This window comes from Malurus melanocephalus, unplaced genomic scaffold (assembly GCF_030028575.1).
Source record: "Malurus melanocephalus ecotype Western Australia unplaced genomic scaffold, MMel_1.1 scaffold_1190, whole genome shotgun sequence".
In the NCBI taxonomy this organism is placed as follows: Eukaryota; Metazoa; Chordata; class Aves; order Passeriformes; family Maluridae; genus Malurus; species Malurus melanocephalus.
Genome location: NW_026624422.1, coordinates 639 through 72,727, shown reverse-complemented (window position 1 = coordinate 72,727; position 72,089 = coordinate 639). Strand labels below are relative to the sequence as shown.

The following is a 72,089-nucleotide window of genomic DNA, read 5'->3' as shown; positions in this document are numbered from 1 at the left end:
GGGGGTTTTGCTGCAGTGCATTAGTATGGCAGGTAAATGATTCATTACATTTGCCAGCCTGGCCTGTTCAAAGCTGTGATTTAAAAATGCRGACTTTCAGGGAAAAGACTTATAAATCTGATCTGATTTTTTATGTATTTTATAAAGCTGATCTGATAATTTTTTTTTTCCAAAGGAACAATGTAGCAGCTCCCAGCTGCAACTCTGTAGTCATYTTAGCATTTGCTGTTTACGATCCTTTGTTGCCATACTTAATCTCAGTTTAAATCTTTCCTTGTTTTATTGGAGAGGAAAAAAATCCCTTGGTAGTGCATRTATACCCATATTGTTAGAAAAAAATATTTTCCTCGTGCTGATATTTTCTGTCCTTGCAGCCAAGTGATTYTGTTATCGTAAAATCTCCTCTGAAGTACAAAACCAAGGCAGTGCAGGGAGCTGCAGCAGGGTTTCGGGAGCCAATGGGACTGGCAGCTTACTGTGAATGTTAACACCAGGCTGCTGTTTGTTAGCTTGGAAATCCATTTGCTGGTTTTTCCCTGATGGGAACGTGTTTGGAAATAGGATGATGTAGGGATTTTCCTATTCATCAGCTTTCCGTTTCTCCTGTGAATTTCCTATCTCGCTCCGAGGCAGTCATTCAGGCTGTGGGGACTCTGGTCACCAGCAGCGCTGCCAAATTTCCTACAAGAGYAAATCTGAGTCCTCTGTACGACCTTCTACACTTGACCTTGGGAATGGGAGAGGTAGAAGTGATGGGGGTTTRTATGTGATGAAGAGATTTGGCCTCATGAAATGGTTCTAAAACAATGCCCCCCTCAATTTACACGTGGGGATGAGGAAAATCTGCTTTTTCTACAACACARCACGACGCTGGTCCTTCTGGTTGGATGTACAGCCTCTCCTTTCAGCATCTGAGGCCCACTCATTCTTTCTCCCTTCCATCCTTGTCAGCCCATACTTGTCTCTTCCTCTGACCTATTTTTAAAAGTACTTACCTGAAAATAAAATGARCAGGTGGACTAGTGCCTTTTCTGGGAGATTCTCTGGGAAGCTACAAGGCAATTAAAAAATGTTTAATATGTCTCTTTTTGTAATTTGGCTCCCGTTCAACCTTCTCCAGATCATCTGGTCTCTCAGCTAGCTTTTKAAAAATGTCTTYGCACACACTTTTTAACCATTTGCCTTGATCAGAAATACAAAAAAAAAGAGTCAGAAAAATAAGACAGGGCTGGGCTAGATGGGGAAAAAGATAGTGGAGGGATCTATTATTCAGGGCTTTATATAAAGGTTCCCTTTTCTTCCTAGTTGTAATGGTAATTTCAGCCTGGACTCTCACTGAACTTGACTGGATTCATTTGGTTTGTTCCTGGGCTGTCTTAGTGAGTTTTGAAGGCAAGGACTGGTCAGTGTCCAGTTCTGAGAGTCCCTTACTATCATTGCATCTGATCTGTGGTGGGAAGGGAATGATTCTGTACATCCAAGCCTAATGACCTGAATTTGTAAAGCTAAATAGCCACACTGCTACTGGCATGACTCACTATTATTTTTAGCTCTGAAGGGGAGACAGTGGAGCAAAGGTTCATCTTTCCGTACCAACTGTGCCTTTTGTTGAACAGTCTGWTATTGCTGAGAGGTTTAATGTTCACTTTTCTGTTTTTAACCACACTTCTGCAAGATGCCATGCCTCTGTTTGGTCTATTCATAATAGGCTCATTCCTTGGGAGAATGCCTCTCTGCTCTTCTGTACATTACAGGCTTTGGCATAGGACAGTGACTTTGCAACTTGAATTGTTGCTGGAAACARCCAAAGTAGAAAATGTGACTGACTTAACTGAAACAGCAATACAGAAGTCTGTGGATTTGGTTTGTGCTATTTAAAGTATAAATATTTTCTCAATTTTCCTTCAGAGTGATAATTATATTATGTTTAAAGAATAATTTTCAGAGGTGAAACATTTGATCGTACTGGTATAATGAAGGAAGAATCATGTTTTCCTGTGGGATAGCTGGTCCAGATTCAGTTTGGAAAAGYACATTCATTTCTAAAAGCTTTTGCTTCTAATTCTGTAGAGTGTGACAAAGCCCACCAGGCTGCATGGCCTCTGCTCCTGCCAGGGTTACCTGGGGGATACCTGGTCATTAAAATCCTCTGTTGCACCCAAGCAGTTCCAGTCTCTAACACTGAATTCCTAAGTAAAGGTGAGTGGYGGTACTGTCAGATTTGAAGGAAAAAACCAACATGTTTACACCTTAGAAAAGCAGTGAAGTGACTTTGGAGTTTAAAAACTGCTTTAGAATCAGCTTTATTGCTGAAATAAGATGGAAGTCCATAAACCTTCAGTGAAACAAGGGGTCTGAGTAACTGTGAAGGTACAGAGCAGCCCAGAGAGGTGCTACTGCTTTTGGGACACTTGCTAAGAACATGACCAAAACAAAAACCTGCATTCAGATCATACAGGGTTTAGGTCCTGGACTGTGGCTCATAATGGAGATGCAGCATACTTGATGAGGAGATTACCAATTTTATGGTAAGTTGAAGAAAAAGGTTGATTTTTTTTTAATCACAGTGGGAAACTGCACATACAGCAAGTTTTTAATGGAGATAAAATACCTTACCAGGATTTAAATCTTATTTGAATTATTTCTTAAGAAGGACATATGATGGTGAATGTCAGCTGAGTGATGCTGGTATGTTCTCTGCAGTGAAATCCCAGTCTCCTACATATGGAGGACTTATCTGAGCCAGAAAGGGAAGTGAGGGCASAGAATAAGGAGTACAGGAGAAGAATGTGCCTTGGATTATCARGGGATTGCAAATTCACATAAAGTAAGACACAGACATTTTGTCAAAGAAGTCGGGTGTGTAAGTTTAAAGCTTGCTCTAGGCAGTTTAACTTAGCCAGCACTTCCAACAGCTGATAACCTAAAGTGACACTGACCTTGGCAGACTTACAAGGGTAAGATTTGCACAGGGAGGAATTATTTCTTGATCAGTTGCTCCASTGTATGAGACACAGTCCAGCATTCCTTCAGTATTGATTATGGATGTTTGTTTTACCCCTGAACAAATGTACTGATTGCAGATAGAGGAAGTGGAACCGTCTCTCTGTATATTTGAGCTCTTCTSTATCCATTTTATGATATCCTGGGGCACAGTGATGCTGCTGAGCATGTACTGCRCTGCTCTCTCCACTTGCCTTCTTGACTCACTCATATTTAAAGCTGCAATGCACAGAGTAGGAAGCAGTGGTTTTGTTCAGTAACTATGTGTACAGTCAGGATTTTTGGCCAGATTGTCTTTTTCTGGCTTTGTTGCCTTCATGACCTTGGCCTGTGGACACACAATTTCAGCAGCACAGGTGGTTTTCAAGTGTCCTGAGTGGCTGCTTTGAGGCTGTCAGTGTTTAGAGACACAGCGGAGGCAATTTAGCCACAACGTCACTATTTTTAATCCACCCTCTGTGTACTGAATCACTGCACCTCTTGCTAAATCTGTCAGGGTCCGTGGGTGGTAAATGCTGCTAGGATGTAAATCCTTTTTCTTGTGAGGAGCTACCCAGACTCAGGAAATAAAATGCCATGGTGGGAGCAGAACTCTGCTGTACCCTCCCCATGCTCATTGTAGTGATTTGTGTCAGTGGAATTGGGCAGCTCTGGATGTGGTCCAAGCCCTTTCCTGGGAAGTCATAATGTGTGGACAGAGTCTCTTGGTTTCTTGGACTAACTGAATGCTGTCAATGCCAAAAGTCACACAGATGTTCTCATTTTAGGCTTAATATATTAAAATGCCCACGATTAAAAAAGAAAACCATAAAAAAAACCCAGCCCCAAAATTGTTATTTGAATGCTTCTGGGAAAGTGATAGTTGAAGAGTCCCTTCTTGGTCTTCTGTTGAGTGACTTGCTGGGTTCAGAGATGCTTTTGCACATTCTACTTTGCCCATCTGTTCTCCCTGTTTCCTCAGATCCCCTGAGCAGACAGAGAARCACAACTCAGGAGACTTCTGTTCTCTCTGCTTTTCAGAGAGAAGAATTTGTGTCAACTGCAGTGCACKGTTTGGATGCAAAAAGCCCTGAGCTGGCAGGTAAAAAAAACCCAGATCGGATCCCTGACGTGTGTAAGGCGAGTTGCCCGAAGAATCCCAGTCCCCTTGGTTTTAGCAGTGGTCACTGAATTACAGACCTGACGTTTTTGGACAGCCTTTTTTGTTTGCTTTTTCTTCTGTTAGGCATTGAACTAAGGGATGTAATACTGTGGTGAGAAATGGCTTAATTCACACAATTTTCTTTACCGGCACGGCCTTTAAGCCAATAACAGGTTGTAATACTCAAGCTCTTTGTGAGCTGAATCTCTGCTGACAGCCCATGATTGATTCAATTTTGCAGATGGGACAGATTTCTGTGTTGTGTCTCAACCTGTCTTTTGATTACTTGCACACAGACCTAGCCACTGACAGCCCAAAAATGTTAATGTGGGTGAGTGCTCACACATATGCCTTACACATATGTGAACACCCACTCCTTTGTGCATTGCTGGGGGAAAAAAATATACTCKCACACAAGAATCCTGCTCTTTATASGTGGGGAATGCAGGATGCAAAGTTATGCAGCCAGAAATAGGAGCAGAGGGCTGAAATGTCAGCTTGGAAAAAAAAAAGGAGAATTGATGTTGAATGGAGAATGTTGATGTTGTATATTCAAGAGGGCTGAGGGATTTGTACTTGATCATGGATCCTTCTTCCTTCAGTAGGTCAGTGCTTGTTAGCTCCAAATCTGARGCTCCTTTCACCTGGAGCCTTCTCCTGGCTTACCCTTGTGGGATTCCTGTCTGTCTCACAGCCCTGGGCCACTTGACACTAATTCCCAGTAATTGCTGTCAGTGTTGAAGGAAAAGCCAGTACGGAATCAGCAGAGAGTGGATTGTTCTGCTGTTCCTGGAAGTTTTGTGTTTGGCACCAGTTGTCACACAAGGCTGCTGTGGCCTCTCCTGTGTATTTTCTGGATGTTGCCTGGTTCAGTGAAGACCACAGGAGTTCTGCATCRGAAGTAAAATGTCACAATGAAGATTTTTTCTTTTTTCCATATTTTCATGAAAAAAAATCTTATTGTAGAATATGCTGAGTCTTAAAGGGCCCACAAGGATCATGGAACTCCCAACTCCAGGCTCTGCACTGTCCCATGGATGAACCATTTAGGATCATGCTTCTGAAAGCGTTTGAAAATACAAAATTGAGCTCACTTTCCAGTTTTCTTTTACTTATTTCAAATTTAGAAGTTAATAWTTCTGCTCAATAGACTTCAGTTGTAGCAGGCTAATGCCTACACAGCAGAACCTTTCTGMTCTGCTTGATCGTGCAACTTATAAAACTGAGCAGGGGAGACCCTGGGTCTTTCTGGAGGCAAGATTGTGACTCCAATTTATTTGCACAACTGATGTTTCGAATTACTTTTAGATTCCACAGTTTGTCCTCTAAGCATTTATTTTCCCATTTAATGAAAAATCTTTGCCTGGGGCTGAGCCCTGATACATGAGATGGCATTTCAAGATCAAATGTTATTAATATAAAAAAAAGCACCAAAGACCACTGATTTTATTGAAGGATTTAATTTTCAGAGGTGATTTATCCCAAATTTCTTGTAAAAGTCCATGAAAGCTGTGATTTTGTACCATTTTTTGAAACTGGATCCTGACCTAAGACACCTCAATCATGTGGCACCATCAGTGGGGAAGGACTTCTGACCACTGAAATCTCTTTAGAACGTGACCATCTGCCCAGGGTTTTGCACAGGGAGGAAATACTAATTACAGAATATTCTGACAGCTCAGGATTTGTGAAACAGCTGAATCCGACCCAATATGTTTACAAAACTGGAGTTGATRTATATTGAAAACTGCCCAGCTCAATACCACTTTGTTTTCTGAGCAGTTTTACCTTTGTGTAAGTATATTAGACAAAAGGAGTATATTTAAAAAAGACATTCAGTACAAATTTACATGAAAATKGTGCTGTTGCTACAGGAATAATATGAACCCTTATATAAATAATCTGCTTTTAAACAACTCTAAATACCTATTTGTGCCATGTAGCAGTTGAAGGGTTAGTGTGTATTTTAAGACTGACAGTAGCTCACTGTGTTCAGCATCTTTGGCTTGCACGGCAGAACATTTTCCACTTAACAACATATTTAAAAAATCGAAGCAAATACCAAGAGACATACTGTGCACACGCACACACTGGATTTAAATATAAAGTTCAAGTCACAAAATGAGTCAGCTGCAAGCAGGAAATTATTGAGGATGACAGTTTTTTAGTCGATGTTCTCCTGTGTTTACCTKTTATAAAGGTTATTTGTCAGTAGATAATGCCGTGTRTGTTACGAGTTGAATGACCTGAGCYGAAAAGGTTTCTAACTGGATAAATGTTAAGAACTGGAACTCCACAGTCTGATCCCCTTAGCCAAGCCCATGAGAGGACTCCTTTTCAGCCACGCTACTCAGTTTTGCTTTACTCTGCCTGCAAAACTGCTCCCAGACCTGSTGCCTGCTCAACAAGGGCAATGCCATAGTCTGGCCCTTTTAACAGCAGCGGCTCTTTGTTTTGTCTCCCTGCTTTTGAGTCCAGCTTCTTATCTGAATTGAACCTCTCCCACAGGCTCTGGGTGAGGTCATGTGCCCCTTGCTACCAGAAATGACTGTTTTCTGTGGGTGGTTTCACCTCTTGTTAGACCATTAATRAATCTTGCTCCGAACATCAAGCTTAACAGCAAAATTGCAGGTTTTTAGTAGGCAGTGAAATAATCCTGACATTGCTCCAGGCTTGCATTTGTGGGATTTTTATGCAATGTGCTTCTGGAATAGAGTGGAATATTGTATTCTGCCTACTCATTCTTCTGTTCTTCATGTAAATATATACTCAAGTGTTTGCTGGAGGCAGTGATTTTTTGAATCAAACAGGTTATATTTATTGAAGCGTGGTTCTTCTCTCCACTCCGCTGGAGCAGGTGACAGTTCTAAAACATTATTCAGGATGAACACCTCTCCCTTATTCATGAATGTGTCTTCTCTRTGTGCAGGAGGGCATTTGTCCCCTTCTGAAGTGGTCACCACTTCTGCTCACAGGTGCTGTCCCTGCTCTGGCCTTGCCATGTGAATTCTCCAGGGACCTCCAGTGTTGGATTTGCCTTGTTCTCTGGTTTGTATGGCCACATCAAACAGCTGCTGTTTGGAATGAAGGCAGTTTCTATCCCTAGTCTGCCTCAGATGGGCTGATCCACTGCAATTCCATTGCCTGTGGGACTTGCCATGCAGGAGCAGCTGAGWTGTCCCTGGGCACCTTGGTTCACTGGGACACAGTGGGGAGAGTCTCACCCTTATCCTGTCCACAAGGGTGAGTTTGTTTCGTGGGTGCAAATCTGCAAGGCTTTATATTTGAAAACTGCAAGAATAAGTAGCTGAAGTAATTGTTAGCAAATGGTGTTTCTATCCAATTTTGAAATGAATATGTGATTTTTTTCAGGGACATATTAGCAGTGGCAAGTGGGAAGGCTCCTTAGGCAAAAGATCTGACTGTTTAGAAATTAAAATGGTACAGAATAGATATAATATCTAGAAGATGATRCTTTCATCCTTTGGGCATATGTCTGTGTAGGCTGAAGAAATTAGTGGAGCTGGTCTCCCCCCTCAGTTTCCTTAATGCCCTGTATGTGTTTTATACAACATTTTGGTTTTATAAGCAATCATGCACACGTGGTTACTGATTGTTCCCTTTCAGACTCTGGAAAGGTCTGCCTTGTGTAACAGGTCTGGAGTTATAAAGATTTGAATTGTTAAATATGTTAAATAAATCACATAGTTCTTTAGAATCATCCTCAAAACTGACGATTTGAGATATTCTTTGTTTTGAATGCCTCTTGAAGACTAACAGTTTCTAAATCACTGTCTTCTCAATCTCTTGGAAGAAGGATGTGATCACTTGCAGCTTACAGTCTGTCCTTGTATGAGATATAGTCCTTTGAGATGCAGAGGCCTTAGGTAATCAATCCTGCATTCATTTTTCAACAAAAGAATTAATCTGACTGAATTTTGCATTGAGAGAGAACTGCAGAAATACTGTGAACCATGCACCTAGACTTTCACWTTTTTAACCTGTTTGCCCTTGTGCATCTGTCTAATCTGCAAAGATGTCTAAGACTAGAGCTTTCTGTGGAAAAAAAAAGGGTCAGAAAAGGAATCACTGAGCAGATATGATCCCCCTTTCCTCTGCAGTGCATTRAGCAAGAGGGCAGCATACTTAAATTTTTATTGATGCTTTTTCCATGTATTCGCATTGAGAAAATTCCTGTAGAATTGTGAGCTGGATTGTGACAGGAACCTCTTGTTTCATTCTGGTAGTAGTAAGTTTTGTGATCACAATCATATTCCATGTGAGATCTCAGCAGAAGAGGTGGAATTGTGATGCCCTTTGTCACCTGCACCTGTGGTATCACAGGTCTTGTCTTTGGAATTTTGGTCCTAAAAACACTGCTGTGGCTAGAAAGGGGCAGTTCCAGGGAGGATGCATCCTTCTCACTAGCTTATTTGGAAGATCAATTTGATTTTGGCTCCTGGCATGCTGGGTCATTAAGAATGTGTTTTTCCTTCCCTTAGGAAGGAAACTTATAAACTCTGTAGCTCCCTTGTCTTCCTCCATTTACGATGTGATAGGGTGGTTGGTCCAGAAGATGCAGAATCCATCCAGGGCAAGATGTGGTGTGCTTTGACTTGACTTCAAGTCATGGAAGAAGCCGTTCAGGGTGGAATGAGTCTTTATAATTACAGAAGTCATGAGGATAATGATTTAAGAATCCAGAAGACACTTCAGACTGCAACAGGCTACTGACCACTCACCTTTGATTGGAAGCAATCTTCAGGATGTAGCCAATTCTGTAGAATGTTTTCCTTTTCGAGGATTCACTTTTTCCTTGGCCAGACCTGGGAATGGCGATAGCCCAGTGAAAGTTTCATCTCTGTGTTTGAAATGACAGATGCATAAAGTTGCAGATGGGTTGTGTTTCATAGGAGGCATAAAAACGRTGTTCATGGGTATTTATCTTATTTTGTAGTAGAGGAGAGAGTTGAATCTTATCARACTACACCAGGGAGATGTTTTCAAAGCAGAAGACTCTAGTTGTCTGTTCTGGTCCTGTGTGAATGTCTGAGGGGAATGTTTCAAGTCAGGGTAGCTGCAAGCTGAGCACTCCACTTTGAATCTCATGTTTGACTCATCAGCACCTCACAGTTGGCTGTAACAAATTGCACTGCCTGCTCTAGCCTAAAAGATCTCTTTTATTTTTTGTCATTTCTGCATCAAAATCCAAGTCTCTTGTTAGGCAGGCACACATTTTAGAGGTGAGTTCATTTTCAGAYGCTTAAAAATGCTGTTAGTCAGTCTGGGGCTGAGCAGATAGAAAGCAKCTTGGGATCCTGGTGGACAGCAAGGTGACCATGAGCCAGCAGCATCCTGGGCTGCACTGGGAACACAGGGGCACTGGGGTTTGTTTCCTGTCAGGAGAGGCCAAGGGAGCTGAGGCTGTTCAGCCTGGAGGAGAGAAGGCTTGGGGAAGGTTCTGATGTGTGAGAATAACCAGAATGGGGGAGACAAAGGAGACAGAGCCGGGCTTTTGCCCAGGGGCAGCGCAGGAGGAATTGGGTGCAAACTGAAACACAGGAGGTTTCCTCTGGACATCAGGAAAGTTTTCCATTTTGAGAGTGACCCAGCACTGGTTACCCAGCRAGGTGGTGGAGTCTCCATCTGAGGAGATGTYCAAACCACAGCCCYGGGCAGCCTGCTCTGCTGTYCCTGGCTGAGCTGAGACTCTGGACTAGAGGATCAGAACATCCCTTCCASACTCAGCAGTTCTGCTGCTCTGTGGTGTGCCTCGTATCAGCACACRTCAGAGGAAGCCTCTCTGTCAGATTTGTCCATCAGTCCTGTCAGGGAAATGGGATGTGTGGGACAAACACCCTGTGACACAGACCTTGTACAGGTATGGAATGGCTGAGTGTGATGTGCAGGCCATGACCTGCACATACATATAGTATGTAGTATGTAGTATGTAGTATATAGTATATAGTATATAGTATATAGTATATAGTATATAGTATATAGTATATAGTATATAGTATATACTATATACTATATAGTATATACTATATAGTATAGTATATAGTATACGAACTTGTGGCAATTTGGGGGTGCAAGGCTGTGGTGTATCCATAACATAAAGAAGCAGATGAAGATCTCAGACCTGCAATTTGAAATGTTAAGTGTATCCAGCAAGATTTATATACACGTATGTGGGTGCTTTTGCTCGTGTTCAAGAACCAGAATGATTTCCAGCCTGGAAATATGGCCGAAGAGATACTTAATTTTGGCTACATGTAACTACTCTTCTTTCTGTTCATATCCCTTCTAGCTTTATTCCAGAGAGAATGGAGCACTTGGTCAGGATGAAATAATTTAGCAGCCCTTTCCATACAGAGTTAAAGATCTGWAGTGCAACATAAATGAAGCCAATGACAGAAAATTAGAAGAAAACTATAAAGCCATTAGACATGGGAATGCTATTGTAGTTTGCTGGTACTGTTGCCATCCTTGTTATTGCAGTTAGGAGTGACATAGTTGTTTTTAGCACAGCCTGGCAGCCATCCTCAGCCGAAATTAGGGAGTTTGTTGCGCTGGTCTCTTGATGAACACACAACATGACCGTATGCTGCCTTGGCTCAAGGAGGACCAGACTGCCAAGGCACAGCTCGTCTTCTTCAGTGTCCTTGCTTTGCTGCTTCCGTGGTAGGAGCAGATGGCATAGCAGGAGTGCTCCTGGCTTGGTTCAAACAAGATGCAGAAGGTCAAATGAAGTGGCTTTCAGCGGAATGTGCCGGCTATTGCAGTCAGGTGTTGTCTWGCAATAGTTCTCGATGGAATTCTCCATTGCACAAATTATATCAAACATCTCTCGACTATGGCAAGCACACACCACAGAGAAATGAAGATGTTCAGAAGCTGCAAAGTGGCTGATTTCACAGACTTTGGGCATTTTGAGACATTTGTTCCCATGTCTGACTCTGAARGTGTGGATACATTTTCATTGTGTAGCAATGAAACTGCTCTGTTGGCAGCATCTCCCGGTTACATAAGAGCCATGATGGCCTTGAAACCTTGAATGTGGACAGAGGGATGAAGAATACTGTATTTTAAGCTCATGAKTCAATGACCGTAGTTCAGCAGTGACAAGAGGTTCCTGCTGTCTAAGTAGATCATTAAATGAACTCACACATGTAAAATGGATTTTCCGGTTGCTCAGATGTCCTTGTCCCACATGGTCTCCTTGTGACCTTTCGCAGTCTCATCAGAGGTGCCAGTTTGGGATGAGCTTGTGAAAGTTGAACTGTGCTTGGTTGTAGAATTTAACTCCTTGGGATSAGAGAGTGCTGCTGGGGCGATGGGAGAAATTTGCATCACCCTCTACTAAGTGTTCTGTCACTTTACGTCATGGCACTTTACATTCATGCCAGAAGGAAAATAATTTTGATGCTTTTAGACTATATTCAGTGATGTTTGCTCACTACATTTTGGCCTTGTGTGTGCATATTATAGGCAGGCTAATTTAGGGTGGCATGTGATTTCTTTTACTTGTTCCTGAAAGTGGGGAGGGAAAATACTAGGAACAGATCTGCAAAGTGATTTTACCTAATTTTTCCTTGATTGCTTTAGCATTAGATTGATCTACATTCTCTTCTTTGTTATGTCATTAATTTCTTGGCCTCCTAATTTTCAGCATAAAATGCAAATAGTTACTTACTGATCCACATGTATATGAAAAGGTGAAAGAGGTCATTGAAAAGACTAATGATGAGAGAGAGAAGAAAAGTGCTTTTGAAAATATGTTTCTAGTTGGATTAGATTTTGCCCCGGTCTAAATGTAAAATTTTTGCAAACTTATAACTCCTGTAACAAGATTAGGTTATTTTTCCAATCARTTCCATCTTCTGGCCAGCACACCATTAAGCAGGCATTTTYCAGTTCATAACTGTAGGAGAGACAATACAGCARACTTTGTGAGGAAGGCCTTGTATGACTGTGAGATGGTCTGTTTTTTATAATTATTTTAATTGGTCTTGTAAAATATCTTTCTTTTCCCAACAAATGTTGCCTTGGTATATCCTGAAGGCARTCACAGCTACAACAATATTACTGCTGCCCTGAAAGTCACAGCTGAATATGTCAGTGGGAGTCAAAGTAAAAGGTRCAATAGAAATGTTATGAATTATTATTAAGATACATGAGAAAGCTCTGCAGGGAAGAACTGGAACATCTTGGGAARTGGTCTGCAGTCAGCCAGCTGGGAAGGCTGAAGACAGAATGTTAATAGAAATGTTGTTTTAAAAAATCACCATGACATCAACATTTATATCAAGTGCCTTGTGCTGGAGCTGCTTATATAACTGGGATTATATTAGGTGTGATGAGCAGATGTGCAGTCGAGAGGGGTTGTGCTGTGCTGGGGAAGGTGGAGTTGGCAGCGAGCTTGTAGCTAAAGCTGCTTCTGTAGGAATCCTTGTTTTCAGTGCCCTGTAACTTTGTACTGAAGCATTTAACTGAAATTTCCCATTCTTGTTTTATCTCTGGCTTAATAGSTTCGGCTTTCTGGAAATGTTAGAATGAGATTTTTAAATACCTAATTGTGCCTGATGTGTCACTACTTGGGCTGCTTGTGCAGAGTTATTTTGTATATGAGAAAGGAAAATAGCTTCARCTGACCAGTGTTACTGGTGTGGGTTCCAGTAGCATATTTGTGTCAATTATGGGAAAGAAAAATCCAGAACTGAGTCCCCTAGCATGCAAGAGAAGTATCTTGAGGGAGTATGGCAAGTACCATACATCATCCAGCAATCAGTCTGGTATTTCCCTGGCAGAATTCTCCTCCATTAGTAGGAAGAGAAAGGGAAGAATCACAGTTCCAGACCAAGTAAACTAAAACACAAATTTTTGTAATTGTGAAGTGAAGCCCCTCTGGCAAAATTTCTTGGTAAGAAGGATGATAGTTATATGATGAGTATCTTCTAAAAAATGACATAAGCAATTCAGAAGTAGTTCAGGGACTAGAACAAGTGATGAATATTKCACTAAATGTACTGTTGGAGATACTAGTTGCAAACATACTATATCCTTTTTTTATCCTCTGAGCAAAAAAATGCTTTAAGGCAGATTTCTTCTGAAGAGCCATGGCAGGATTAGGGTTTAAAGCACAGATGCTACCCTGTAGAAGTGTACCTTTAGTATTTCCTATTTTTATGACATTTTGAAGGTCAGCTGTCTAGGGAACACGGTGGGGTTATGCAAGATGTTGAGAGGTCTGAGAAAGCTCTGCTGTCTTTTCTGGAGAACTCTGTTTTCATCCCCCTTCTTGCCAAGGCAAGCCGTAACATATATAAAATCTGTGTTCACACAGACTTCTCACAGAGGAAAGAAGCTGCATGTTTTCTTTTGCAAAATCCATAAAAAAAGTTTATGTCTGGATAATGAAAATTGGGTACTACTCTTCTATAAATATATAAATGTATTTATWWATTAATATCTGCTTGCRAAGGACTGGCTCTCTYGAGTAGCCTGAATTGCTTCTGCTACTCACAGGGGCTGATGAGTTACTGCATTTTTAGATTAAGCAACTGTTCATCAAAGTTGTTCTCATCCCAGCCAGATTTTTGTCCTTCCTRTGACTACTTTCCATATTGAAAGGAGACAGTTACGCCATAAATTACTTCTTTTCAAAAAACCTTATACTGAAATAGAATTTGGTCTTAAGGCAAAGTCACTGCTTCTTGGAATTCAATTTCTCAACTATAATTATTTTCATTAATTTCTCTGTCACTGTCAATAGCTTTTTCTTCTCTAGAAAGACATCAGAGGCTCCCCCTTGTGGCTGTGTTAATTTCATTTGGATTTTGTTTTTTTCTTTAAAAAAAAAGTTGAAAAAGCAAAGCACCCCGTAAGATTGAAAGCCCAAACCAAAAGAAAAAAAAAATAGCTGTTGTACAGAAGCAGCAATGTAGATTCATAGTGATGAGGGAAAAGGGAATTTCTTGCAGGCAGAGTTGAAGRGTTTGCAGCATAATATGAGAATTAATTTGACACATTTTGAGCACCATWGCTAATGAATGGGATGCTCAGATAGGAACAGGATTCAGGATTTCTAGTGAGTGAAAATCAGACCAGTTATCTCACTTAGAGTGGGAAACTACTTTGATTTTTACWTTTTTTTTTCATAGAATTGTAACGCACAGAGGTTTTCTGAAATAATGATGGGGTCTGTTGCGCTCAAAAATGCATCACACAATTCCCATTAGTTATTTATTTTGTTTTTGTTTTCCTCCCAGGCTTTCCAAGCATATGTAAAATAATTCAGCAGTTGGKCTCTGCTGTTTGTTAGGAATCCATCTGGCAAATAGTGTGGATGCAGGAAGTTGAAGCTGATGCATTTCATCTCCTGGCTGTTGCTGCAGCTGAGCTGCCACACGCTACCTGTGCAGGGGGATGGGACAGGCACCAGCTCCAGGCAGCCTCTGCCTGCCCTGGAAGTGGGACTGACTGCCCCATTTCCCAAAGCAAGGAGTGGTTTTAGGTAGTGCCATTCCCATTTCTATGCTGGGAGCTCATGCTGTCCAGTTCATGCGTTTTCTGTAGTTGTGAACAAGATGCGCTCCCCCCTCGTCACGTTCTGCCTCTCCCCTCCTGCTCTGAAAGCTGCCCACAAGCACTGCAGCCATAATTTACAGCAAAAACCCTTCAAATGGCCCAGAGGGTTATAAAACTGGCAAATTTTCCATGGAAGTTTGAAGAAGCCTAGAATCTACAACAAAAAGACAAAAGCCCAACCAAAGTGCAGAGAAGCTTGTGGGTTATTACTGGATTTTTATACAGTCGTGATTCTCGTGAGGATTTCACAGTTTCGCTGGAGTCTGTAGCAGTGGATGAGACAGATTAAAACACTTCAGAARCTGTCTCCCCAAAGAGAAAATGTATCACACAATGTCATTACCAAAAAGAATATAACTCTTCATTGCCGTTATAAAKCACACTAAAGCAATTTCCTCCCTCATTTGGGTATGCTGGATTTCAAAAGTAAGTGTAAGCATGTGGGTTTTTGGCATCAGATTGAGTTTACCTGATTGCTGATTAAATGAACTGTAAAAAAAATGCTGAGCTCATCCCAATTTGGAGTATCTGTTCCTGTATTTTTTCCATACCATGTAGACCTGCTGATAAAGCTGAGAGAGCATCCCTTGCCTCCTGAGAGAAAGCTGAGATGTTTTAGCCAGAACTGTATACAGAGGCTTAGAGAAGTAGCAATTTTCTCAATTTTTCCATGGGATACAGTTATTTTACCTCAGTTTTCACTTGATTTCCAATTAGCCTTGTGTGTGTGGTGCCCTGTGTACATCATTGTACCTATGACACAGGAAATACGCTGAGTTTTAGGATGCACAAGGACATATATCTGTGCAGTTTTTAAATTAAGACAAAGGAAAATAGAAACAATACAGAGTTATCATTCCCATACCCATACCTAGTTCCAACAGGTTGCTGATCAGGCACAAGAAGCTGCATTTTTTGGGAGCAGTAGGCCTTAATGCTTGGAGGACAGGCCTGCTTGGTGAGTGGGAAAGAGCTTTAGGTCAAGCCATGTGTGATATTTCARTGTAGGAACTCGTAACTACCGCTGCAGGTCACTCGTGCCTGATGGGTGATGATTGATGTGTCTTTGGTGAGCAGCATGTGGGCTACCAAGTGGCTTGAGTCAGAAATCAGGAGCAGAGATAATTCTTTTCAGCCCAGGAACAAGTGTTTCTTAACAATAAGCCAGTGAGATCAATGGGAATCTCTGTTTTCATGTACGGTGACATAGTCACAGAAAATGAAACTCATGTGAAGGAAGGCAGCTTTTTCCAGGAACAAATAGTTTTAACATTTAAACTATTTAAAGATTTAAACTTAAACATTTTCAGTCCAAGGTTAGGGCAGCCTATGTCAGAGACCAGCAAGTGTGGCAAGATGCTTTCTTGTCTGTGGATTTTATTGCCCAAACTCAAAGACTTCGTGGAGRACAACCTTCAAAGTGGAAAGCAGCTTGGTCTGGCAAAGGATGGATGAATTAAGTGGAGTTTTGAGATGGGATTTGAAAGAAAACTGAACACGAAGGGGGAAAAATGGGTTGATAGGAAGGTGTCATGAAAAAAGATAATTTCAAGCCTCAGGAAAAACAAAACGATATCCTGGGGAGAATGTGGAAGAAAATTAGGGCACAGGAAAAATGGAGATTGGGGACATATAGTGAAGAAGAACAGGATGAGGGGCTTGAGCTTCACAAGGAAAAGAAAGGAAAGCAGTGAAGGGAACCGGGGCTGTGCTTTCACTGACAGGACACACTCCCACAGTGGAGTTGGGGGGTTCTGATGGGGTCCAGCAGCTGCCCCAGAAACAGCCAGGGGATGAGTCCAGCCAGAGCAACAGGAGAGTCTGATGGGTCCAACACGGGTCCAAGGGTCACCCAGAAGATGGGACTGGAGACAGGCAAGGTCTGGGAGCCCAGGGCTGAGCGACCTGGAGCTTCTGGCCATGGGCAGAGGGTATGAGTGGGGGTTGCAGGTGGGAGCAGTCAGAGCTCTCAGGGTCCTGGCAGGGATTGACATAATGGCAGAGACGTGGGAATAACAGACATGGAATTCGAGGCAGTTCTAGAAAGGCAGTTTTGGTCCTGGACACTGGATGTCAGATCATGTTGGGTTACTCCCATCAGTCAGAATGGGAAGGGAGAAAGGAAAAGATATTTTAAAAGAGGTGTTTGGAAGGTGGCACCCARCAGAGCCACAGAAAAAAGCTGGGTGAGGATAAAGGAGATATGGAAACAAAGGGGCATTATTGTTCTCGGGAGGACGGTAAGATGGGTCATGATAAAGAGAAAAGGGGTGACATAGTGTGGTGTTCAGGGAACTGCAGAGATCAGATCAATATTCTTCTTCCACCAGCATTATCCAACAACCAAGCTCAGAGTGAAACTGATTTTGAGTTATTGGAGGTGGAAAATATCCATGTATTTTCATGTGCAACAGAGACGAGAAGTCTGGCCTAATCCAGCGAGGCCTGCAAGAATTTTGCAAGAACTGGRTGGTSAGGCCCTGGCACAGGTTGCCCAGAGAAGCTGTGGATGCCCCATCCCTGGAAGWGYTCAAGGCCAGGTTGGATGGGGCTCTGAGCAACCTGGGCTAGTGGRWGGTGTCCCTGCCCATGGYATGGTGGATTRGATTGTCTTTAAAATTCCTTCCAAACCATTTAATGATTCTGTGACCTTYCTAAAGCAGTTATCTCTGGTCTCAAACAAGGTTCAAGACAGTGTCGGGTTGTGAAAAAKAAAGTTCTCTAAGGTGGTCAGAGTCTGAAAGTGGGAGTATTTTAGGCATGYTTAGCTCACTTACAGTCATTATGTGGTATGACACATTGGACTAGGCATGCACCTGTCTTCACTATAAGGTAATCTGTGGTGTGGTTRTAGGAATTAAACAATCCTATGGAATCATTAGATTGGGACTGTCATGCTGTAGTCACAATAGCTGCTGAAAGGCTATGCCTACTTAATAAGCTGCTCAGCTAACTCAGTTATTCGGGATACATTTGTGGAAAGAGGCTGTAAGTGTAAAGTGTAGATATAATAATTAGGAAGAACAAGATTGTCTAAATACCCCAGGTGCTGTTGCAAGTCAGGAAGCTTGATGTGCTGCTCCTCTCAGGGAGGCTGCAATTCACCAAACGCCGGAAGGCGGGCTCGGAAAGCTGTGCACACGAAGAAATGGCTGAGCCAAATATTTTATAAAAACAAAGGAAGATTTGAAGAGAGAGACCCTGAATTAAATCAGGCAACCTATTATGTGYGTGGCTGGAGTCTGGTGTAAAGAAGGAGCCAGACTCCTGCATTTATTTAAGTCTGCTTACTATATAATTCAGGGTAGTGAGGTGAACTAAGGATGAAACATTAGCTTCAGCATAGAATTTTTATTCTGATCACTGGAGCCTAAAGTTATTAAAAGAACAAACACAATTACGACATCCATGGGGACTGGCACACATATAAATCTGGATATGCTGCCTGTTCCTGCAAAGCATATGTATGGATCTGTGTGCTGCCTGCTCTTTGTTTTAACTAGGTTTGCTGCAGCTGTTGCTCTGAAAGGAGCCATCTAACGCTCTGGGGAAAGAGAGGCTGCAGAAACCCTTAAATGAATACCTATTAAGAAAAATAAGTTTTAAATAAATTGCTTGTGTATGCGGTTAAAGCTCCTGTCCCTTGAATGAGAACAAAGAACTATCACTTTGCTAGCTCTAGACTTTTCCTGGTTCTCAGCTAATCAACTTACAGTACCATAAAAATTTAATAACAGCTTATTCTTCCTCTATTTCTTCAAAATGATGAGAACCTATTTTCATGAAAAGTTGGGATGTGAATGCTTTCTGAAGAACAAAAGCCCATAATCTTTACTTTTAACTAGCATATGTGATTTTCAGATTGGCTTCTATGAAAATATTTTGAGCATCAGGTAGCTCAGCAATACCTATTATCTGTGCACAAGAATACCCTAACTCTCAATCTTTCAGCTGACTAATAGTGATGTGTATATGTTATATAAAGTGTATTACACTTGATCTGACAGTCTTGACTTCAGTGTTGTGAGTGCTGAGTACATTAAGGAGTCTGTAGTTTTTAGAGGTGTCATCTGGAAAAAAAAAATCAGGTTTTTCTCATCAATTCTCTCATTTCAATAATTTAAGATTTTAGAGTTTTTTTTAAGGTAGTGAGGTTAAAAATCTTGGAGGTATGATATAAAATAAAACATAGCTGTATTAGAARAAAGGTCATGTTAGACTAATCTGTAAATCTCCTGAGAAAACAGCTGCTTTCCCAAGGATGGGAAATACAGATGATATTGTCCACCCCGACTTKTGTAAACTGCCACCGGGGAAAGTTCTTGTGGAGGTTTGGATTCACAGAAGAATTGGAGAATTGAAAGAAAACTGATGAGAAAACTAGGGATCAGATTGGATTAAAATGGGAAATACTGGACCAGAGGGGTCTTTGTACACCAGTGGTTTTTTGGTGATGCCACAAAAATTGAGTGTGCAAGTGGAATTTATCACTGACACTTTTCTGGATTTTTTAATAGGGGGTTAAGCATGCTGGCTGTGTAGATGCAGAACATTTGAATTATAAATGTTTCCATCTTGCTCCCTGGCTCTTCTGTGATTTTGCTCACTTGTTCCAATGCTGTGAGCAGCCTCCCATTGCTTTCTCTCCATTGGGAGTTCCTTGGAAGGGCTRTGTGAGGAAAATGGGCACACAAGGATTAAGCTAAATACAATTATGAGTCAAAAAGAAACRAAAAAAAAGCCTCTGCATCATCTTAATCTCTCACTGATTTTTCCAGTTTTCTCAGTATGGACAGAATAACTCACAGGACAAAGCACATTAAATGAGTAATTTAAGTTTAAAGGATTTGGATATTATGACAATAYTTCATTATTTGTACCCAACTGGATTCCTGCTGCCTTTCTATACAATCTTTGGCTTTATCACATACTTGGAAAACAGCAAGATGATTATGTTTCATTTTCCTTCAGAAAATGCCTTTTCATAAAGGGAAACAACAGACTAAATCCTGTGCTTGATGCTACCAGTGCTTAGCAGAGCACGGAAATATGCAGTGACTTTTCAGTATGGAAGGAAATTAATTCTCCTTGGGTCCAAATTAGGACCAAAATCAATAAGGGCATTATTTACTTTTTTTTTTTTTTTTCCAGTGGATATTACCTGCTTGCTTTCTAAAGGGTTTACTTGAGTAGAAATGCTTTGCAGGGTGCTCTGAAGCAAATGAGGGAGGTGCCAGTCCTCACGTGGGAAATACCTGGTGAACCCACAAAGCCACCACACCTTTCTTTACATTTTCTATACCTGTAGGTCAATAATAGACCAACCTGGCAAGGCTGAGCAAGGAAGTACCAGCATAAAACATATCCAGAGGAGAAGGTGAATAAAAAATGGATGGCTGTGCTGAGGTCCCCATTTGAGAGGAAAGGCCATGGTTTCATGGGTTGGTGCACATAGAGAAAAATCACTGTAGGGCATAAGAGCTGTCAGAGTGCCCAGAAGCATCAGAGGATTTGTGGTAAGGAATCAGTGCAAAAGCTGGAAACAGTGGCTGTCTGCTCTCCTGGTTTAGTGTGTATCAGCTTTTTAAATCCCTTGTCTCTCACTCTTGTCTAGCGTGCACTTCATTTAAAAGTTTAATATTACAATATTCACACATTAATCCTGATTGTCCCTGTATCCAGTTCTGCCTGGTCTTGGGAAAGTATAAAATCGATTTACACAGCGCAGCTGAAAAGCAAAAAATTGTTGGATTACCATACTGTGGTATACAATAAAAATATAGTGATATCTAGGGAAGTCTGTAGCTGATGAGAGCATAAATATCAACGGCCCAACTCACACCCYTGAGAATTTGATTCCTGCATCTTGTAGAAACAAGGATCTCTGCTGAACAGTGTGACATTTCATCACTTTGGATTTGCTGTGATGAATAATATTATATGCTATTGGCCTAGAAGAACTATTACTATAGTAACTAGCTCATGATTCATCTTTATGTGGGTTTTTTTTGCTATATTTCCTAAGGGTTGCCTGTCTAGACTAAGATTGTTTAAACTAACTCATGGTAATTAATTTTTTCCAGAGTGCTAAAAATATGGCACAGATAAACAACAATACTTAGTTACTGCTTTTTGAAAAGCACTGCAGGCCCATAACGTTCTTRAAATTATGGGAATATTGTTTTATTTTATTTGTCACATTTTTATTAGTAGCTTTCTAYGTTGTTATTAATCCAGTTTAGTGACCTAAGGCTGGATTCCCACATTGACAGTATTGCAACTCTAATGAAACCCTTAGACACCTAATATATAAAATGTCACATTGGAGGATGAAAACAGAAATGGGTTTGGTTGGTTTAAATCCAAGTAATGAGCTCACTTATTCATTTAAATYGGTAAAAAGAAAATCTTGGCATAAGTGATGTATTAATATTTTRCATTCTGGATTTGTACATATTTAATTCCTTATGATGATGCTTATGGGTCACCAGTCCACCAGCACACATTGGCAAATATAATCTTTATTACAGTGCCTTATCAGCAAAATTAATAGGAGGATGTGTTAGCTATTTGCCCATTTATTGAAGCATATAGAGAGCTTAGTGTGCATTTACTACATTCTTGGTTTTATTATGGTAAAAGGTGGTGTTTGATTATTTTTTAAAATTGGATTGTTTCAAAAATTAGTCATCCTTGTCAAACCATGTTTAGAATTCATAGAAATTAGAATTAGTAAAATAAATATAAATTAGAATAAATAAAATAGGAATTAGAATTCATAGATATTCGGGTTCCGATAAGAAGTGTGGAACTACCATTTCCAAGAAGAACCATTTTAAAGTAGTTTAAATTACTTTAAGGATAATAAATATGCACACAGATAAGCTTATTTAAGCWCATTCTGTGTTTTAAATTCACTTAGAAACATGAAGCATTATTGGAAATTGAAGAAGTCATTCATTCTCACATGCTTCTTTTTTCACAGAATGGAAAAAACCTCYCTGGTTTTGTCCTTTTTAAAATTTCTGATGGAGTTTGCAGCTTGAATAGAACTGTTCATTAAACTGAACCAGATGAATAAATGGAGGTTCAGAAAACATTCACCTTATATTTGCAGAAAGCTGACCAAACTTTGTCTTCAGTTTTTTAATAATTTCYACCTAACACTTGATTTGAACTCACCCCACTCTAAGCCTCAGAGGACAAGTTTTATAATTTTCAATGGTTTTGTTAGAAAACTAAACACCCATTTTAAAAGTTTAGGAACTGGGAGGAGGGTGTGGGATTTATTGTGGGGTAAATTGGCTTTTATTCACCCTGAATCATAGGATAGCCATGGTAACTTTCAGTAACAAAAACACAGAAGTGAGCTCTGTCAGCAAAATCAGCAACAAATATACTTTCTGCCTTTTGTTTTTCATTTAAGTGATGGCAAGTTCAGAAGATCACTGAGCAGCATATGACATTTCATAAGGGTTCATAAATTATGCAGTCAGCCTTGTTGGATTAYAAAAGCCTGGGAGTAACAAGTGCAAGTGCTTCCTGCATTATAAATGAAATGGCTTATTTACAAAGATGACACAGCTGTATTAATTGTGAGAAGTTATGATTAAAGGGATAGGCTTGTGCTGTTTAAGACGTTAATTAGAAGAAACTYCTTTTCCAGAAGAAACAAATGCATCTTTTTAGTTTGCTCTGGGTTTACTGAAGTGCTTTGCTGAGCTGCCTTCCTTTTCCAGCAATTGTAAGTGGTTTTTTTCTCGTGTGTTACCCTAATGTCAAGGCAATAAAAGAATCCTCTATTGAGGTTCACATCCAAAATTAAAACTGGTTTCCAAGGGTAGAAAAAATGCAGCCTGTTCCCTGCTGTATGACACTGGTCAGGCACCAGCTGGGCTGCGCTGTCAGCCGTGAGTGTTGARTGGTAATTGGAGTAACTAATTGGAGGCATGACCCATGAAATAAAGATGCTGTTATTACATCTGCAGTCATCTGTGCAGGGCCCAGGAAGCTGCCCTGCTGACACTRCAGCTTGTGCCCCTTTCTCCCTGGTGGCATTCCCAGGAAGAAGAAGCTCCTGGGTGGTTCCTGGAAGACCCATTTGGTCCTCTGAGGACACTTTGTCCTGCTTATGGCTCCTCACATTCCTTCCCCTGTGCCCACTCTGGAGGGAGCAGCAATCCTTGGGCTTTGTAGGGAGATGTCAGTTTGTTTTAGCACAGAAATGCCCAGGGACTTGTCATACCTGRGTAGGGATTTTAAGGTTGAGCTGAYGGTCACCCTTAGGAGCATCTCTGAGTGACGGCACCTTTCCCAGTGCTCACTGAGTAGARGAGAAAGGGATGTGGTGAACATGGGGGTGGGGAGGATTTGGGAGCATGAACTCGTGCAAGGGCAGGGGGTGAGTTGGCTTAGGGTGGGTTATGGGTACGTAGGATAGAGAACACAGTTGGGAGGCCAGGATTGTGGGAGAAGAGAAGAGAAGATGAAAGACAATTTAGGAACTGCAAATGAGGCAACCTTTCAGCCTTTTGAATGACCAGCTGCCTCTCTTGGAGCCTGTTGCCCTTCATARAGGGCTTGCGTGTTCACTTTTTATTACAAATAAACTGCTGCATTATATGCATTAAAGTATATGATTTTCTTTTTTCTGCTGTGATGCTCTTGTGTTACGTGAAGGATAAAGCAGCTCAATGGTGTTCTTGATAGAGCAGATTGTGACTTAAGCAAAGTACCCACCCCTGGTGGTCTTCTTTACTGTTCTGTTTCTCCTAYGAAGTAATTTGAACTTCTCCCTTTCTTCCAGTGGCTTGTAAGGCTGCCCTGGGTAAGGCTGAGCCAAGTGAGGAGGGATATCCCACCATGCTGGGAGTTGGGAGCATATTCTGCAGGACAGCAAGGGAGGTTGTGGTTCACTTTTTAAGCAGAGCAGGGTTTGACAAAGCTGCTGAAGTCTCAGGGAAGCTTAAGCATTAGCGACCCTTCAGAGATTAAGGAGAGTTTAGATTTTAGCAGGCATTTCACTAAYGAAATCATGGGTTTATAATTCCATTTCTCTTCCAAGGCTGGTTGCTAATGGAAGCTCATCCTTTTCTCCTTYCTGGGGTACAGGGATAGTTCAATTAGCATGGTCAGCAGCAAGGAAGCATCACCAGCCCGAGGCGCGYGGAGCTGTGCCTGTGCATTCACAGACACGGGGCACAGACTCCTAAAGGGATGGAAACGGCTTCTCCTTTGTACAAGACAAACAAGCTCTCGGCATGTTTGCACTCGTGGCCCTTCTGGTTTAGTCCCAGAATGGCTCTTTACCCAGGGCTGGCCTGAGATAACCTGCTCCTGCAGCGTTTGCAGCCTCCTTGCAAAGCGTGCATGCAGGCAGTCTGGTCCTGCCACAGTCGGTGAAGCCTCTGCCTCCCCCTGCTCCTGACTGAGACAGATTTAGTGAACCCAAATGCAGGTGTTGATGCACAAGGAACCCATTCTCCATCCTACTGAAGACAAAYGCTGAAAATACTCTGTATCTTGAATATTACTGTGCATTATGTGTCACTTCTCACTCACTGGGTGTATGTAACGCACTGAAATGAGAGTGACACCTCTGTTCAAGAGTGAATGCAGCCAGTTCTGAGCTCACATGCATCATCAGCGTGTCAGKGAAATGTTTTATAGCAGCTTTGGAGGCAAAGAAGCCCATCAAATCTAGATTAGAAATCACCTTGCCAGCACCATGAATTTGCAAGGAGCTGTAAGATAGGGAGGTGAGGGAAGGGGGAAACAAGGAAAACAAAACATGAAACTGAGAAAAAGAAACAGAGAAAAACAGATTTATGGGACGAGCTGAGGGATTCTTCCTCCTGCCTTTTTTAGGCATGCCTGAAGCTCTGTTGTGGCTATCATGATTTCTTGCCATCACACATAATTTTCCCCTGGCTTCCAACATTTCAAGCTTTTCATTGGGGGTGAGATGGATGATTATATGTTTGAGAATGTACAGTGCAGAATTCTAGAAACAATCTAATCAAGTTACTTGCCACAGTTCTTTTTACACCCCAAAGAGGGCATTGCTTATTTTTCAGTCTTCTCATTAATTTTACAATATTTTACCTGACTGACAATACCAAGTAATTTAGGTAAAATAGGCGCCCATATAATCTGCTTGAGGGTTATCCAGATTAAGAGCATTGCTATTTTCTGGTTGGTCCAACGGTAGAAATAGTGTAAATTGGTAAATACCAAGCCCAAAATATATTCTGTATCAACTGTGTGCTTTGCTGGGGATGATGACYTTATGTGCTCATTAACCTTGCCAGAAGGCATTACTCTCCATGAAATTTTACGCAATATCCCTTAAACGTGCTGTGATACAGGAAGTCTGCAACTTGGGCCAAATGTTAAGCTATTTGATTGCTGGAATAGTCAGTTTCAGCAGTAATTGTGTAGTCTTTACTTAAAGGATTTAAAGCCATGCAATAGCATCCTATAAAGTTTCTGCTAGTGATGTAATATTGATTATGATGGCTGCTGGCATTACTAAATTTTTGTTATATAGGTAACATGAAAGTTTACTACTTTATTTGACAAGTGTGTTGTATAGTTTTTACTAGTAGGTRATGATGATGATTTCTGCTTCCCTCCTTTTAACCATGAGAAAAAGTTCTGTAATCTTCTCTTCCCCAAAGACTCAYTAAAGGGTTTGTAAAGAAACAAAATCCGTTGTAGTTCTAAGTTGCTTTTTGTTTTATTTGATGTACCTTTTCATGAAGGATAGCATGTTTTTATTATAGGCGAAAGATTGGCTTTCCCTTCCAAAGACTTACAGTGTGGCTCTGGCTGAAAAATTTTTTGGCTGTTTTTGTCAGGTTCTAAAGGGATCAAACCATAAGATATCCATACCATCTCATCTGCAGGWTGTAGGATTACTCCTACCATTAGAAAATTACTCTGTCACAACTTGGACTAGCTGCTCTTAAATGCATTGTTTTGAAAAAAAAAAAAGAAACCAAATACTGTGAGAAAAGCAAACAAACCAAGCTATATCTGACTGAAGACATATTCCCAGATTTTTGATAGAGTGGAGTTTAACTAGATGGAAGAGATTATTATGTAAAGGGTCCAAGTCTGCTATCATTAAGAAGAACTGGAGGATGACAATTCTGAGGAATGTTTCAGCACTATTGTTCTTGAATATTGTACCAGAAATGTCATGCTTAAATTAGAAAAGACTGATGGACTTAGCTGTCAGCTAAATAAGCTGTTGAAACTTCTGCACAGCTCTTGTGTGAGAGARGAGCAGCCCTGGTGAAAATCAGAGCAGTTCCTGGTCTCTCTGGAAGGTGGTGRTTGCCCCTTTGGAACACCTGCAGTGCCCCCTGCGTGGTGGGAGATCCTCAGCTCAGGGGCAGCCTCTCCACACCTCCCTCTCGTGTGTCCTTCCTCCTCCTCTTCCAGAGCACAGCCCTGCCTTCCCTGCTTTGTGCCTGCATCATCTGCACCGTCACAAAGAAGCCTGATACCTGAGTGTGTTCCACTGACTACAGCAGGACTGAGATTTGGGCTGAGGCTGCTGTTGCAAAGATCAAAGATGGGGTTAGAGTCTTGTTTGCTTTGCCTTTATGGCYTTACCATGAGATGTCACCATATTGTGCGTGCCATCTGCCTAACTGGCTCCTCCCTGAGGCTTTTCCTTCTTCTTTGCTTCAGGAGCAAGCAAGGAGGCAGTGATCCTGAGTCGATTCCATGTGTCATTTCTTAGGCAGTAGCTGAATAACAGCTGGATACGGGCTCTGTGCAAACTAGAGGGTGCATAATTCAATTTTCCCATTCGTGTTCCAGTTTCTACTTGCAAATTCCCCTTGGGGATAGATTTGTCTGCTTGCTAACTGCACTTGAGGAGAAGAACCTGAGAGACCAACGCACTGCAAGAGGATCCCTAGGAGGAATGGAAATCTTTGCTTGTGAAAGGTCACAGCAAAGTGGCAGTAGGGTCACAGAGCAAGCCTGCACCAGGGAAGAAAACATTCTTGCCTTCCAAGTTGGGTTTTGTGCTGACAGGGACAAAATCTCTAACTTTGCATATCTGACTTAATGAAAACTGAGGAATGAGCTTGGCTTATTTTTTTTTTTTTTACCTGGCAAATTATATGTGACCTCAGCACCTTTCATTTTTTATGTTGTTGCAGAGGCAAAGTAGTAGGCAGTAGTGTTCTTTTCCCTGATGCAACTAGTGAAAAAGGACACATATCTCAAGGTGGGTTCTAATATTCTTTGCCTGGCTGCAAAGTCTGAGATTACRGAAGTAACAAAATTGATCTAAATGTCATGTTATCCCTTGGTTTAATGGGAAATAATTAAGATCTTCGCTGACATTATTAAAGGACATGGGTTTGCTGTCTGAGGCGTAAGAAGTTTCTTTTTAATTTGCAGTAAAAATGGACAGCCTTTCCCTGGTAATAAGTACTGCCTACAGCATGTAATCCCATGATCATAATGACTGTGCTTCTCCTTGTTCATCCCCTTGGCAAATGATGGAGTCTCCTGAGCGATTTGCACCAGAGGGCTTGGCAGAGGCCTGGAGTTCAGGGCTGTGTGTCACTTTGTCACTACACTGACCCTTCAGTTCCCAGAACAAACTGCACTGGATGGAGCAGAGATGCTGCACAGGAGCAGAGAAGCTGCACGGGAGCAGAGAAGCTGCACAGGAGCAGCTGCTCTGCTGCACTTGTGCTGTGTCAGCCAAGAGAGGAGATGTGGGGAAGGTGCAGAGGGAGCACTGCAGAGGGACACAGGATGGCTGTCAGTCACAACTCTCTCCWGCACACACAGGAATTCAGGGTTCTGGCCATCACGTCACCTCCTGGAAAATATCACCTGGYTGGGGAGTTCAGGGCAAGAGCTGCRAGTCAGGMATGTGCAGTCCACCCTGGTGACCCCGCAGTGGCCCTGCTCACAGGAGCAGGTCACTGGACGTGTGACACGGTGGCATGGTGCTGGCCTCCTGTGCTGTCCCCAGCAGCTGCCAGCCAGGGTACTGAGCGGGGACATTCAGTGCTCAAATGTGAGAGCCCTTCATCACCTTCAGTGCTCTTCATCACCTTCAGTGCTCTACACTTGGCTGCCACAGCGTCACCACGAGCTGTGGTGGAGGCGATGATTTAGCCTGGGGAAATGGAGATTTATTTCGAAAAGCCCTTTACTGTAATATCTCCCTTCTCTCTGACTGTGCCACAGAGGCATCTCATTCTTATCATGCAGGAAGTAGCTGAGGCTCTCTGATACTATTCTTTTAAAATCAAAACATTAAAACTACTGTGCAATGATTTTCCCATTTTCCAGGCATCCCTCCCGCCGGCATTAATTGCCCCCCTGCTGTTCCTGTTCCAAAGCTGTTTGCTCTTTCTGTATGCAGCGCTTGTTCAGTGCTGCACTAAACCTTTGCTGCTTTGCAGTAAAAAAAGCATCCGCTTATGCAAATGGCATTGAAATGAGTTTGATAAAGGGATAAACAGTCACATTTAATGGTTGCAACTGTTGGGGTTTAGTTTGTTGTTTTACTGTTAATTTTGTGGCGGTAAAGGGCTTTACAGATTCCCTTGTGGTGTCCATGCAGTAATACAGCACTCCCATAACAGCATTTGGAAAGTGGGGTAGGGCCACCAGGCCACAGTGATGGGGGGTCACGTTCATCTGGTGTCCCAGTGTCCCTTTACCCTGTGGCAGATCTCCCTCCCATCTTGGGTGCACTTAGCAGCTCTCCTGTTTCAATTACGGTGCCTTCAGATGGCAGTTAGGTTTCATGCCCCTTCATTTCCTCTTCCTCTCTGCTTCTGACACATTATTATTCTTTCCAGTGACTGTACGAGACCTCCAAAATCCCATAGTCCCCAAAAGTAATTACAGATACATTACTGAGCAATCCCCACTGATYGGTTGGGTCAAGTGCTTTATTTTTATCCAGGTCAGCTGCCGAGGAGTGTGGTTTACTTTTGCTGCCCCAGTAGCTGCACAAAAAGGTGGGAGCATTTCTGTCAGCTGTAGCTGGGGGTGGGCTCTCTGCCAAGCCTGGAGTGCTGGGTACCCAAGCAGAGTTGCTGGTGCTCAACAGTGGAAGATGAAAGGTCTCCACAAAGATAATGGATAAAGAGAGAAAAAACATGAGGAGTGAATGAGCAGAGTTTGATTGTATCTTTGTCTGACGTAGGATTTGATGACCTGCAAGCCTGTGCTGATCCTGGAGCTCCTGAACATGGCTACAAGACACCCAGTGCRGGTGTTTTCTTTGAGAGCGTGGTGGTCCGGTTCCATTGCCAAGAAGGRTACAGGCTCAATGGTACTTCCAAAAAACTTTGTGTGAGACACTTTAATGGCTCCCTGAGCTGGAAACCCAGTGATAAACCTGTGTGCCTACAAGAAGGTAAGTCATTTTGCTTCAAGCTGTTCACCCTGTTAGTTCTCCTCACTTTTGTCCATGTCTRTGTGTCTCTGGGCAAAACACAAAGGCTGAAGTCCATTTCATTGTGTCTTGTACATGCTTTAATTTTCCATCCATAATCTTCATTTGTCAGTTAAATTYGTACCATGAGAGGCTGTGTGTGTTGAAGGGGACATAAAGAAATGTGAAAATAGAAGATAAGGTCCCCTTYTAACTTGTTACAAAAATCTGCTCTGAGTTAACTGTAACGATTAACACTGCCCACTTAATATTCCTTTCTGTGATATTTCGCTAGGAAAATACAATCAACTTTCAATGCTACTGTTCCTGCTAATCAGGAATTTTAAGCAACTGTATTTTATGATATGTGCATGAGTCAAGTAGGAAAATCAAATACACATAGATTGCAGAAGTTTAAAGTCAGAGTAGAAGTTTACTTTGAGATAATTCAGGCTATTAGGGCATAAATCAATTTATTTTTATTGTATATTTAAAATTGTATTTAGGTTTAAATAATTACAATGTTACATTGCTTTCTTCTTCTAGGTCTCAGAGGCAGGATTAATTTGAATTCCATAACTGTAAATTTTGGCCAAAGTAGCCAAGCAGCACAAATTATTTATTTCATCAAATATATTAAAGATATATATTGTCCTTTTTGTTGATTTATGTTTGGCCAACAGACCTGTTAAAATCAGCAGACATTAAAAGTGTTAGTTAACTAAAATGTGTACATTGTGGTGCAGTGACTTTTCCTCTAAGTCATTAGCCATTGCCTCATTGTCTTCATGGCAGAGCGAGATAAATTCCATTTCAGGTTGCTTTTTGCCATTTAAAATCAGATAAATACAAGRACTTTATTCAGGGGTGGTGGAAGATATATGTGGCTCACAAATGCATTTTGCTGCATAGGATCACACATCACTCACTGGGTGTAAGAACTGCAGGTCCTTGTGTGTGCTCCTGGGGGCAGGGTGGGTGTGAAAACCCAGTGCCAGGACAGGGATGTGCCACAACAGGGACAAGCAGGGCCTGGAAGGTGCATGTGAAGGGAACCACCCTAAACTGTGGCCAGTGGGACAATGGTGCCTGAGATACTGGAGRGAGTAGCCAAAGGCAGTTGGTAAGGAGCTGGCATGTTGGCAGGAGAGATTTTGGTAAAATGTGTTCTCCTGGACATGTGTGAGGCCACAGGCTGCAGACCTGTGAGTGGCACAGTTGTGGGCTGTCCCATGAGGTGACAGCTGATGTCTAGAAATAAAGGCAAAGGGGTGCCAGTAGCACCTCATTGTATGGCCACRTGGGCCAACTTCAAAGAAACAGCCTGATGCCTTTAGAAATAATTCTGTATGAAAATCGTGCCCTCTCCTGTTACAGCCACTTTTCATAAATGACCTTGTCTCTCATYTCATGGTTATTTAGGAAAAAATGCATGTGGAGTGACAGCAGCCTGTGTCTAAACTGGCTGTTGGAACTACCAGAAAAAGCTTTAAGCTTGGAAATTCTGCTTCCTTAAGCACAGCAGGGAGCTGCTAGGAATCTTGATGTGYATCTTTGAAATGTTGCTGCTGTATCATCCACTGCAGTTGTTAAAATAAGCATTAATGTGTTTTATTGAATATTCAAACCTCTTCCCAGGTCCTCCAGCCCAGTGGAAATCTATGCAGGAAGTTGCTGATCACAATGCCATCAGCAACAAAACTCCCACCAGTGTCAATGTTATCAACACTCGAGCCAGGTGTTTTCAAAAAAGAAAGAAATTGGAAGATGAGAATGTGATGGATGAAGTGACAACAGTTGCTTTAGAGATAATAATTACTTTCCAGCACAGAATGCTTAAAAAGGATTGCTAGCCAATGCTCTGATCAAGCAAAGCACTTAAGCTGGAGCATAACTGTAATTACGTGATTAGTCTTGTTAAAGTTCTGTGCTCAAAATTAGGCAGATGCAAAAATGCTTCTTATTATTTGGACCGAAGAGTAGGACCCTGATTTAGGATTTAGTGAAGCAAGTGCTTAAGTACTTTCCTGATTAACATTATAATACCACCTCAGGTATTAGATTACAGAATTAATTCTTCTTTCCAATGCACARTAGCACCACTGAAGAAACACTGAGCAAAGGCTCAGTGGCAGTCCATGAGGCCTAAGCATTGTGTTCAGTGATTTTTAGGGTGATCCTTTTGCATACTGGGGGCAGAATCCTAAGCGGGGGCTGTGGTAGGGAGGTGGACAGTGTAGGAGTGTGGCACATCTGGAGACCAGTTAAGAGAGAATTACAGCAGGGTTTGTGATTCTCAGCTGCCTAATGACAAACATAAAAGTCTTCATTGCAGAAATTCTGTAATGATATATAGGAAGAAATTTGAAATTTCTAGCAACTGCTGGAGAAGGGAGAAGTTAATGTTTTCCCATTCATCATTACCTATCACAAGGTGAAATAAACTTTATGCTGCATTTACCATTTACGGCGGGGGCTGGCTGCTCTGTGGGYTCTGGTATGCTCTACACGCCTCTCATCCCAGCATATATAAATGTCAGACAGTGCCAGCTGAGCTTGAACAGTAAAAACACTCCCYACTTTGGAGTTCATTTATTCTCAGGAGTTCRGATTCAGCGAAGGATAATTTCATGTCTGTATCTTATGTACATTTAATTGTTGTCGTGTGCTTACTAGAACAATCTCTAATCACAAATGGATGTTATTTACCAAAGGAAGCAAAGCAACCTGTTTCAGAATGTAATTGATTTTAGAACTAACCCGTTTGCCTGGAGCTCTTCACCCAATCAATTTGATTTTATAGGTCTGTCATTTCTCGTTAAGAGGCGGGAGATTTTAAGTGTCAGGACGAGAATGAAGTTGCATGACTCGGTGCCCAATAAATGCCCTGTCAAAAATCGGTGTGCTTAGAGTTATGTTCTTATGTTGATCTACAGCATGTTGTGACTGTACCTTTCATCAGCACTAATACGGTTATGCTCATAAATACCAAACCTCTGAGGTAGGAATTTTGTATTTACTGTTTAAGAGCAGTATGTMATGTTGTTCACACTTTAATCTAATCTTCTCCCACTGTGATAATGTGGCTGCTGAGGCTGTTGCCCTACTTGGAACAAATGCTAGCTCTTTCCCAGAGATTGAATCTAAATTTACAGTCTGCATGGAGATKGCAGCGAAGCAAAGAGCTGTGCCCTCCTCTTCCTGTGCTTCTGCAGGCAGACACCTTGGGGATGTTCTCAGTGCCTCGTTCTCCCACAGACAGGGATGATAAACCTGCAGGGAAAGTAGTGGACTAGTACATGGTTTGGCTACAGYTTTCCTGTAGGACATTCAGCCTTCCATTTCCTTTGCCTTTGTCCCTGAGTCTGTGAGATGGCTGAAACATTTTAATTTCCCCATCTCTTATCTGTCTTGCCCAGTGTTTGCTGGTTATGAACACTCTATATCTGAAACCAGGCCACAGCTCAGTGGCCACAGATCTAAGGCAAAGTTTCTCTGCAGTGTTGTAATACAAGCAAAGACAATAAAGTGTTATTTAATATACACTAAAATACTGTGTTTGCCAACCACAGAACTCTCCTAATAACGCTGTTCTGTGGATTTAAACTAATAAAACAAACAAGAGACAATATTGCTCTTAAATGTTTGCTTTTAAGACCACAGGGTCTAGATGAGCTGTCCCKGCATTAAACCAATTCTTCATTATATTCCTTTCATCCTTCCTCCCTGTTTCTCTCTGTTCCAGGCTATCAGTGGTGTGGCTAGTAGATGCAGTCAAGGTTAATTCATTGACTGTCCACAGTGAGATACACAGGAGCACCACAATTCTGCATCTGAATTTTTGTACAGACAGTCAACAAAACAGTTCCAGAGCAGGGATCAGAGCTCTGTTCTTYAGCTGTACACATTTACAGTGTCAGAAAGGTCCCTGATGTGCTTGTGGCCAACATCCAGTAGCACTCCCAAGTAAATCCTACTAGCAGTTTCTTGGATTAGCATGGACCAGGGACAATTTTTGGATGGTAAGGGCTCACCTGGAATAGATACAAGCCATCCCAAGCCAGCTGGTACCCATGGATGGTGTGGCTGTCTCCATGGTGTCACGCCTTCCTTCTGAGTGGCTGTTGTGGTCCAAGTACTCTTGGGAGGAGGCGGGGTGGCCTCCTTCCCCATGGGCTGGAATAAACAGTTCTGAGAGATTCTGAATGGTTTGCACCTGAATGAAAAGCTCTAAATATAGTGTTTAACAAATTTTATTCTTCAGACCAATCTTCCTGTGATGGGGACACACTTGGTTTGATTAAGCCAAGAGCTCCTAATGTACAAAGCTGCATCTCCRTGAAAGTTGGGTCAAGGTGTGCCTTCGTGCCTGGCAGGCTGTTGAGCCTGTTGGCTGTACCCCGCCTATTTCTGCCCCTGCAAGATAAGAAATGTGCTCTTTTGGCTGGCCCATTTTAATACACATGCAGTGGATATAAGCAGATCATGTAAAACTGCCAGAAAGGAGTGTAAGTCATAGCCTTTGCTGCTTGATGCYGGTTAAATACCGTGTATTCCCTTAAATGGTTTAGCAGCTTCCACGGATTTGCCGAGAAGGACTTAGAATAAAGTAGTTTATTTTCTGGGACAGGGCATTTTAAATTTCAGTCACTCCCTTCCAGCTTTTTCAAGCAGAATTGGCGCCAGCTAATCCAGTTGTTTGCCGAGAGGCGGCTGCTGCAGTTTATGCCTGACTAAGTGCTAAACAACACGAATTCAGCCAGCGGGGAAGCATTTGCTTGCAAGGCATGGGGAAAAAGAGCTGTAATGCTGTGGCCCATTGGTCTGGCATTTAGCTGGGGCTGGTAATAAGCCCCTTATGAAAGGCAGCCGGGATGTGGTGGGAAGACAGCGCAGTGAGCAACTTATCGGTGTTCTCTGCCAGCATCTCACGATTAAACTGATCCCATCTACAGCCACTCCTTAGGATAATGGGGATGGAGTCGCTGTGATAGATCATTGCTACAGAATCAATTTCCCCCACTTTGAAAGTAAAATCTCGTGTTTTAGTGCGCTGTGTGTATACACACCTCCTTTATTTGGGTAGCAACAGAAAGATGTTGTATCGAGAGAGGGAGCTGTTCATTGATGTTATCTTCTGGCATCTGTCTCCAGCCTCCTGCTGCGTGGCTGCCGAGCAGGTTCTCCATCTCTCTCATCCCATCCTCGTGGGGTGCCCGGGACAGCCTCTTCATGACAGCATTTATGGCTTAGTGTAAGGCATTTCTTACGGGACACCCTCTGCTGTCTTCTCTGCTGATTAACTTGCTAGACAGAGAAAACTGTTCATCCTTTGAAAGCGATGTCTGCACCCTCGCCAGTGTATTTTATAGCCTACTGTTAGGGAATGGATCCTCCCGGGCTTGTGCATTTATAAATGAATAAATTCCAAGAAAACTTCTCGCTGCAGTTTCTCAGCCCGCCTGGCAGGCTGCCAGCCCTTCCYGATACCAGCAGCAGGAGGCACCTGCAGCAGCTGCCAAGAAGCTAAAAAGTAACGAGAGAAATGGAAGAATTTTTAAATAATAATATGCTCAGGCCCCATACCAAGAAGTTAGCTAAGTATGGTGTATTTTAGAAAACGTCCCTATGATGGGAAGGTACAAAGGAAAGTATGTTTTAACTGGGGGAGCAACGCTGCTCCCCTTCACATTAGTAAAATTCAGTGATGGAGTCTCAGAGTAACAGATCCCGCCCTAGTTTACCTAACCAAATAAAAACATTATGAAATGCATTTGCTCTCAGTAGTTTGTGAGTGTTGTGCTAAATGACAATTTATCTTGCTTCTGCTTGTGCTTCAAACAAGCTGTCGCTATCACTTTACTTAGTGCATACCAATGATTAATTGCTAAATACAGSTTTAGCTTTGCCTCTTCCTCTTAGCAAGAATTACCCATGAAAATGGCAGAAACTTTCTCTTTCAGGGAAATCTTAAGGGACTTCTGAAACTTTTTTTTTCTTCTTAATAAATACTGCATTGCTAAATTAAGGTAATTGTCTCTCACAGAAGAAGTGTTGGGGAATAAAACAGGATAACACATGCTTATARYATTTTTTCTGTGTTTCTWTTGTTTGAAAARGTTTTTATGGGTTTTTATGCCTTTTATCACCATCTCTGTCATGGATTGACTGCTGGCAGACAACCAWATTTTTTCTCCCAATATTTAATCTTTCCCTCTTCTCTGTTTAATCTCACTTTGCCTTTATGATGAGGGTGAACTTTGAGTCACCTGGACTATTCCCTCATACCTCCTTGGCTTGTTTCTCAATTATTCAGTATTAGCAGARGGACAGTTTTCTCCTGCCTCACCCTTCCACTTTCCACATCTTTCAGGGTCTGAGTTTCATTCTGTATTTTGGTGTCCTTGTCCCTGGTGCACAGAGTGAGATATGTGACTGATGCCTGTGTCACAGGCAGGTGCTGGAGCCTGTCCCTGTATTTCACCACAGGTTTGCAGTCCCTTCTTGAGAGTCTTCTACAAGCACTTGAGACACTGCTCAGAATCTTAAAAATCCTGTCCTCTAAAGGCATATGAATGTAGGCACATCAAACTATCTGGTTKAAGATCTAATCAAGGAGATTAAGGTGAAGACATTCTTGTAACGAACTCTGTGGAATAGAGCTGGATAAATCCTTGTAAATGTAACTGATTTTCATCTGTCTCTCTGCTAAAATTGCAGTTTTTCTGTGTTCCTTGTGCCATATCTGTATTTTATCTTTTCTTTTGTCCCGTCCTTAGTGCTGTCAGAGTCTGCCTTCGCATGGAACCTTGGGGTAGTCAGACTTTGTGGTGTAATTTGCACACACGATGAATGGAGGGCCAAAATTAACAAGTCTTCCTAAAGGCTTTTAGTTTTGTTGGTTTTAAAAAGGCTGGGGGAATGATCCATTGTTGCAGCACCTCAGGTTCTCCTAYAGTGCTGTAGACTTTGTAAATGGTGGTTTACCAGGGAAAGGGCACTTTTACTGAAATGCATGTATTTTCCAAACAGTTTGAGCAGAATACTTAAATTAAATGCTAACTTTTGTTTAAGAGCTTGATTACTGAATAGCCAGCCATGTTTTTTTTAATTAAGTCACTATTTCTTTTTCTCATGAAGTCACAGATTGCCTTGTTCCACATGTTGAAGATGCAGAGGTTCATAACAAGACATACAGGACTGGCGATAAGTTAATAATCAGCTGTCATGAAGGATTCCAGATCCGTTACCCTGACTTAGACAACATGGTTTCCATATGTCAAGACGATGGAACATGGGATAATCTACCCATATGTCAAGGTTTAGTACTCCAGCACGACCTGTTTTATAGCTCATGCATCTTGTGGTAGTTTGCCAATATTTTTTTTCCTACAGTTGTAAGAATGTCAGTGATCTGATAAGCTCCACGGTGCAGTGTTTGAACAGTGCTGCTGCTGCTAAGATTTTTTTGATTTCTCTTCCCCTTTGCTCACTGCAGGAAAGATGCTGCTTTCTGAACATACCCATGCTTRTAATGCTACTTTAAATACTGCTTTTTTTATTTGCAAATCTAAAATCTGGCATAGATGCACTGCATTAAAAAGTAAAAAACAACCAAAATAATCAGTCAGAAGTTCTGAYGGGTGCCTTGCATTTTTTCACCAATCAATTTGTGGAAAGATTTAAGCTTGTAACTGCACTTTCTTTGTCTTGTGCAGAAGGTAGGGGTAGAGGAGAGAAGCTGGAACCTGTTCTTGTGTGAGAGTTTTCAGCAGAGTTGTTGTTTTGATTCACAGTCCATTAAACCTTTACATATTGACTGAAAATTCAAGATGCGCACAGGAATGATTTTGGCCAGAAAAGCCATTAGCCATTAGATAGGATCCCAGCTCAGCTTAGACTGTGAGAAATGGCTGGGGTAAGCCAGCTTTAGTGAATGGAAATTCAGTAACCTGGGGCTCCTTCTCCCTTCCCATTTTTAAGAAGCACATCTGAGTTCCACTGACTCGAGTTTAACCAAGTCACGTCTGGGTAACAAGCTTGGCCCACAGAACAGCAGTGAGAGATTTTAACTGAGGAGCAGGCTGGGTTAGTCCCGAGTTTCCTCAAGCCCATCTGTCACCTCCTAGAGCTAACACTTCTCTGTAGGAACCTCATTACATTGTCACACCAATTGGCAGAGTCAGGGGAGCTGGGCACTCCTCAGGAGCAACAGCACATCACGCTGTCCCCAATATCTTGCCTTATGGCTGTACTGAGACATATGGYTGGGCTAGGTCAGCATTTTATCAGAATAGCTGGCACACATTGTGTCTGAACAGACCCAACAGCAAAGGGCAGTTTTYGCAAAACCATGGCAAAGTGGATGCCAGTTTTGGGGTGTCTTAGCAGCAATGGCTTCACGTGTGACAGTGTGATGGGTACAGCCCCTTTCTGTGGGTGTGCACCTCACATTACGTGAGGTAGATTAATTCTCTTGCAGCTGGGAGAGATTAACACTCAAAAGATTGATTTGCAGATGCTGTACTTTCCAAAGATCCAGGTGAAAACTTGGTGACCCAGGCAATATTTGCTKGGTAAGCTGGAGTACCCCAAGTTACCCTTGGCTTGTTACTTCTGTCACTGTATTTGTACTGTGAAACACAGTCAATTGCTCCTACTCAACAGCCAATATTAACTGCTTTTCAAAATAAAAACAGTGCTAATGAAAGTTCAGAAATCAATTGCACAAGACCCAAGTGCTGTAATTACCAGACAGGCAGAGGATAGGCAATCTGATTGAAGCCTCTGCCATATTTTGCCAAATTCTATAGAACTACTGCAGAATTGTCTYCAGAATTGTCTTTTTGCCATGTCAAGTCCTAATAAGATCAAAGCCACTTGTCTCCTTGCTCTAGGTAGGCTGTCAGTTGGCATTTCTACAGTGCTTTCATTACAGCAGGCAGGGGAGTCTTAGGACACTAAGTTTTCTTTTTTCCCTGCCAGAGCAGTGGGGAAGGATTGTAGAGTGTACAAAAATCTATCCTCTATTTTTGCCATGMGATAATAATATTAATTACTGATCTGGAATGATGTGAGTTACTGAGCAAAAAAATGTCAAAATGAAGTTTTTCAAGCAGCTTGAGTTGTTTGGAGACCTAGGAATTTTCACAAATGCTTGGCTGTCATACAAATTCAAATAAATCTCAGTCCTGCATGACAAGGAACGTAATGAGCATTAAAATTCTGAGCCAGCAGGACCGAATTTTCCCTGATACAGTTGAGAGAAGAGTAAGCTTGGTCTTGCTTGGGCAGTCTGTGCTCTTTCTGTCCCACTGGGGGCTGCTTATGTCGTCCTGCTCGATGGGCTGCTCAGTTTGCAGGAATTAGTGTGTTGTGTGTGGGGCATTCTTGATCAGGCTACAGCAGCAGCCAGTAGATAGGGTGCTTGAAGCTTTATTTGAGCAGGAACATAACCAGCTGCTTAAAYAGCTATCAAAACCTTTGCTCTGATGGTACAGCATGCTGCAAAAAGCTTTCAAGTTTTTTCTTTTGTTTTCTTTTGGTTTTGTTCCTCTCCCTCAAAAGACCATTGCAAGGAAATGGCTGCTTGAAATGCTGCTGAGGCTTTTTGTTTAAATGTAACCTTACAAGAAGTTGTCAGATTGATTTTAGTTCCTTCCTCAGGCTTAAAATTATGGGATTTCTAAGAACATCCTTCACAAGTTCCTATTGGTGGCAAAAGACCTATTTATGGACTGCCATAACGCAGCTTCCATTTGTCACATAACTCTAAAATGTTATTTTTCATTCCCTGATTACTAGTCATCTTTTCTCCACAATATTGCAAATTAAAAAATGAAACAGTATCAAATATTACTCATAGGATCATTTCTAGGGCCATGAGGAGTGACAGGTTACAGACGTACCACYGTTAAATTCACTGCTCTTGATTTGTCCCAAATTTGGTTGGTGGCCATTTGACCATTGCTGCTCAGTGCCATCCATGAAAAAATCCCTCAGGAGTAATGCCAGAAGTAGAACTGGAATKTAGTCTCTGATTCTGCCTACATTTACAACTCCTGGTGATAACAGGTCCCTTAACTTTTTGATAACCTAGTCTGTGACCTCGCTCAGTGTTCATCATGGGACTGCTCCTGGAAGAGATGTCCCTTTAGACTTTCTCAGACTGGAATTTCAAAGTMATTTATTCTGCCTGCAAATCTTTTGCAGTTGCGTGCACTTTGTCCCAGCAGTGGTTTTAATATTTAAGAGGGTTTACATGCCTGTCATTTTTAAGAGGAGGAATAAAACTCACCGTTTATATAAATGACAATATTTATTTATTAAAGATTCTACGTCAAAAAGAAATTGCCATCTGCTGAACCAGTGAATGTTTGTTAAACAAAATGCTGTCAGTTTCAGAAAACCTTTCCTGGATTTGTTGGGAGTGAAGCTCATGCTAGCAAAGCGTGTGGGTTGAACAACAAAAGGGTTTGAAAGAGGGTAATGAGGCAGATCAATCTGAGGAAGATCATGCAGACATGCCATTCATAGTGGGGAGGATGAAAAATATCACACTCCTCAATTTAGAAACTGTAACTGAGATGTGTGAAGATGACTGAGATAAGTACTTGATAATAAAAGAAACCTCCCTCTTCTTAATTTGCAGGTTGCCTGAGGCCACTGGTTCTTCCTCATAGTTACATTAACATTTCTGAGTTCGGGGCCTCCTTCCCCGTAGGAACAGTGGTGCATTATCAGTGCTTCCCTGGATATAAACTAGAAGGGACAGAGATCCTTGAGTGCATGTATAACCTTATCTGGTCAGATAGCCCACCTAGGTGCCTTGATGTGGAAGGTAAATGTCTTACTGCTTGTTTCTCTTTCCCTTTTGYGAGATCTGCATGCTCTGTGTGATTTTAACTCAGGGCTCTGCTCCCCATGGTGCTCCCCCAGCTGTGCAGAGCCTGTGTGGGCTCTGCTGTGTGCAGCCTTTGCCTCTTGGTGCTCCCCAAATCCTGTTTGCYCTCGCAGTGTCCCACGCGCAAGGGGCAGAGCTCCTCGTGACTGCTTTGCCCTTAAAATGCAAACTCTGCTGCCTTCCTGATCAAAACACCACAGAAGGTACAGAACTCACCTTCCTGTGCAGATGCTCAGAGCTCCTACTCATGGATAGATTTCCATGATAAGCTCCACAGAAACCCTTAGTTCAGGCTGTGCCAGCTGCAGTCGCTGTTCGGTGCCACTCGGTGCTGCACAYTTGAGCATTCGCTGTCTCTCACAGCAGTTAACCTTAAAGAAGGATTGWCAACCGAAATGACTGAGATAATTTATTGATGAGGAACATAAAAACCATTCAGTGTGAAACAGAGGTAAATCCTACCGAGCCTAAAGGAGTAATCTGCGGCTAGAGCTGGGATAGAAGATGTTGTAGCACATTTATATTTGCATCCCAGACATTTAAAACAGAGATACCGGATGGATCGCTCCATACATTGCCAAAATTGCATACACTAACCTCCTCCATCTTCACATATTGAATGAAGCATCCTAGGGACTCATCAGAATCCAAATAGATCCTCGGCATTTCATTCCCCTGAAAGAACCACATTTTTGTTTTATTTCAAGCCTGTAAGGAAGCTATCTATGTGTAGAATTTGGCTAAAAGCAATTATAGGAATTCATATGTGATGCTTATGTCACTGCACTAAATGTTAAGCATTCTAAAAGTAGAAAAAATTGCCAAAAGCATCAACAGTGACAAGCTGCACAAAAATAATTAAATGATCCTTATTTTTAGCTGTCAATTCAAGTTCCAAAATTCAAAAATGCCTTTGCAATTTTGGAATGACAAAAACAGATGATTTTTGTTTATTTAGCTCACTATGAAAGATTAATCCTCAATCAGCTCTGTGTAAGCCGTTTTTTAAGGGTTTGTTTGTTGTTGTTTATAGCATGGAAAATACATTAAAAAATCAGAAGCGCCCTGTTAGGCTTAATCYAAACAATATAACTGATTTGATAAAAATGACAGTTCTTCAGTTAGGAAGATAAGAGCATGAAACTCAAATGTATGAAGCGGGATAAGTTGTGTCTTACTGTCACTTAMCACAGGTGACCATTCCAGCTGCTGTCAAAGTTCCTGAGAAAACTCATGTGCTCACTGTTTCTTGCTTGTATTATAAAGTCATGGAGAGGCTTTTTTTTTCTTGATAATTTGAAACATGAGGCAAGAACTTCTGCCCTGGCAGTTCTACATTTTAAATAACATGTCAAAAGTTATCATCCCCACTCAGCTATGATGGTCTGTGATGGGGGGATCAATGTGTGCCAGACACTGAGCCAAGGCCGTCRGGGAGGCCTCCTGAGTTCTGATTTTGATTCAGCCTCCCTTTTAATCACTTTCTTACTGCTCTCTTTAAATGCCAAAACTCTTCACGGTGGTTTCACATGGGCGTCCTATCAGTGTATGTGTTGAGTGAAGCACAGGAGACCAAAGTCTGGAACAAAACTCACAATAAGAGCTGATTCTGCTCAGCTTTGGGGCAGAAGAGAGAGCTTTCAGCAGCCCTGAAAGGTCACCCCTGACAGCTCCTCTTATGAACTCTGCTGTGGGGCTGCTTCAGCAGGTGTGCGGTGATGTTCAAAATTAATCCAGATAGGGTGAATCAACTCGAGATGCCCTTGTTTGAAAGTGCTTCTTCAAGTGATTTRTGCAAGTAGTGCCAGTCTCCAGGAATCTTGTTACAATCCACTACTCTTAATTAGTGGACAAAATTCCTTCCCTGCATATTTTTTTATTCACCACCTTGCATTCCAATGTCAAGCTCATTTTTCAGCGTTCCTTTTATGTGTGCAGTGTAATCTCGCCAAGCAGTATTTTTCGCAGAGGAAATCTGCAAATAACAAATTAATTCCATTTATTTCTTTCCATGTTCAATTAAAAATGCATCATAATGACATTTCCTGCTCAGTATTTTAATATGGTAATGATTAAAAGCAAATGACTGCTAGGAAGCTAAAGCAAACCATTTGAGAGCTTTTATTCTCCTATAAACAATGCTGCTTACTGCCTTCCCTATTTAGATGTATGTTCTTGTTGAAGCTTCCACAGAAGGGATTTCCTAAATTTGTGGGTAGTCGCAAAAATACTGTACATCAATCTGGTGAATTTTCCCCTCTTTGTTAGGGAAAATAAATTCTGAATGAAGGTTTTGTAGCTCTATTTATATAAGAGGTTACACCAGGGACCACTCAGCTCCTGTTGTACGTCAAGCTTTCTAATGCTTCCCAGCCTTACCCTCAATATTGCCGAGYGAGGAGCTGCCACCAGCTCGGGGGAAAGACTAATTTTTGCTGTTAGGGAAGGAGTTTTTTTCCTGATGAGTGAAATCAGTGCTGCTTTAGTCAGAGCAATGCACAGAGGCTGTGTCCCCTGGCACCGAAGTGCAGGCAGCAGTGCAGAGCTGAGCAGYGACTGCTCAAGAACAGCTGTTTGCATCTGGCCAGGGCAGCGCTTACGGCTCCGCCAAAAAAAGGATGCTCAGATTGCCAAGTGTTTGCTGGTATGAGATCCTTTTMTTAAAAGCTTGTACCTTTGCCAGATTTAAAACATTCAGATAGGTTTTTGAGTGTCTGCCTCACGCTGAAGCATCTGGGAGCTGCAGTTGAAAYGGTTGAGTGGTATCAGAGAAGGACAGTCAAGGAAATGGTGGTGTTCTACCAGTGCTAGAAAATTTTACAGTCATTTAGAGAATAAGATGAAGCATCTTCACACTGAATTTTCTTCCTCTTTAACTTTCTTAATTTCYTTTTTTTTCTAGTGGAGTTCCATAATTATGCAGAAACTTTTAAAACCTTCTTTTGTACTGAAACTCAATAGACATTCCCAAGAAAATAGAGGAAAAATGGTTTTGGTTTTTTATATGTTTTTTAAATTATCAATTTGGGGTTAATTATCCATCTGTAGAAATGGATGTAAGTGATTGCCTTCTGGAAAATCTGGTATGCAAAACATGGGTGCAGAATTAATGAGATTGAAAAATACCACATGGGGTATAAATATTAATTGTAAAATGAATCAAATGGCTTCCAAAAACAGTGGAGGAGAGCAAGCACTTGAAAACATACCTGTATGGAACTGTAAAATTAAACATTTAAAACTAGGAAATGTTTATCATATGGTACTCTAGGGTGAATAAAGATATTACACAGGATTTGGAGAAATAATAATAAAACCCCACAAACACCAGATCAAACCAAAAAAACCTTGGCCATGAGTACTTTGGGAACATGATCTGCATATGATTACATTTCTTGCCATCTGGACTCAATATTTTAATTTTTCATGCCCTCTGGAAATCTTCCAAGAAGATGTTTGAAATAGTTTTATAAGGAACTGGGTGAGTAGTGGCAAGGAAAGTAGGTAAAGGGAGGAAAGGCTGAGAGAATTTGATTAAAATGCTAGAAAAAAAAAAGCAGTTGTATGGATAGTGTCATTGGGAATTCCCGTCTTTGTGTTTAAGAGTAAAAGGGAAAACATGTTGATTCAATTTGCAAGCAACAGACATTATCCTGTTATCTGGAATGTCTTGTTTCATTATCATCCCAGCTGAACAGAAGAGCTGGTCTTGCAAGAAATCAAATATATTGCAATATCAAAACTTCATTCTGCTTTCTGGGACCAGCAGATTCTCTAGTTGAGGTTAAACTTGAAAGAATGTAAACCAGAAAATATTTCAAATTTTTGTAGGTAGAATCAAAGCTAAAATGAAACAAACATGAGGAATGGGTTTCAAAGGGGAGATGCAACAAATGGAAGAGAGTAGAAATACAGAAAAAAACTGAAGTCATTTTGGAACTTTGGAGCATAAAACCACCTCATTGTGAGGGGAGATGAAAAGATACAATGTAAGCAACCATACAGGTACCAAAAGGATTCTGAAAATTATAGAAACTATGGAAGAAAGGTAGGAGAAGGAAGGAATTAAGAAAACTGCACAATAAGGCCCGAAGTGCAAGGGAACSCAAAATCTGGGCACCAGGAGATTTCTGGAGAATAAAAAATGCCTTAGTCACATGAAAATCAAAACCACTGAAGTACACTACAGATAAAAAAAAATATTCTGGAAAGACAGATAAGATTACAGAACACAGTTTTAAAATTTTTCTTCTCATAAGTCTGGGAAGAGATTCATAGAGAGGGGCTGATAATTCTGACTYAGAACCTAGAAAGTAAAGAGTATGAAAGAGGAGGGTGATTTTACAGATGAAATGCCATAGCCCCTTACTAGTTCAAAACAAAATAGCTGAAAATCTGTAACCAGCTACGTGCAGGACACTTTGAAGGAAAGCTTTGTAAGTCTACATTCTTCTATAACAATTCCTWATGCCATAAACAGTGATTGACACCAAGCTATTTACTTGATAAACTAGGCACTTAAAACCTTTTAAATTCTTGATGGAACACAGAGCAATGCTGAGAAGAAAGAAGTCAGAACTGTAATCAGTTACATTGGGGAGAGAAGGTGGAGTGAGCAATCCTAAGCCTGAGATGTTGTACACTGGTACAAATGTTTCTCTCTGTTTCTTTGCTGRCGTTGAGGAGGCTTTAGATAAATTCCAACATGACAGACTGATGTGTATCCTCAGGGAAGATAATGTTGATGCAGCACATCTCCAACAGAGAGAAGTCCTGTAGAGGGAGCAGAGGGCAGCAATACAAGCAAGTTATGAAACACTGTGGTATTGGGCAATTAAGTGAGGGAGATACCAGCATTCTGTTTTAGGTTTGCACCTACTCAGCTTGCAGGCAGGAGGGAGAATAAATTAAATATTGCTCAGCTGCCAAAGGGGTCATCCAAGTTAACTGAGTTAACGTTAACATAGGACACACTGATAGCCTTGTGTTTAATAGTTCTGACTGCAGTGGTATTTCACTGCCTACAGCAATCCTTGTTGTGACTCACGAACTACAGCCTGCAGTAAATGCTCAAATAGCAGCAGACAACCACATTTGTAAGGACTTTTACTAGGGCATCACCTTGATGTCAGTGACACCTTTAGCCTGATACCAAATGAAATAGGCTGGAGATGCTCGTTGTGGAAAGCAAGTGTGATGAATAAGTTAAAGAGGATAGTTTTCCTTAGGAAAAAATCTTCCCATAATTCTGTGTGTTTCTGTACTGTAGACAGTTAATTCATTTGTCATCCAGGAGTGCAGAAATAACATGCATCCAGCCACCCTGTATGAGTGTGGAAGGTGAACACTTGGAGCATCTGGATTTTTGTGCTGTCGGAAAATGCTGAATTTGATCTGCTCACCTTTACCCACAGCTCAAGAGGTGTGGAAAAGAATTGAATTCAAAAGGAGTGCAGGGATAGGAAATGCTAGACAAAGAAATCACATTCTTCTGTGGACATGCTGCTGAATAATCATCCAATCCCTTAACCCTAGCAGCTGTATTACCAAGTGAAATACGAAGGAAAACAAACCAAGTTCAAGACAGAATGGATACACAACAAAGTGRGCTTTTTGCAGCTCTTCTTGTGAGGGATGGAGGGTTTAGAGAACAGGCTSCAAGTTGAAGACACTGTTTGAAGAAGATAAATAGCATTATGTTTCTAAGTGACTGCTCCCTTTTTGCATTGCAGAAATCTTCTTTGATCTTGGCTGGGATTGAAATAGATGCCTTCTCCATYGTTCATAGTTTTTCAAGAAAACAACAGAATAACATCTTGTAATCTGTTTCTTTCATGTTTTCCATTTCTGCTTGTTGCATAGGACTGCCACAGGAAATCATTGTTCWACACCTGTTCTATCACCTCTGTACCTTTCAAAAACTCCCTAGCTTTTCCAGAATCAGCCAGATATCCCAACGTTTTCATGGAGCCAAAATTTCTGCCCTGAAGTTCCACATTAGCTGCCAGATGCATGCAATGTTTTATCCACAATGTTTTAAATATGCTGTGGATTAGGTGAGGGACAGCAGACACAAATTGTTCCTGAGGTCTGTTTTATAAGCCTTGTGTCTGACAAGGCTGCTGGGAAAGGAAAACAGCACATTGCCTACCTTGAAATCAAACATCTCTGCTTTATGAACATGTTCATTAAATTTGGCCACACAGTGCAATCACAGAGCATCTTCCACAAATAGAGGGAACTATAGCTACGGACTCTGTGCATCAGGAAGTCTACTCACTTACTCATTTCCAGAGATAAAAAACTATATCTAAAGGGTGGCACTTTCACCAATCAGTGTAGGCAGGCACTTGGCAACTAAACATAAATAACAGAAACCAGCACTCCTCCGCACCTTTTAGTCTTGTAAGATGATTTGTGGAATTACAGTGCTARGATCACCTGCTGCTTTTCCTCCACACCCTTTTTTTTTCCCTAAAGCACTCCACTGGGAGTGGGACCTTGTGCTTTCCCCTGCCTTATGTGCTATAGCCTGATTTCCTCAGCCTTCAGCTGAGCTCTGTTTGTCTRTTCCAGCATTCCTTGTCTCCATCAATCCCTGATGGCTGTGCAGGTGACCCCACATGAGCTCAAGGAATTCTTGCTGATAACAATGAAGAAAAAGCTATTAAAAAACAAGGGATTAAAGTAACATTAAAAAACCACCGATGCATGCAGCTCACAGTGGGCACTGTCTTTTGCAGGCATGCCTGACAGGAGCCTTTGGCTGCCTGGTTTGCTCAGCCAGCTTCCCAACTGCTCTCTCTCYCCTCCACCTCCATTAAACTTCTAAGCACTCTGACCTTTTCCAGTCCTCAGGTTTTCCTGAGGTGCCTGTCAGGTACCTAAACCCTGATTTATTTTGGAGTTTCCTGATTCCTTCCTGCAAGGTGTCTCTCCAGTCCCCAGCATCTGCTTCTCCAAGTCCTAGAAAGACCATTGCTGGTGATAAAGTGAACCACTCACCAGAGAAGGAAGAAAACTGGAAGCAAGTGATGGAGAAAGCCAAAATGATCTGCTGTAAATGAGACCACAGTGCTCCAAGCACTCACATATGAATAAAGAGTAGAACTATTTCCTTAAATATAATTGTGGGCCTCTTGCTAAAAGAACTCCTAGCTCTCTAGCTGCAAACCTGCCATCAATTTTTTGTAGTTTAAATGAAACTTTCMCTGTTTAACTTGTAATTTATATGAAAAAGATAACCTGGGGTGTGCTCCATCCCATATTTGTTGTGATATGCATTTGAAACTAAAGACTTTGGCATTGATACCAATGTTTCACAGGATACTGTGCTGGGAAGGGCAGAGTTGTGAGGATGAGTGTGAATTTGGCATGAGGCTCCTGCAGGAGCTCAGCTGACTGGAACTGCAAAACCTGCTCTGTAATTTGCAGCTCCAGCAACAAGAAAGATCTGTGTACAATAAGTGATGGTAAATCACCTTCTGTTTCCATTTTGGAATCAGCTAATGTGAAATTATTATTAAAATATGTTTGCAACTAGTTTTATACAGTTTCATTCAGGCTCATACTGCTGCTTTCAGCAATTGCAATTCTCAGCAAGATGGTGTTTGTCAAAGCCAGACCAAACAAACAGCTTTTCTTRTAAAACATAATTATTCCATTCATTTTGCTCTTTGTAAAAGGTGAGAAGTTCTCCTCACTGTGTGCACATTGAAAGGCTTACCTCACTGTCACTGCTGGTTCAGAATTGCCATGGGGTGATTGCCTKTGGGGTACAGCCTGGAGCCAGGAGATCTGGGGTGTGTTCCTGGCTGCTTGAACATTGACTTGCCAAATGGTTGAGAAGAAACTACCTACTTGATGGATGTCTTCTCAGAAGGAAACATCTGAGTGGCATTGTAAAGGTTAAGTAATCGAGAAAGGTTAACATTGAAACGAAATTCAATGCCATTGGCTAAAAATATTATTAACAATTCTTGCTCTAGACTTACAAGAAATAAATCCTCTAGGAACTTGAGAGTTCAAAGTAAGCATCTTGTATCTTCATTACTTTACATCTTCAGTCAGGATTAATAGAATTTACTTTTTATATGAGTGCTCAGTAGTTTCCACYAAACTTTCTATTCTGTTCTTACTCTTAGTGTTGTTGTTTTGCTGCGGGGATGAGTAATCAGAAAAATTCCTAAAAGCATGGCTTCGCTTTCAGAACACAAATTCAGCAGCCTCAAARTTTGTTCCACTACAGCTGTGATAGGCACCAAGTCTCCCTTCACAGAGCTGGCAGCATTTGTAGTAGGAATGTTTCATTAGGATATTGTTAAGCTGATGTTCACCATAAATGAAAAGTTACTCCACTAATGATCCCTGTTCTGCTTACATTCCTGAAGAGTGACATTTTTAAAAAGTCTCATTAAGCATCTGTTCTAGAATGAGATGTTTTGACAGGGCTTATTTTAAAGCAACTGGATTTGCTACTTCCTTCCTTTTATAAACCTCTAAATTTCTTCTTCAGGCTTTCAGTTGGATATGAGTGTTTGAATACAATGGGTTTTCTTCCATCCTACTTAAAGGAATTGACTTTTAAATGGGAATTTTTGTCTTGCAATTTTAAAATTAAAATACTTTGGGTTTTGTACATTTCTGTAAATTGAAATCTAAGACAAACAGAATGGAATGGAATGGAATGGAATGGAATGGAATAGAATAGAATAGAATAGAATAGAATAGAATAGAATAGAATAGAATAGAATAGAATAGAATAGAATAGAATAGAATAGAATATTCCTTTTTGTAGTATTCAGAGTGCAAAAGTAATTTCCTCAGGCTCTGTACTGTGCAGTGCAGGTGTGATTCATGTGTGGAAATACCTGTGGAAATGGACAGGTCTGTCAGGTGAACTGGGCAGGAATCCTTATGAATAAGGAAAAAAAAACTGTTCTTGGTTGATAGTTCATTTTATTCTGAAGGTATGAAGGGTGATGACACTGAGGGAACCAAGAAACCAAGTTTTATTGGCATAGTGTTCATAAAGAAGCAGGAAAAGGAACAAACATAATCTTCAATGTTCCTGTAAAAATAAAAAAAAAAATCAAGATCTTGCATCCCCAATGTGTGTTTGTACAAAAACAATAGATGGAAAAGGATCCTTCCTTARGCCCCAGAAGCCCCAGCAAAGCTTCAGGTGGGGACCTGACCACCTTGATGGGAAGGGTCACACCTGCTGGGACAGCTGTGGTYCCATGGAGTGAGTGACAGCTTGGATTAAACATTGTTTGGGATGCAGTAGCCAGGGACAGGTGTCCGGATTTCTGGTGCTAATTAGTGTCCTGATAATTGGTGCCCTACRAATGACAAGAGAGGGTCAGGAGAAGCTCTCGTTCTCTTCCAGTTTGTGAGCAGACAGTGTCTCCCCCTGTCAGATGAGTCTCTGAGAGAGACACATCAGCATTCTCCTGCACAGTGGAACTGGCAGGTTTTTATCTGTGTTTTTCTCATCTGGAGGTTTGGTCTTAATCTGTTCTCATTCCTTGCATAATGGGCAGGCATCCATGATGTGTTTGGAAGAAGTGTTATCCTTTATTGGGTACAAATGTCTCAAATCCTGTCCATCCCTRTGTCAAACAGAAATGGCTGGCCTTATACTGGTGTTTTCTGCTAACCCATCTAACCCAGAAATTAATGTCTTACACAAAACATGAACTAGTAGCTTGAGAGAAATAATCACAGGTGGAWATAAGCTTGCTTGTTCCTACTCCTTATTTTTTTAATAAGTATATGTCCTGTACTTCAAGACGTTTTTGCTTTTATTTTTTGGCTCACATTAAAAAAAAGCTGGACAAAACCTGAGTGATTTACCACCTGTCTGCTTTGACCACAGACTAAACCCACTGGCCTTCTAACACTGATTAAAAAAATGGTTTTGAGCACTRTAAATATCTGGAACTCCACTGCTATCTCTCTACAAGTGGCTTTTAAAAAGTCATGCAATGTCTTTATTCTGTGCCATCGATGTTAATTGAGAATATGCTAATGCCAAGAAATCTCCCCTCCCTCCTACAGTTCCAGTGTCAACACTGCAGAATTACTGCCACATCCTCCGGGCAGTGTTTAAAAAGCTTCTTGACCATAATGGATAGGAAAAATTACTGTGTGAACCTCATAAATTGCTCCAGTGCGTTGGCAGCGAGTGCCCACAGCCTGTGCCACCCTGCCCTGGCCCTGCTGCCAGGGACGGGGCTGTGACACTGCAGAGACTGGGATGGAGAGGGCACTCTGTGGGGCAGAGCAGCCCTTGCCTCTGCTCCAGCCCCCAGTGTCACACTGCTGGTGACACAAAGCTCAGCTCCCCAGGTTTTAAGCCCTTCTGGATAATGTGAGTGGTTCATTAAAATCAGCCAGAGCAGAAAGCCCAGAGCTGATCTCAGAGGAGAGCCCTCAGCTCGTAGGAGCAGGCAGGGGAGTCCAGCAAATCGAATCARGAACTCTTCCCTTCAACAGCCTTGAGTAACAGGACTCTTGAGCATCCAGCATGGGATTTGTTTGCCGTATAAACACAATTGCTCTTTCTYTTAGATCAATGACTCAACTTCTCAGCTGAGAATGCTGCGCTATAAAGTTGCTGTAAATCCCATAAAGTCTGTGGCCAATTGCTGTACAAAGACAGGTCCAGAGAGCCCGGATCACCTGCTGCAGAACCACCAGCAGACAGTGAATTATGTCCATCCCTCTGCCAAGCTCCAAAGTTAAGGGCTCAGGCATGTGGTCTGTTAATGCCSGTCGTCAGAAAATACTGCTGGATTATCCATGCTGGATGTTGTAATTAGAGCATTAAAGTCTCCAAAGCCTTATAAAGTGAAGATGCTGAAGGCTATTGGTAGTAAAGATTTAGTGTCATATTTAAGAGCAGCACTTAGGGCTTTTTTTAAGCTGTGAGAACTTCCTGAAGTAGAATTCCCTTGTTTCTATGATCATGGTGCATACTGCTATCGTTTTTGGCAGTGAAAAYGTACTTGTCAGATGCACTTCTGTTGTAAGCAGTTTGAGGTTATTTTCATTCTGTTAGTTTGATGCATTTGCCTGAAATCCGAATTGGCCTGGAATTTCCAAGCACAGTTAAGGTTCATGAGTAGGAATGTCAGAATTTTAACTTTCCTTAAAAACGTCAAACCCAAGGCCACTTGTGGATGTCCTTCCACTTGGATCAGGATGACCATGGGAATCAAGTGAGTTGAGGAAGGGACCGAGTGTATGACTAACTGCCCAGAGCTCAAAGTGAGTTAATTTTGGTTATTTATGATGTACCTCATTTGGTTTGGTTTGGCAAAAGAGGCTTTGAACCTGAGTGCTGCAGATTGTACACAGGGGCCAGTTTGCCCATGAATGTGTTAAAGGGATCCCAAAACTGGCTGAACATGAAGTTCACAGGAGGTGGTGGGTGGTGCCCAAGCGAGTTAAAATCCCTGACTCCTGCAGCCCATTTGCCATAAGAATGGAGCACTGTTTCAGCTGAGTTAAAAGCCTTCATTTTCAAACCTGTTCCTTTGCATCTGCGGRTTGCAAGTGTTCCATGCAGGAGCTGTTGGCAGCTATGACCCCATAAACCTCAACTCTAGTTCATGACTAATGCTTGGCACAGCAATTTTTATTTTTTTTTTTTTGCACGAGTTTCCAGGCTGCACCAATACACAAGCATTTTTCTTGAAATATGGATGTGTCTCTAGAAGGGGTGGCACTCTTTTTAGTACTGGGGACATATCCTACACAAAGAGTGATACTCTTGTTTTTGGGTGTTATAAAATACACCTCCATTTGTAAACAGACTGACAGCTCCACAGCTGGGCTGTCCCCACAGTGTGCTGCTTTAAATCTGCCTGGAAATTGTGTCACTCCTGAGCTGACCCACATTGCTGGGATGCCAGCTTTGAGGGATTTTTTTATTCAGCAGGCTGCTTTGGCTCTCTGTGGCACTAAGAGGTTAGGGATGATGTAGCAGCTACATTGCTGGAGGGGAAAATTAGTTTCTCTGAGTGTTGCTCTTTGTGAGGAGGTGTACTCTACTTGCTCGTTGCTAGAAAGATTGTGGGCATCTACACATGGCTTTCACCCTGACAGAGCTTGGCAAAATTCGTTTGCAGAGGAGCTTAAATTGTTCTCTTCCTTTGCTCTCAGGCTCTAAGCATAGGTAATAAAAATATACCGTGTTTCCTTATGGTAGGCCAGGATTGTGGCTTTCACTGATCATTTTCTTTTTAATGCAGGAATGATTAATAAGTGCTTTCCTGCTATTTCAGTCTGACACCCTCGCCCTAATCTTAAGAAAATTGTTTTCAATCCTGAGTTGACTTGCCAGCAAAGTATTCCTCTTTCTTGTGGGCCCAGAGACTTTGGAAAGCGTGCAGAGCATTGAGGATGTGAATTCGTATGTGAATTACTTACTCTGATTTCAAGTTATTATTAAGCCTTGCCAGTGAAAATGCAAACAAAGCCATGTCTCCAGAGGATGGGGAATAGACATTGCTGCACATTGTAATCAGCCTCTCTTGAAGATTCATTTAATATCTTGTGTATTTTTTTATGAAATGCATTATTCATGTAACAAGATTCAGAGGGAGAAGCAGCTGAATTGTAATTTCTGGGAAGATTCTTCTTCCAAGAGATGTCATTTTCATTATTTAAATCAATGCAGTAGGTCTTGCCTGCACGAGGGAGGCATGAAGGGAAGAGTCTGTAGGTGGGGCACTGAGCCAGCCAGGAGCTGCCTCAGAAGGGAARTAAAAGCGCCCATCCAGGAGCTGAAGCCCCTTTTGGGTCAGTCTGTAGCCATTTGAAACATCATTACACTTTGTAGGGTTTTTTTTTTTTTTTTCCTCTGTGCTAGAAGCACTTAAGCAAACAGCAGTCAACTAACACACAGTGGAAAAGTTTCCTCTCTTGTAAAAATACTGCTTGCGAGCTGCTTTCCCTGCTTYCCCTGCTGCTGCTCTCCAGAATGCTCCCTCAGTTCTCCACGGAGTTCATCTGCCTGGGCTGTCGTTCCAGGGCCTGCAAGAAAAGTCCCACATGTTTATATTGCAATTCTCTCTTATTTACCTAACCCTAAGTAAACCACTGTTCTTAATTAACACAGGCTCAGCCTCTGCTCTSTTTAAGACCTCACTCCACCAGTGGTCCCTCTGAGATCAGTGGGGCTGCTCAGAAATAACAAAACACAAATACCACCGGTAGAGTTTAAGCTAAACTTAATGAAATTACAGCGATACAGACAGCAGATGCTTAAGCAGCACTAGGTGCTTTGCATCTCTTGCAGCACTGCTGATAGCAAACTTGTTTTTAAAAGGAATTTAATGCATATAACCATTTAATTATGATAATGAAACAACAAAAAAAAAAAGCATGTTACAGCTGAATTGTAGATGCTTCATGAGGAGCATGATCCTCCCTACCTTGACTGCCCCACTCCATCCCCATGTAGCCACCTGATGGGCATGTGTCCCCTTTTGYCTTCCTCTCACCCTCCTGTTCCCACAGAGGACTGGAAGCTCCCCAGATCCCGCCTCAGTAACCCCTTGGCACGCGCATTCCTCCGCGGATGTGGATGGGAAATCAGGTGCCCTGGTGYCCCTGGGACAAACCCAGAGCTGCAGGGAGCTGAGAGGGAGCCTCAAATGTGCCTGCTGCCTTCAGGCACTCTGAAGCTGCCCTGTGGTGGGTTTGTGGCATTAATGTCCTTCTCCCTTTCCCTTTCCCTTCATGGCCAAGTTTGTCCGCTACCTCCCATGGTGAGTCACGGAGATTACATCTGCCACCCGCGGCCGTGCGAGCGCTACAACCACGGCACCGTGGTGGAGTTCTACTGCGACCCTGGCTACACCCTCACCAACGACTACAAGTACATCACCTGCCAGTACGGAGAGTGGTTCCCCTCCTACCAAGTGTACTGTGTCAAAACAGGTAAGGGATGGCCCTGTGCTCACAGCCCTTCTTCTTGTGCSCTCCTTTCGGAGCAAAGTTGTAGGTCGGTGATGCCGGGTGACCTTCATCGATTTCATGGTTAAGTGATGAGCATTGATTTTAAGAGGATGTTAAACATAATATTTCCAGGGTCCTGAGTGATCCTAAACCATTTTGATCATTACCTCTTGAAATGTAAGTTTTAACATCGGGATGTTTTTATRTGTATGCAAGCTAAGGTCATGATTGCATGTGTAAAAAACCAAGGGGAAAAAGCAAGATCCAGCCTCTGTGACAGCTCAGTGTTAAGGCTGCTTTTGGTACAGGGCRTTGRGTTTATGTGTGTTTTTACAAGYTGTATATAAAAAATGTCTGGTCCTRACTRGMACTCCTGAGGAGAGTTGAAGTRTTCATATAAAATARCAATGTGAATATACAACTCCTGTATTGTCTCTCTGTTACAGAACAAACMTGGCCAAATACACAGGAGACCCTCCTGACTACATGGAAAATAGTGGCATTTACTGCTACCAGTGTTTTATTGGTACTGCTGCTGGTTATTTTAGCCAGGATGTTCCAGACCAAATTTAAGACACATTTCCTTCCACGGTTTGTACTGTTTTCTTTTTTATTTTGAAGGTTGAGGGCCCTGACTCAGTTTTCACATCCAGCATCCTTGCTGGAGAGATGGAGCAGCTCACCAGCTCTTGCAGAAACATTGTTCTGCTCTGAGCAGAAGTCCCTGAACCACTGGTGTGAAAGGGCACCCCCAAAAACCCGCAGTAGTCCTTMATGCAGCTAAGATAAAAGGCAAAGTTTGCCAGATTCACTCTGGGAGTAATTACAGCTCTTCTACTGAAAATTGCTGCTTCTGCCTGTAAAAATAGCTGACAATATTTTTAAATACTCCCTTTCAGGTGCTGGGGGAATTAATTTTTTTAACTACTGTAGACTTAGTAATGTAAGTTTTAAGAAAKAATTTCTTTTTTCTCTATGGACAAATTTATATTAAAGGTTTGCTTTACCTTCATTAGTGTTATTTTCATCACCATTCATAAATATTTCCTGCATCTACCTTTATTTCCATAATACATCGTGCAGCTATGGGCATTAATTCACATGGTGCTCTTCACAAGATAGACCTGTAGCCTGGACTTGTCCAGCTTACTGAAATGGCTTTCAGTCCTCTCCTTTTCAGATGTTTTCATTTCTTAAAAGTACCTGGAACCAATTCCCAGACTACTCTGTGTTTAATAGGCTCCTAAACAGACACTTSAGGGTTTAACGGGCCTTCCCAATTAATAGAAATGTTTTGCTTAAAAAGGAAACMGGCTAAATAYCAGGCMTTTGAAAGCAAGGCYTGAAGGAGGCCACRGATCTTGCCACCAAAGCCTTGTCAMSCAGCAGTTGAGATCTCAGCCTGTTYACTTGGGCTGTAAACACTTTTGTGCTTCAGCACACGTTTTCCTAAGGGTTCACTTTTGGCTGGTGAGTGACATCTGTGATCTTTTATCCACTGTACTTWCTGTGCCCAGCACAGCAAATGGTGCTCCTCATCTCTTCCACATCCCTGTTTGCCTTCCCTTGACGGAATTGTTCTTCTCATTACTAGTTCCATTTTTTCCCAATCGTAGCAGATTCCACCTGTCAACCCAAAGAGAGTTTGGCAAACATTTCTGTGAACGTTAATGAGCCCGTAGCTTCATTTGGCATGAGTAGAAAGTGCTGTGTTTACTGCAGTTCAGCAGCCGCTCCGAGGTGCTGCTGACATTCTCCTGCTCTCTCTGATAACCCATCTGTGTTTGACGTAGAGGCAACCAGGAGGGCTCCATGGGCGACCCCGACTTCGTGGTGGTGGATGGTGTTCCTGTCATGCTGCCTTCCTACGATGAAGCTGTCAGCAGCGGTTTGAGTGCTCTGGCGCCCGGATACTCAGCTGCCACAGACCATATTTTGCAGGCAGAAGATCAGAATCCTCCGGCTTACCCCGGTCCCAGGATCCCAGACACGCTGCCTGGCGAGTTTGAGGCCTGTGACAGTGGGTCGGGTTCCTCTGAACTGCTCCAGAGTTTGTACCCATCTCTGCCGGGCCAAGGGGCAGCGCTTCCCGGCTCCGATCGAACTGACGTGTCCCAGAGCGCTGACGGGGACGCTGCATCCACGAGTCCCCGGATCGATATCACAGATGGTGAGTCTTAAATGGCTGTGAAATCTGAGTCCATGAACAGGGAACATTGTGCTGGCAGAGCAGGGATTCACTGAGCTGACTCGCTCGTACTTTCTCCGTGGTTTTGTCCACGCCTTAATTTGGGTATTTTTTAAAATCGCACAACTCCATGTTTACAGAGTTTCACATCTGCCATATGTGGTGCATGTGGTTGGAATGCCAGGCCAGAAGGCTCCTGTGCAGACCACATCCCATCACCAGTGGGATGTCAGCAAGCACCTTTGTGCAGCAGCAAAGCCAGTGCTCATCTTGCCTGTGCTGGTCTGTTCGTCTGCTCTTCAGCTCCTACACTCACAACTCCCACCCATACTCAGGCTTTCACAGCAAAGAGGAGGATTTTCTCCTTGAAAGAGAAAATAAATCATGTTTTCATACTGGGCCTAAATTAGCAGCCTTTATTAACAAATTCGTCATGTCTGCGCATCCAGTAAAATGCTCCTTCCATCTGAGCCTTCAGCCATGGATATGGAGGTCACAGTATAAGGGGAATGTGGCCACAGGTCCACGTGCCAGGAGGGAACTTGCCATACATTCATTCCTGCCTGCTTTTAAATCTAACATGAGCGTGCCCTGACACGATTTCTTGGAGTTCTTGGTGCTGCTCAGCGTGTTAGAGAAATGAGGTGGCTTTCCTTGGAGACATTTAGAGGGAGAGGCTCATATCCCACTCCCCACAGTCACTGAGCTGAAGCCCAGTGTCCTAAATTCAGTGTGGGGGAAGGTCTGGGTGGAAGAAGTCTTCCTGCTTCAGGGGTGTTTGGATAATTTTACTGGTGTCACAAGGGGAACAGGACACCCAGGAGGAGAGGAAGAAATTAATGGTACTGCCAGTGAAAGTCCCTGCCACCTCTGAATGCTCTTTCAGTGATTAATGTAGTAGCAAGGATATTTGCATTTAGGTTTTTGTGGTCCTAACATGTTAGAGACAATCTTTGTAGTTTTACTAAGATAATTTTCATAAAGGTGTTTGAGCCTCAGTGGGTCTAGAATTGGCAATGGCCCGTTCAGGTATTTGTAATGTCCATTTCTGCTTTTGCGTAATTGCTAACAATAACACTCTGTAAGAGTGTAAARGAAAATTGCAATCAGCAGTGAATGCTATTTCTTTTTTTCTCCTAGAGATTCCTTTGATGGAAGAAGACCCTTAGCCTGCACTAAAGTTGTGTCTTCGTCACATTGCACTGTTGGGTGACATGAATCATGAGGATTCAGAGACAGAARAGACTCTCTGTGGATCTGGGGAGGGTGTTTTCCTACTTACCAATCTTCCATGCGATGATGTCACCAGGTTGGGTGTATGTCTTAATCCACAGCAGGGATAACAGCRTCAGCATTTGGAATGGCAGCAGTTTTATGAATGAATCCTGGGGATTTGATGAGAGCAGATGTAGAACAAGAACTGTGGCTTTTTAGAAATGAAATGTATATCTGCATCGCAGAAAGTCATATGGCTCTGTAAGAAATGCTATTGGGTTTTGATACWAACTGCCTCACAAAAGCATGTCAAAATATGTAAATTTGCTTATAAAGACTGCTTTAAATGATCTATGGACCTCTAGTTTATGAAGAATCCTTTCAAGTTTAAAAAAATACCAGTACTGAAACACACACACACAAAAAGAGGAAAGATCCTCTTTGGCTTTCCTATGGTAACCAGGAAGTTTTTGGTTGAGTTGTTGGTGATTTTGYTTCAGACCATGTCTGCAGAAAATATAACAGAAATGATGGGATTCATATATACTTTGATGTACAATAGCAAATATATATAAATATATATATATATTTAAAAACTCTTAAAGAGAAAGAAAAGGAAAGACTCCCAGGTCACATAATGATCTGGAGACTTTTTTTAAAGGTAAGGCAGAATTTATATCATAGACAATATTCGAAGTAAAGTATCAATATTTGTATTTATGCAAGACTTCTGTGACTACATTGCATTTGATAAATCCTGCTGTAATATGAGAGATCTAGAAGATGTTAAAATTATGAAATACATGCTTAAGAAATGTTGAACTACTGTGCTTCAACCTTTCTTAAGCTCTTAAATATATATATATATATATGAGAGTAATCTACAGTCATAGCCCAGAGCACTGCCTTGTCTCTGTACATCGTGGTAGTATTCTGAGCCATTATTGTAGAATACTTTTTTTAAAAAAACCAATAAAGCTGAGTTTCAGTTCTTTTGACTTATCTGACTGTTGGTAGTTGGTTTTTTTTTTTCCCTTCCTCAGTTCTTTCACCAGCTCCTACCTGAAGGCAGAGAAGGCAGCAGAACACCTGCYCCTGTGGCATTTTCAGCTTTACATYCATCATCCAGYTGGAAATKGAGAGWRTGGTTTTGGTTAAGCAGGGAACATGGAATGGGTGCAGCAGGGGCACAGATTCTGCCAATGCTAAATGGGTTTTGTTGAGGGTTTTCTCTGCTCTGCAGGCTGTGCCAGAGCATTGTGCTAAAGCCTCTGTGAAGGGTTCACCTCTGTGGTGTTATAGTCTATTTGTTCTTTGTCAGGAGAATTCCTGGCAAATTCCTGGTTGCATGTACTTGCTGAAATCCAAGCAGATTTTCTCGTCTTATTTTTGGTATTGTGCAGATGAAACATGTTAAACTGGCAGTGTTTGAAGGAATAACTCCCTGTGTGTTAATGACAGAGATTGCCTTCATGTGGGCTAWTCCAAATCAAAGGGAAAAATATGACTGAGTTCTGATTGTATGTACAAAGTAAATTAATAATATCTCTATTGCCCTAAATAGAGGATCACTACAAGCTGCTCTGTTATTTTTTCATAATTGTTTAATGATTTATTTGTATTGTGGTGGCATTTAGTGGCCCCACTCATGAGTCAGACTTGTGGAATAATATATGTGCTGCAATCATTCAAGGAAAGWGTTTATTAGCATCCTGTCAACAACTGTGCATGACAGCAAGAAGCAGACACAGTCAAAAAACTGTGCAGAGCACAAGCAATTATGTCAATTATCCCACGGTAAGACTGATGAGAACACAGTGATTGGTACTGAAAGATAAGTCATATTCCATATTACATCCTGCATCCTTGCTTACACAGAATTTGCCTTTTTTTTTCTGCTGAATTGTCTCAGTTGCATTTTCAGGTTTATCCCAGAGATGTATCTACCAGGTGTTGGTATTTTCTTGGCTCCCCCTTCCTTTTTACATCCCAAGCTTTCCAGAAGTGTTTGCACAACCAGCTGATGTTCAGAATTGTCGCTCCAGCAAACAAGACAGGAGTGCTGTAAAACCAACCTGGACCTGAAGCACATCCTAAGCTTCCAGTCAGTTACGTGATTTCTGTTTCATAATGCCTTTGAAAAGTATTGAATTTACTTTAAATGCCTTGTAAAATATTATGGAATCCGTCTTTGCTTTTTAGTAGCTTGTGAAATTTCATTCTTTATYAAATTTTTTTGCTTCCATTTATTAATTTCTGTTATGAAAGCTCCTTGATTAATATTTGGAGCTCTGAGGTTTTACGGATTTACACTGCCGTGTGTATGGTATTTGCGGTCATTTCATTAAGGGAGCCACACGGGGTAACTTAAGAAAAGTAAATTTATGACTTCTGAGACCATTTTTATTTTAAGAAGTGCAGAAATGAAAATGCACAAGAAAATGTAGTTTTTTAGTTTTGCATTATAGCATTTTGATAGCACTGTTCTAAATACAGCTTGTAAAAGTTTTGGCTGGAGAGAGTTTTACCACTTTTTGCTTCTGATGGGTAAGACTTCTTGAATGGCTGTTTTGGGGGAATTATTTGTGTGATTGATTTGGGGGGTTTTGCATGCTTGTATATTCAGGGGAAAGGGTTTTTCTCATGCATTTTTTTTTCCACATAGGGCTTGAATTCTCATGAGAGGGCAGCCTATCTCTGGATCCACACCCTGACACCCAGCAACCTGGACACCCTGCCAGCCTGGAGAACTCCATCGCTCCCTGGCCCAAGACCTTGGGGTGTTTTTAGCATCTCAAGAGACAAAGAGGGCTGCTGTGATCATGGCAGGATGTGCACAGTGTAAATGAGACCAGATGGGAGGATGAGCACATCTTGTGCAGATCATRAGCTGTTTTTCCTTGAGCTAACTGGATGTGAATTAAAACAGRTCCAGGAAAACCCTTGTTGGTGAGGGGAGAAGCAGCATTTTAGTGAAGATGGACAACCCATGTGCCTTCAGCAGAGAGAAAAAGGKTGTGTACTGAGAACTCCAGGAAAGAAAAACAAGGACTGGCCTCACCCTGCCARTATTTGTAAAAATGAGAAAAGAGGAGCAGAAGTGAGCAATGTGTCAGCTTTCAACACTGTCTTACGAACAGGGGCTTGACCTGTGGAGTGCTGGGTGAAGGGTGGGGATTTAAGGTCTCACAGGAGCTCTGCAGGGAGTGAWTCACAACCTGAGCATGAGTCACCAGAACCTGGCTGCTGAGAAAATGTTAAATGTCAACACAGGGGTRTTTACACAGAGCTGTAACTTACAAAATGCATGAAGCAATCCTTCAGCTGCACTCAGCACTGGTAAGGACTCAGCTAGAACAGTGTGTCAAATGTTGAACAACTTTTTTTCCTCTTCAAGGGAAACGTGGTGTCGTTGGAGAGCAGCCAAGCAGAGAGAATCCAGCAGAGAGGACTGGAGGAATCTGTCCTGTCCTCACAGGTCACAGACAGTGCTCAGTGTGAACAACAGATGACCAAATGGAACACAGAAATTCAGTTTTCTGTAAGAAGCAGGAATTTATATATATAAGTAGGACAAGAATAATAGGCTTAATTGAAGCTTGAGAGAAATTAGGTTAGATATTAGGAAAAACATTCTAGTCACAGGAATGGTTACAAAGAGAGAGAGATGGTCTGWGGAAGCTGTAAAAACCTCTGAGAGAATTTTTAAAGACTGTTTTAAATAAATGAAGGCCAGGACAACACTGGGGAGAGATGCACAACGTGAACTTTGGGACCCCTTCTCATTCTGTTTCTGCGTGATTCCCAGCTTGTGAGARCTGAACTTGGCTGATGCCCAGTTTTGCCCACAGATTAATTCCACMCTGATGGTACTGGGTATACACTGGTCAGCGCTCACCAAAACCGCAGCCAGAAGCACTCCCTGCTCCCCCAACAGGAGCTTTCGTGTAGCGTGGGCTGAACGCCAATAAAATCCTGTGAATTAAACCCTGTTGCATTAAAGTGACATCGATTTCAGAATTTTGTTCTGTGACAAATCCAGACTCGGGATTTTCTGCTCTTCGCGTCTGTCTTAGGCAGCGAAATGAATGCAGCCCTCCTGACAGTCGTTGCGCATTAGGCGGAGTAAATCCTCTCTCGGCAATTATCTGAAGACACCTATTGAGCAGAGTGCGGAACAGCAATGGGGTGCAGAGCCCATTGTCGGTTCATGCAGAACTCTCGTTCCGTGCCCCAGGTTGTGTGCTCATCCCTGCTCCTCTCCGCGGATSAGGGCACAGCTTAGCGCTGTCACAGGGGCAGCAGCGCAGGGGAGAAAAACGCGGCTCAAACTCCTGTTCTTCATCTCCCGTGGATGCCCAGGGAGGACTCGGGGGCAGGAGGAAWTGGGAAGCGAGTAAACATCTGCCCCAAACCCACTGGGACCTCCCATAATCAAGGACACGTCCAGTCCCCTGGACAGGTTCAGTCCTTTCAGCACAATTCCCGAATGAATTCCACTACACTGGAAGGGAAGCCSTGCAGTGGAGGGGAGATGGGCTCTGCTTTGCCTTTCAGTCTCCCAGGCCAGGGTGTGCAGCCAGAACAGGCAAATCCTTCTCTCCCAAATAATGTGTATAACTTACTTATAGGAGAGTAAGTTATATACTTACTTACAGGAGTAAGTAAGTTATATAGTAAGTATAGGARATTTCTCTCCTCACTCCTATTGTATCGCAACATATGGCCCCTTTTCCCAGCCCTGCTTTTTCCAGGACAGGAAGATGGTTATTTAACATTATAACAGAGAGGGTGTTAGCCTGAAATTGAATTATTTTCTGTCCAGGTGTCAGAGAAGACTTTTAATAATTCACMGAGACCCTATAAAGAAACTGGATGGATGTGTCTGGCTGGGATTCTTGAGGCACTTTTCCTCATCAGGGCAAAGGGGTTGCTCTGCAGGGCAGGGGCTGCTGCTGTGTGAGGACATTTTATATCCCAGGAAAATCACACTCACCTGCTAAAATGAGCACAGTTTAATGCAAGTATTCAGCAGAAACTTGGAGAAGAAAGAAAAGGCATTTAAATTTTAATAAAGTCCAGGGGACATGGATAAATTCCCCATGTCCTCCAGCATGAACACAGGGAGCTGTTTGTTTAATGCAACTGGTTCAAAAGAAAATCAAGAGGCAAGGACAGGCTTCCTGGTTTGGGGGTCCAGCAGTTCTTTCCTTTCACCTCTGCATTTCTGTCATCACGCTGGTTCTGCTTACAATGAGGGCCTTGGTTTTGGTTTGGATCYGCTTTTTCCATTTTACTGTTTGCCTTATTTTTTCCTCTGCTTATCCTTCTGCTTGCTCAGGGTTTTCTTGGTAACTAATACTGTTCCAGTTTCATTCTGCCACCCCAGTCATGCTGGGAAGCAAAACAAGCTGCTTAATTGCAGTGCAGTGCCCAGCAGGACATTTCCCTCCCTTGTCAGAGGTTGCTCTTATTTGCCTTGCTCATTTAAGTTCTCGGCAGAAAGGACAAGAAGGGACATGGAGCTCCTCCCTCTGCTGGCAAATGGTCCATGGAACTGGTTAGAGAGGGGTGCTGAGGGGAGCCCCAGTTGCTTCATGGGTGCTGTGTCTGTGCCCCAGTCCCAGGACTTGCATCTTCAAGCTTTCACAGGCCTGATATTCACAGGTGCTTGTGGATGCTCCTGTGCAAACACAGCAGCCAAGGGTTTTCRGGATCTGCTAAGATTTTAGGGTGTTTCAAGGTAAGACCTTTTTAAAGACCCCCCTCYTCCCTGCAACTGGTGAGCTCACAGCTTGAGAAAATTGGCACTGATACGGTCCAGTTAGGGAGCACAGGGTGCCCAGCAGGTCACTTCATCCATCTGCTTCCTGGTGCTCCAGTACAAATTCCTTGTCCCCTGGATAACTGCTTGAACTAAAGAGCTGCCAGCAGCTGAGCTGTCAGGTTCACATATTTTCTTTTTTCTCTCTTTTTTTTTTTTCTTTTAACCTAATGAGGCTGGATTTATTTTTAACGTTCTCTATTACCATCCGCTTCTGACTTCCATCCATCTACTGCTGAGCACACGCTGCTCTTGCCAAAGCAAGTGTCTTTGAGCAGCTTTCTGAGCCCCTGRAACTGTGCTGCCCTGCAGGGGATCACATTTGCCACCGTTGTCCCTCCTATTAATTCCATGGCAGCCCACGCTGTTTGCCTGCCTCGTTCAGCACTCTYGTGCTAATAACTGTGCAACCAGTTGTTATTTCTTTCATAACCATTACCATCGCTGCCTGTTGTTAATAATTCAGGGTTAATTACTTACTAAAAAGTTTAGCAGAACAATTTAGCTTCACTTAGCCTGTTCATTGATGAAGACTATAAATGTCTACAGTCTATCACTGATAGAGCCATTACTGGAGTTTGGTATAATTGGCTTTCACTGAAGTGCTGCAGCAAAAGTGAGGCAAAGTGAGCTGTCTGCTTGTACACCTCCTGCTTGGTTTTCCATTGGATTTTGGGCAAACAGCYGGGAAGAGAACTGCCACAATAACTTAGCAGGTTTTCTTACATATCCGTTCACATTGCAGCAGTGTGCAGTGTAGGCAGAGCCACAGCAGTGCTGAATCCTGGCATTGAAAAAGCCATTGTGACAGCTTTAAAGAGTCCAGCTTTTCAATCAGGCTCCGGGTGCTGGGCTGATCTATCACAGACACATCTGACTGGGGATAGACATTCCTATAACAAGGCTTAGATGATAGTGTTCCCTCAGTGTATGGAAAAAGGGGGTATGGAAAAAGTGGCGGGGAAAAATGGCCAAGAAGAAGCATTAAAAGTAATGGTCCCTCTTCAGTCAGTTTCCTCTGATGTGGCAGGGTCCCGTTCCCTGAATTTTTGAATCTAGGAGCTGTTACAGACTAAAGGCTGTGGATACATGCACTGTTCTCAGTTTCCAGTGAAATGGATGGGATCTGGGACGCGTTTCAGCAACGAGCTCTTCCTGACTGTCCAGTCAGGAGTCCCCATGTGATTCCCGGGAACAGAAGAAAGGCCAGGTGCTGCCTTCCRAGGAAAGGCAGGGTTCATCATTACACATCTTTGAGGCAAAACTGGACTCTGCCAAATCTACCCAGACTGCTGATTTTCCTTGCATTGCAGAATTTGCTGTGGCTCGAGGCTGGTTGGGTGCACTGGTACTGAAGATTTCCTTTGAGCCTTCACCATCACCATAGGGCTGCGCAGCTGATCCTTGACAGCTTTGGCTGCTCCAGGCAAAAGCAGTGAAACTAAGGCAGTTTCCCTCTCAGGTATTTACAAAAGCAGAATGTCACTGCCTTCATCTTTGGGTGCCTAAATGTCCTAAATATGCCTACATCTCTTCATAYTAAATGATGAGCAAGAATGTGATTAATTGTCCCCTGACCTTCAGTTTCTTCACTGAGGCTGTGTCACAAAACCATATTTTATGTCACCAGGAGACAGCAGACATAAATCAAATATCTGCCTCCCYTAGAATATATAAAAAGGGAGGGAATGAAATGAGAATTCAAGGGATGAAGTGAAATGAAAAGACAGGAAAGGAAATAGAATGAAATAAAATGAAATTTAGAAAAAAAGGTCGTAGGAGAAGTTAAATCGTTGGAATGGAATGGAATGGAATGGAATGGAATGGAATGGAATGGAATGGAATGGAATGGAATGGAATGGAATGGAATGGAATGAAGTGCAACAAAACTCAGTGAAACTCACTGAAATTATATTCATTGAAATCTCRAGATTTCATTTCATGAAAGGAAATGAAATGAGAAATCAAGGCATGAAGTGAAATGAGAAGACAGGAAAGAAAATAAAATGAAATGAAATTAAATATATATTTTAAAAAAGAAGATGCTGAATTGAAGGAGAAATATGAAATGGAATGGAATGAACTCAAGTGCAGTGAAATGAACCAAAACATAATGAAATAATACTCATTCAAATAATGAAATTTTATTTAATGAAATAAAGTGAAATGGGAAATCAAGGCATGAAGTGAAATGAAAATATTGCAATGGAAATAGAATGAAATGAAATTCTAAAAAAATGAAATTCTTGGGAAAAGTGAAATTATTGAAATGGAATGAAGTAAAGTGCAGTGAAATGAACCAAACCTTGCTGAAATGATACTCGTTGAAATYTTGAGATTTCATTTCCTTTCATGAATGAAGAATTTAATTTCATGAAAGGAAATGAAACGARAAATCATGGAATGAAGCATAATGGATAAAAAGGAAAGGAAATCTTATTTAATGAAATTAAATGTAATTGATATAATTCTGAAATGGAGTGAAAACAATGAAATGAAATGAAATGAAATGAAATGAAATGAAATGAAATGAAATGAAATGAAATGGCATGAAATGAAAAGAAATGAAATGAAATTTAAATTAAATCAAATTAAAATAAATTAAAATAAATTAAATGGAATGAAGCTCTGTAAAATTGTATTGGTTTTAGCCAATAGCATTCCCTGGTTTTGGTAGCTGATGGGGCTGCAGGAGTGGCTTCTGTGAGAAGTTGCTGGAAGCTTCTTCCATGTCTAGCAGAKCCAATTCCTGGTGGCTCCAGAGATGGACATGCCACTGGCCAAGGCTGGGACAATTAGAAATGATTGCAAATCCTCTTAGGTTTTTGCCTCAGCAGCATTCATCTCTGTCAGATCTTTGTACCAGGATGTCCTTCAGGCCCAGCTCTGTGAGACAGTGAATATTTTCAACTCTCATCAGCTCCCAAGTGAATACCATTGAAAACTAAACAAACGTTTAAAAAAACAAATAAATCAATCAAGCTTAGGAGTAGCCTTGTTGTWGTGTTGTCCCCATGCATTCCTTTTTCTCTTCACATTAGTCAGGCACTTGAAGAACAGGAAGTTCACAATAGGGAAGCCAAATCTCCGGTTCATAATTAGGACCCTGGAAAGAAATCCAGCCTGTAAACCAGAAAAATATTAGTCCATAATCACACTGAAATCCCAACAGTTAGTGCAAGATGTGTTCATAAATGCTCTTCCTAGAAAGCAACAGCCTCTGCCCTGCCATTGYATATTTAAGCTCTGTGGAAAAGGTTTGTTTACTGAGTGGGAAAGGCACAAATCCCAGCCTGCTGGTCAGAAGGAGTCCTGTGTAATCATCAGGATTTCACCAATGCAACAGTTCAAAGACCTTTGACGTTGGATGAGTATTTTTCTCTTTTTCAGAGTGAAGAGAGTTCGGGCTTTAAAAGGAAAGTGAGCTGAGGCTTTAATTAGCAGAGCCACAGAGAAAAATGAAGAATGACTGTGGAGAGGCTGAAAGCTTACAAGGAAATTGCTGCCAAGCAGGTTGTGATAGATTTTAAATTCCAAATGTACATGGACTTGCATGTGCAGATGCCAAACACAACTGCTTCTGTATAATTTGAAGAAGATAGGAAATGCAAAAAAAAAAAAAAAAGCCTGAAAAGCAAAAATTTGTGATAATTGGGAAATGCTCCACTTGAGCAACTGCTTTACCCCTTGGCACGGTCATAGAGAATTGACTCTCCTCTCTTAAAAACAACAGCTGCTCACTGCTGAAGGCTGATTCTGGATTTGCACTGTCTTTATGAGGGTGAAAGAGATGCAAATTTAGAGTGTTGTAGCCCATGTGTACTGGGCCTTGACCCACACAGCTCCATCAGCACTGGTGCTGGCCAGCAAAGCCAGGAGCAAAGGTGACCAGACACCAAATTCCCTCAAATGTACAAAGGAAACAGCAAGGGGTGGGGTTATTGAAAATGGCAATGCCGTTTTCAGGCAAAAAAGATTTGTGAGGTGATGGTTCTTCACAGGCAGCGAGCCACAGAAACTTCTAGGCACCTGCAGCATCTCTCTTTTCTTTAGGCAGTGACATTCCATGGCAGGGACAAATGTAGATAAGAGCAGCGTTTTAGGGCTCGCGCTGATAGCACAAAATGAGCARAAACTGCTGCCACATAAAGACAGGCAGAAAAAATACAGGAAGAGGCCATACAAAAGTGAAACACATTTCATGTCTGAAAGGCTGGACTTTCAGGTATGAGTGAAGCCAGAAGTGGTGTTGCATCCCACTCCAAGCCCTTTCTCCAGTTGCTCCTGRCCAGCAGGTGCTGTCAGCACAAGAGCAGGAGTGCAGAGCAGCACTTGGTGGAGTTTGGCTCAAAGCAGGCACTGGGTGAGGTGGAAGGAGCTGCAGCAGGACTGTGTTTTTCCATGCTGGCAGGTGGAACCCCATCAGTGTGATTCCCTGCTGCGGGGCAGGAGCTGGAGGGGAAGGACACCTCTCCAGAGAGGGCTGTTGTGGCCATTGGGAAGTGCAGCCTCTGGCACAGCTCTCTGGTGGCAGCTCCTGCTTGTCTGCCCCACTCCTGCCCTGGACACAGGAGTCAGAGGCTGCCACCCRGGCTGGGAATTTGTGTGGTCACCCAGCAGCCCTCCCTCTCAAACAGAAGGTTACTTCCACCTCCTTTTTGGTAAAAATGTGATCTAGTATTGAGACTTCGGGTTGTTATTCTAATGCCTGCGGGAATCTTTCCATGTGAAAAAAAATGTTAAGGACATTTTCTCTAGGTTGTCACATRCTTTGCTGCTAAAGCACTCTGGAGATCCTTAAAAGAATAATGTTCTGGGAGCACAAGAAGTGATGTGCTGGTTTTTTGCTCTGCTCATCTGCTGGGTTTTTGAGTGGCACAACATTACATGTCGCAATTCGTGTCATTTTTACATTTGGAGAAGTGGTCAGGGTGGAGCAAGCCAGCTGTTGTTCACTGRCAGATGTCTCGGGTGCAGCAGGAGTCACAAGGACACAGGGCTGTCCTGGAGGTGCTGGCTTTTAAATCCCAGCTGCATGCACAGCCCTGGCATATTTATCAGCATGTGCAGTTTTCAATTTCATGGGACATTTCTTCTGGTGGTACCAGTGCATTTTTTTTTTCCTTCACCTCCCCTCTTTGTTAACASTGCAGAAACTCCTCTCTCAAGGCTCTCTCCTGTATTCCCTGATCCCACSTGCCCTGTGTGATTCCCGGGGGATTCCATGGCAGAACCTGAGCGTGCACAAGTGCTTCATGTGTGCATTCACATCCCGATGCCAGAAAACTCGGTGACACAAAAGCTGTCACAGGTCATTTTGCTAAAGCCCCAGCGTTTGAAAGGTGTTTAGGTTAGAGTAAAACCAGCTTTCAGCTCCAGTCTGCCTTTTTTTGCGGGATACAGGGAACAGCTGGCTGCTGGATGCTGCCCAAACAAAGGTCTCCTTTTACTCCAAGTGGCCTCGGGGGAAGCTGCTGCTGCTGCTGTGTCTGGCTGGCCTGACAGCAGAGCCCAAAATAGGGATTTGTCCTGTACAGCTGTGGAGGTCAGACAATCCAGGGCTCTATTTTATCCATATTAAACTGTGGGAGTACTTTTTTCTCCTACAACCTACTCAGATCAGGGAGAGAAGCAGAGCGAGCTTAATCTGTTCCTCCACTACAGTCCTTTTGCATATTTTAACCTTGGTTTTAGAATCTAAAGAAGGGTAAGCACAGCTCTGAGGGTTTCTTTTTGCCCAGAGCTGTCCATGTTAATTTCAAATGAGAAACTTTGGTTTCAGTAGGTGCTGAAATGAAAATATAATTTTCAAGCTGAAGTGTAATATATTGGATTATTCTTATGTTGAGGTTGATAGAGCACTTTAAYCAATTGACCAAGCTTTGTTCAGTTAGCCTTTACTGATCTTGCTGTTCTCTTCTTTGCTCAAATTAACACTGTTATATTTGTAACTGAACTCAGTGGTAGCCAAGGCAATAAAGGCAGAGAAATGCAAAAACCTGCCTCTCCAAAGTCTTTAGTCTCACTAAGAAAAAARCTCACAGAAGTAGACTGAGATAAAAATCAACTCTACCTAACCCAGGAAAAAATTCATTTGCAGAGGCTCATTTTGGATTCTTCTATATGCACAAAGAGAGACTAATTAATTTTGTACATGKAGAATTTTATCTCTTCTTATTCTCTCCATTCTGTGGACAAACTGTTGAGTTCACTGCTTTGATAAAAATCTTTCTAGAACACTTTAATTATTCCCAAAATACTGGGGAGGGGGGGGTTCCCTGTCTTTTTTTTAAGGTTTATTACAGAGATCATAGATTTTCCTATGTTAGCTGTGAAATCCACACAGGAAAAAAATCAAATAATTCTTGGCATTTATTATGATAATTTTAACTGGGGCTCATAAGGTAAAGGAACTTGATGGCATTAGCTATGCAAGATCTGAGAACGTGTATCTCCAGAAATAATGACCTTATTATGGCGTTGATCTTGTGTGGGTGGGAGCCTGGGGGAAATGCTCGTGTATTTCACCTGCCTATTGTGCATTATAGGTGAGCTCAGAGGCACAATAGGATACACATTTGGAAAGTGTCTTACATGTAAGGAATGGGTTATTTAATGCGTTAATCACTGGGGTGCAATTACAGGCCTTAATTTAGAAGGCATTAGTCACTGGCCATAGATAACCTTCTGTGGCTGTTRGAATTTCATAGGCTCAGTACATTACAAATGTCATTTGCACAAACAGCACACACAAGTGCCTGTTTTGTGGCTGAAAGCACATTTTTTCCCTGTATTAAATCCATTCCATTAAATACAAGAGAGAGCACCTGTTTGGGTCTTATTTCAATAAAGACTATATCCTGGCTGCATTTTAAGGGGGCTTATAAAGATTGCACATTATTCGTGTATTTTATTAACATGTTTAAAATGGGGTGGGATGCACTGGAAAGGTTATGAGCACATCACTAGAAGACATCAGAGCTGGTGATAAATCATGGCAATAAACAGCCTATTAACCTGCTACAGTGTTTACCAAAATGTGAGATTGTTTGTATAAATGATTGTTTGTATAAAACCTGTGAAAACATTTACTGATCTTTTATAAATTAATCTTCATATATGGTGTTTTCTTGAAAGTAACACACTTAAAATTAGGTCTCTCAGTGCTTAATTTCAAGAAGCTGCATAAATCTAAGAGACAGTAAATTTCTGTAAGTAATTGTTCCTCATTTTTGGTGTTTTCCTGGGCACATTGGAGAGGATATCTTTTCTTTTCCCCCTCCATCCTAATCCCTATTGGTGCCTGCGAGGTGTCTAGCTTGCCGTGTGTATGTGACTTGCATAAGACTTTGCAAGAAACATGTCTGTGCTGAACACAGACACCTTGGCAGGAAAACAACTTTTGGTTTAGTTCTCATCATTGCTTTCAAGTGACAGAAYAGCATGAGAGAACAGCATGAGATGGTTGTGATGAAAGGTGTGCCTTTTGTCACCAAAATAGAACATGCAGGACATGCTCATCTGCATCATTTGGAATTGCATTCCTCTGCACTAGGAGGCACTGGAAGGTGTCAGCACACTGCTACAGAAAATACAGCTGCATTAACAACAACCTGGCTGTTTCTTTCTCTCTGAGAGAGAGAACAACCACAACAGTTGAATAGTTTGGCATCTTTATTATAGAGTCCTGTGATTTATGCTTGTGAAGCCTGGAGTTTTTAATAACTGGATCAGAAAGATTTAATCCAGAGGCAAGTCTTCTGTTGTAATAACGACATTGTTCAGTGACAAATCAGCCAATGCACCAATCCCAAAAGAGTTCCATGTTGGATTTTCAACCATAACTTAGCGAGAACCTTTGCAAATTTACTTCTGTAAGTTCAAGAYCACTTGTTAGCAGCAGGTGACTGTGCAAAAGCAACAGTGAGTACATTGCTTCCATGCYGAAATGTACTTTATGTATAAAACAAAATGATTCTCAAGAATTATAGCCATGGAAGAATAATAGTCCTGCTTACCTGCTGCTTGTGCCATGTCTGAAGTTTTCATTCACAAACTGAAACTGGCTTAGCTGGCACCTGAACTGTCACAGCATTCCAGACCTTGTTTTAGTACATTCAGCATAAAATATCTCAGCCTTTTAGGAATGTGGCCAAACAGTTGGAGGCCCAAGCTGAGAGGATCCACAAAAGCCAAGTGCTTCCCTTCTGCATCAGCAAGCTGCAGCAGCAGGATAACAGGTGAAGTATCCCCATCAGACAGATGTTTGYGGCATGTTCCACAAAGTGCTCCCCTTTGCCCCTCTTTTGTAGTTGCCATGTCCTAGGGGGTTTAAGGCTTTGGGTTATGCCATCACTTATAGGTATTTAATACAGGAGTGACATAAGTATTGGTAATTAAATGGACACAATCCAGGTTAGTATGAAAATAAGCACTTTTGTGTCCTCTCCAGCCCATTTGATTCCATAGAGTTCACATCCTGTGAGGAAGAGGAGGGCTCCAGGAGCGATGTGGATGGGAGAAGAGTCCACAGCTTGGTGTGACTTGCGAGCAAGAGCTGCCTTAGGCACTACATTCCAAAAGAGGTTGAGGCTTCCCCAACCCCAACAGAGTGGAGACTCATTTTATTTAATAATCTTTAAGCATGGCCCTCAGTTCTGCATTTCCAGCTGTCCAGATTRGGTGACACTTTGGTTAACAAGATGTGTATGGTAGATCCAGTGCTGCAGGTTCCCACATCTCCCATGCAGTGTCACTGAATCCCCAGCTCTCTGCTGTGGATATGGCCATGCAAAACTGAACTCAAGAGTTAGTTCAGAGGTGGTC

At 42.0% G+C, this 72,089-nt stretch overlaps 1 protein-coding gene across 1 annotated transcript; it reads left to right on the top strand.

Moving 5' to 3' along the window:
• Positions 1-16,979: 16,979 nt before the first annotated feature.
• Positions 16,980-57,465, top strand: SUSD4 (sushi domain containing 4). The gene is made up of 8 exons (XM_057387335.1): positions 16,980-17,129; positions 28,904-29,144; positions 36,303-36,482; positions 39,814-40,002; positions 53,827-54,018; positions 54,483-54,627; positions 55,830-56,206; positions 57,365-57,465. The coding sequence occupies exons 1-8, from the start codon at positions 16,980-16,982 to the stop codon at positions 57,391-57,393; spliced, it is 1,503 nt and encodes a 500-aa protein (XP_057243318.1). The 3' UTR covers positions 57,394-57,465.
• Positions 57,466-72,089: the final 14,624 nt, after the last annotated feature.